This window comes from Protopterus annectens, chromosome 3.part1 (genome assembly GCF_019279795.1).
Source record: "Protopterus annectens isolate FY-2018-M chromosome 3.part1, PAN1.0, whole genome shotgun sequence".
NCBI classification, from domain to species: domain Eukaryota; kingdom Metazoa; phylum Chordata; order Ceratodontiformes; family Protopteridae; genus Protopterus; species Protopterus annectens.
The window spans coordinates 763,482,208-763,554,296 of record NC_056732.1 but is presented as its reverse complement, the minus strand read 5'-3'; positions in this window follow the sequence as shown (position 1 = coordinate 763,554,296).

The window sequence follows — 72,089 nt, the reverse complement described above, 5'->3', positions numbered from 1 at the left end:
AATCTTGTTATAACAAGATTGCCAAGTTTGCAGCTGAAGTCTCATACAGGTCTCACCACTGTCTTGCCCTGAAGCAACTCAACTGGCTTGAGCTGTCTCATCTGCTTCTACTCAACCAGCTCTCAACAGCACACAAGCTCTATTACCTTCCTGAAAACTCCCCTGCTCTCCATTGTCTAATTCAGCCCCACATTCACACAAGACATTTAAGATCCAGTAGCCAGAATCTCATACAGAGCATCAAACAGAAAAATGATGCTGGGAAATCAATGTTTGCCTGCACCGCTGCTAGGACTTGGAACTCCCTACCAAGCCAGATAACCTCCACTGTATCTACCAGTCAATTTAAACAACTCCTGAAAACCCACTACCTAGACAACTGGCTGTGCCCTTGCTACTGCCCAGGTTAATTCCTGCCCCCAATCTGGCACAACAATTTAAATTAGGGTCCATAGCTTAATTTTATGCCCAGTAAAGTTTATATCCCAACATAATTACACTACAAAATATATAACACTTACCATCACCTTAGGCAAACCTCACTGTTCCCGCAAAAAAAAAAAGCTATATACAGCTGTCTATGATATGCTGAATAATTCATGCATATTGTTCATTATTTATTGTTACTTGATATCTATAACTGTGTATTTTTCACATTACTGTATGATTATGAGATGATTATAGTTGTTATTCGGATATTAAATATTTCTTGCATGCAGGTTTTTGGGAGCTTTTGATCATTCTGTATGATTCTGACATGATTATAACAATTTAGGTATAGAATATTTCTTGAATGTAAGGATTTTTTTGGAGCTTTTCTCCTCGGGCCTCCACTGAAAATGTATCTGTGTCCAGTCGGACTTTCCAGTCAACAAATGTAAAATAAATAAAAATAATAAAAATAAAATATGATGAACCCTGGCACCTGACAGATAGCTGAATGTGACCTTCTCCTTATCCAGCCTGGTGAGTGGAACATCTGTGTGTCTCACAAAGGAGTCTCCTATGACTAATATGTTAGGTTTAGTGTTTAGCCTTATGGGCTTAACAGGTGAGACATTGGTGCAAGAGCTAGTGTGTGTACTGTGTTCTGCATCGGAAGCACTATGTGTGGCATGCTTGTGTTTGTGTTTGGGAGGTCTCTGGTGTTTATGTAAGTTTGTGGTGAGGACCTCCACATATGTAGGTATGTGTGATGTGCATTTGGGTAGAGGGGGTGAGGTGTGCATGCTGACATGGTCAGTGTCAGATGTATTGACTGGCATGTGAGAGAGCATTGACTCAAGGTTTTTAATATAGTTGCATCTCTCACATGATGAGTTGGTGTGGACTTGAAGTAGAGGGTTGTCTGTGTAATCAGGCAATTGCTACACTGCCTCAGGATGCCCATGTCAACCAAGTTGGCTGGGGAAACTGTGGGAAACTGCCTATTCATAGTTCTAGGTGAATTTATATGGGCAGAAACAGGAATATGGTAGGAAAGGAGGTGACACTTAGGAATTACTAGTAGGAGAGTTGTGTTAATACCTCAGAGGCTAGGATTACTGTTACACTAGTAAGTAGAGCGGGGCTACCGAAAACTCTTGAGGCCATCATTACGATGGGGTGCTAACACAGGGTCTATATTACATAGCTGAAAAACCTTGACAGCGAACACCACATATTCAGCTAAATTCACTTCCGTGATTCACTGAATACTTAAACGGCAAAGATGTGGTTGGCCAGCCACACAATTTTTCCCTTTTCTCCACTGTAGTGCAATCTTGGAGTTAGAATATTTAGTTGGGGGGTAGGGTGGGGGTTCAGTTTAGCTAGATTTAGTTCTGTTGGGTTGGGGGCAAGTTTTTGCCCTTTAAGTATTCAGCGAATCACAGAAGTAAATTTCACTGAATATGTGTTGACAAAGTGGTGTTCTCTGTCAAGGTTTTTTTGGCGGTGTAATATAGACCTGCTTACACAGCTTCACTAGTACTGCCTCTTTGCCTGAAAATATGCTAAATATGAAGAACTACACTGTTGGGATACAACTGTTTCTAAAGGAAAATTTGTTGAAATTATCTGTCCATCTATGGTGCACATTTGCGTGGCGGGGGTTAAATACCAGAATGATAAAACTTAAAACAACTTTAAAAAAAGCTCAAAAGAAACAATGAGGTGCTTAGTCCAAGCTCTACACCAGCAAACCTTTCCCAGCCAGAGACCAATCAGCACAATCCTCTCATTAGAGTGCAAAAGGGCCTTTTCTAATCCAAGATGGCCTGCAGAATGTACTCAGAACAGCCACTACAAACAAACAACCAGGCCCTAAAACAGCAACCCTGAGTCTGGACTATGCTACAGTTACTAGCTACACCATTTAAGCAGAAAACACTGCAGAAATCTTCACAACAGCAGAGAAACAGCAGTGAGATACTAAATAAAAGTTTTAAACAAAAAAACAAGAGCAAGGAGACTCTAGAGAATGCTTTTAACTGCAAATGAGTCAGTTGTATGATATACTCCTTGGCAGGAAAATCAGAATAAACAAATGGATGCTTAACAAATGGAAAACATTTCCAGTTAATATCTTTCAAACAGTGAAAATGGCTAAAAAGCTTGCAAACCGTGAAAACAGTTAATAAAATGATTTAAATGCCCAGTAAGGTAGACAGTTGCAATACAACAGTGCAGATTTGTTTATAGTAATAAAATACAATAAAAAGTTGGCAGCAGACAATAAAATGTGCAAGAAATGGTAAGAATAAGCGTTAAATAGTCAAAATATGCAAGAAAACAGTTAACTTTCATCTTTGGACTGCAATGCTTTGTCGTTCATCAGAAAGACCTTTATAGTAGCAAAACTGCAGTCAAAAAGCATCTTAAGTCAAATCTGAAGACATTTACTCAAACAGTCTGTCATTTATCTGTCTGTCTATGAATGCATTACACTATTTGACAGCTTTTTAAACTTACCATCTCACTCAGATTAAGAAGAGAAAAAGATTACCTAAAAAAACTAAGAAAGTTTTCCACCTGACTAATTGAGCTGTCTTTATTCCCTCTTTCTTTTAGTCACTTAAGAAACATCCCTTCCTGTACTTTATGGCCTTTTTGAAAATATGCAAACTGATTCAAGTGGAGGAAACACACATGCAGTTAACTATGAGCCAAAAATCAACATTAATGATGTAGAAGGAGGGATACTGCATTTTATGAAGACTCCTATATCTGTGAAATACAGTCACTGAACATAAAGCACAACTACCTTCAAAACCATTATTGCTGAACATCTGGATGATCGTGCAGTCATGGTAAAACTACAACCAAGCTTCTTCCACGTTCATAGGTTTATACTAGACTAACAAGCACTGGAGTCTTCATAAACCTTGCCATGTGACCTAAATGTATCACACAAGTTTTTGTGCCTTCGAGGTTGTTTGAAGGGGTATACATTAGTTAGGGCATGATTTAATGGCTGCCACAGTCCATCAGAGACATAAGTGTTAGACCAGTGGTGAATTTCCAATTTCCCATCCACTAATTCTGGTTGTGCTTCAAAAGAGTTAGGGAGGGCTCCGCTTTACATGGATGGGAAGCCTATTCCCAAGAATGGGGATTCTCTGATACACATACCTGTCCCTGCAACATATCCTATTTAAGTTGCAAGCAAAGTTTGAATTCTAAGATCTAGTAGTCTGATGCTATTCATTTTGAGAATATGGAAAAGATCATCACAGCAGAATCTAAGAATGCATTGTATGCCAGTCATAAATCAACTGTCAGCAGCGTGTGGGAAACAGAGCATAGAGTGAGGGCTTTAAGGTGATCTGCATAGGATACTGCGTGCTTGCCCTTTATTCTTTTTGTAAGGAATCTCCATGGGCATTCCAGTGTTGCCTTTACCTGGTCATGTGCATACAGAAGGGAGCATTATACTCATTGAAGGGTCTAATGATAGTTGAGTACAGTGGTAGGATGACTTCCCAAGATATACATGCCATGCCCTTACTAGTAAGTTGAGTAACATAGAATGACTTTCTTACAATGCTAGACACATGTTGCTCAAAAGCCAGGTTACTATCCATGCAAGCTCCCAAATCTTGAACACTTTGTCTATTTTTAGGGGTGCTTTTTTTCTTGATGATCAAAATGTCACAAGCTTGTTATCAAAAATCTTAAAACAAAGGATAAGGCCAGCAGATAGGAAAACCAGAAAAACAAAGACTAACTGGAAGATTATGTATCTTAACTGAATAAGAATCAGGTAGAAATGTTGTAAAGTATGTATATAGGTCTAAGCCATTTTATTGAAGGACATCTTATTGAGATACTCTACAATGAGTTTCTCTCATTGATTGTCCCAGTTTTCAAGTTGATCTGCTTGTCATATTCCAATTCATTGAGCATATTTTGGATAAAGGGGGACACTCAACATTCAGAGGTAAGACTTCAGTGTTTAGGAAAAAATCTGTTTCTCTTTGTTTAAAGTATCATAATCTAAGACTTATAAGTAGCAGAATGTATCAGGAATGCAATCCATCATAACAGGAGTATTGGGGAGTGAGTTTCCCCTCCAAAACACTTATTTCACACTGTGTTCCCTTCATATAGAGGAGGTGTAATAAGTAGAGATGTGGATGATTTTAGTTATTTGCTTCATTGACAACATTTTACAATCAGTTGGCTAAATTCAGTCGGCATCCATCTAATCAAATAATTTCCCATCATCATAATGTCCAAATCCATGCCCGCACTTTCTTTTCTCTATGTTTATCTCTTTACATTGTAATTAATGATATGGTAGGTTCAGCAAACAACAAACCTGTTCATTAAACAGCTTGGACTTGGGGCAGGATTCACGATGGCTTGCACGGAGTCTAAGAGTAGTGTAAGACTCCATGCAGCCATCTCGATCCAGGAACAGCCTGAATGTGCGTGTAAGAGAGCACCTAAAACGGCTCTTACACGGGCAGGGCGTGAATATGCTAATTACCTCACTTACAGCTGAAAGGCATGCAAATGAGGTAATTTCGCGATCCAGGAAGCAGAAACCTGCCCGTGTAAGAGCCGTGTTATCTGCAAAAATGTACTCAGTTGATAACTGAGTACCGTTCTGCAAATAACACAATGGAGCCTTGTCAGCTCCAAATAAAGGTTGCAAATGTCCCAGGCAGCATGCCAATGGCCAAATATGTGGCCATTGGCAATGTACCCTGATGCAAACATGAAATAAAAATGTTTAAACGTAGCGCAGCATCACGCAAATGGGCTGCGCCATAAAAAACAGAAAAATAAAAATATTAAACCCACAAATGTGGGTTTATGCAAAGCATGAGTTTACAATGGAAGGGAATAGCAGGCTAAAATAACATGGCCACTGAATAGGGGTTGCTAAGGGGGGAAGCGGAGTGTAAGACATGTAACTAAACATTAGTAGGCAATCCTATGTAAATGTGTGGTAGGATAGTGAATCGCACTATTACATAGAAAATGAGCACATTCTGTGCAGTGTAGGAGTAGGATAAGGGGGAGTAACAGAGTAGGAGATAGGTGACATCACAAGGGGGAATGTATGAAAGGAATGCAGCCAATTGGAGCACAGTGGCATGTGAAAGCGGTCAGTCACACATCATGGAAAGAGGAGTGTCAACAAGTAGGCATGGGAAAGCCAAGAAATGGAAGGTGTACACTATGGATAACACCAAAGTTTCTTGCTGGGCGTGCATGCGTGCGTGTGCACGCTGGTAGGTACGAGTAAACTAGACTGCGCAGGTGTAAGCGTGAGTGCACACGTTTAAGGCAGAATAAGCATGTAGGAGCCTGTTTAAACACCTGTAAGCTTGTTTGTGTTGGTGTGCGCGAGTTTTAACCCGAATAAGCAGATTCTAGTCCATCTAAGCATGTGTGCATGCGTGTTAGCCACTGTGAGCATGATTTTGCTGGTATGCACGTTGCTCCCCCCTGATGAAACAGAAGGGAAAAAGGAAGCATGGAAAATAGTAGGAAGCTAGCAGGGATTACTGGCAGAGCTAGCAGGTGAAAACAATCATAAGCAGGCAATTACACAGGCAGAACAGTAGCCCAGCCCAGCACTTAAAACTCTGCAAACAGCAGTGCAGAATGTTTCTCTCAAGAGACACTGCAACAGAGGAGTAAGCTATTAGAAGTGAAAACTGAAAAAGCTTCACTCAGACCAAAAATGCTAGGGGCTGCCATAGCTGTTATAAGGAGACCTATGCAACTTGCTGAGGGTGGTGACTATGCAAATGCTGCCAGACAACCCACAGTGAGGAGACGGAGAAGAGTGTACAGGCCCAGGGTCACCTACCAGGGGTTACATGAGCTGGAGATAGTGGAGTGCTATAGAGTGGACAGAGACCTCCTGCAGCAAATTGTTGAGCTGTGCAGGCCACGCCTCACACACAGAACCAACAGAGGGGAACCCATCCCAATGGAAACCAAGGTATGTGTTGGCCTAAGAATACTAGCAACAGGTACCTTCCAGAGACCAACTGGTGATATGATGGGGATATCACAGGCATCAGCATCCAGGGTACTGCACCAATTCCTGGATGCCATGTCAGCACATGTCGGTGAGCATGTATAGTTCCCCAATTCCCATGAGGTATTGGCCAGCAATATGCGTCTCTTCCAACAAATAGTGGAATACCCTGAGGTAGTGGGTGCAATAGACTGCACGCATATATGCATCAAAGCACCAGCCGGTGAGTGGGGTAGGGCCTACATTAACCGCAAGGGCTTCCCCTCCATCAGCTGCCAGGTCGTGTGTGATGCCCAGGGCATAATAATGAATGTGTGTGCTGGCTGCCCTGGAAACTACCATGATTCCCATATCTGGCATTTGACGCAGCTGTACCAGACATTTTCCAATGGGGACATCCCACATGGTCACTTAGTGAGGGATGCTGGCTATGCACTGGAGCCGTGGCTGATGACACCCATCAGAAATGGACACACACCTGAACAAGAATGCCATAATGAGGCACACGCACAAACACAAAATGTAATTGAGCGTATGTTTGGGCTGCTCAAGTCATGGTTCCAGTGCCTGGACACATCTGGTGGAGCCTTGCAGCACTCACCAACTACATGTAGCCAAATTGTCATGGTATGTGCTATGCTACATAATATGATTCTGTGAAAACAGCTGCAGCAGGACCAGCATAGGGCTGGGCCAAACAGCCCCCCACCATTGCCAAGCCAATCACAGGCAGAGCGTGACTCAGAGGAGGAACAACCTGAGCATGCCCCAGTAGGCAGAAGTAGACGTGCCCAGTATGCCTTGGCCTTGACAAAGTGGCAATGTATAGCACATATACTGGCTCAGTAGGAACCCAGGAAATGATACCTCTCTCTGACTCACACATATAGTAAAAGGGATGCCTAAGTTGACACAACCTGCTATCAAACATGTACAGGGAGTGTAGTATGTGTACCCAACATAGACAGCCCTGCAGCACCACCTGAGGCATGATTGCCATGTGTTAAGCAATGTAACACCATGTAGTATATGCAAATGTGATGACCCTGACTAACATCCTACCCTCACCAAACATGATGCCACAATATGAAGACGAGATGATCAATTACAATAATTGGCTTAAGTATTGCTGTTAGTCAAAGGGGATCCAATGCGTGCCAGCCTGGGATGACATGCTGAGCAAGACACGATGCTCCACCTGCTAGGGATGGTGTGCACCTATCATTCCTGGCCTTTAGGATACTGGCAAATGCTGTTGTCACCCCCACTGTGCCTTGAATAGGTAAGGCTCAAAACACAAACCCACCTCCATAAATATCACAAGGGATAAGAACCTAGATGTAATGCTACCCAATGCCAGATGTCTAAACTGCAAGATGCATGCAGTCTAAACTCCCCTCAGCATGGAAAATGTTGATATCTGTCCTGTAACAGAAAACTGGGTTAAGGCTCACAAGAGCACCCTAACACTACCGGGTTACACCTCATACCGTGCTTTACAGCCCCAAAACATGGAACAAACTACAAAAGGAGGGTGAGTAGCAATAATTGTCAAGCATAACCACACCCCCATATTGGTACCACAACAAGAAGCAGCATGGACTATCCATGGTCAAGTAACAGTGGCTAGGACTGCCTGCCAGTGTGTAGCCTGCTACAGACTACCCTCCTAATGCCAGGAACTGCACCTGGCCTACGTTGGAACACATGGAAATATCAAGCTCTCCAAACAACATTATATTGGGTGACTGAAAATACTGAAACATAGACTGGGAGCATTATTCCAGCTCCAACACCCTAGGCCAAAGGTTCCTAGAATTCATAAACCAAAATGCTCAGAAACAACATACCACTCCCTCAAGAGGGGTAAGCATACTGGATGTGATAATCAGCAACATGGGTTCTCTATGGCCAGATGAGAAGTGTATCCCTCACTGGTAAGATCAGACCATAGAGTAATCACACTGGATATTCACATCTTGACCACAGTCCCTGGCCAGAAAGCCACAGTGAAAAACATGTGTAAAGGAAATGTTGCACTCCTCCAAACTGATGTGGAATCCATTAAAGGCCCTGTGCCTGTGGAAAATATGGGCCACACCTCAGTACCCTTTATAAATGCATTCTATGAGCACAGTCAGGAATGCGTGGATTATGCAATCCCAAATAAAACCAAGGCTCAATGCCATACACGTAGGCATTTTGTTTTCTAGGGTGGTAGGTTTAGAATTTGAGCCTTGCCTAAAAAAGGCACTATGGGGGTGGCAAGAGCCTTAGCCAATATCCGGAATCCCAGGGGTGACAGGTGCAAGCCGTCCCTTGCGAAGCAGCGTGGATTGTCAAGCATGTCATCCCAGGCAGACAGACACTGGATCCCCTTTGAATGACACCAGACATTAAGCCAATTGTTAAAGCTGATCATCTTGTCTCTATATTGTAGCATCATTCTTGGTGAAGGAAGGATACTGCTCAGGGTTAGGGTCATACCTGCCTGGGCTACATAATCAGAGAGCTCCTCTATGTCTCTTTTCATGTAGTCCAGGGAGGCACATCTCAGGTCGTTCACACCAGCATGGACAATGACTGTGCCATATTTGTACTTGCCGTGGAGTGACCCAAGTGCTTGTGTTATGTGGCGGATTCTAGCGCCCGATAGGCAGCTTACTGTGACCCTCTCCTTGTTCAGCCTGGTGAGTGGGACGTCAGTGTGTCTGACTATGGAGTCACCTATGACAAGTATGTTTGGTGTTGTATTTGGCCTTAAGGGCTGTGACTGCTTTGCACACTGCTTTTGCGGTTTATGTGTTGCTTGTGGGGTGTCTTGAGGTAGCAGTTGGTTGGGTGTCTGCTTTGGAGGCCTCTGCTGTTTAGGTAAATTTTTACTCAGAGCCTCCGAGTATGTCTTTGTGTGTTTATGTGTTTGATTCAGTGGTGTGGTAGCATTATGTGAGGCTGGTTTTGTGGTGTGTGTAGTTGCCTTCTCCTCCTGTCTGGTCTTGCCAGTCCTGAGTTGAGAGAGCTCAGCCTCCAGTTTGGCTAAATAGCTGCATCTCTCACAAGTATTTGTGTTATGTGGGAGGAGGAGAGGGTTGTCTGTGTACATGAGGCAGTTATAACATTGCCTCAAGATTCCCAGATTCACCAGCTGGACCGGAGAGGAGATTGACAACTGACCTTTGGACATGCTAGAATAATATTGGGAATTCCTTAATAATTGAAAACAAGAGCCAGTGGGGAGTGAGGGTGTAGTGCTTTTAATTTTTAGTGCTGACTTATATAATTGCTTTAGTGAGCAAGTGCCAGGTAACTTGAGTGCAATGTGTTACAAGTAACTAAATGCAAAAACGACAAACAGTAACTTTCTTTCAAGTGAAACAAGGAAATAAGTACAGTAAGCAATGCAGATATCACTAGTGATCCACAGAAGCGCTGAGAAGCCGCGTATTAGGTGGAATTAGCTTCCAGGGAAATAACAAGCAAACAAACAACAAGCATATAAACAGAGCTAGATTCAGCAGGCCTGGATCTAGTCTATGCTAGAGCAAACAAGGTGTACCGATTTCAGTAAGATACAGTTCAAATATTCAGGCACTATAAACCTTTAACCAGAAATTCCCAGCTCAGAAGGGCAGAGTCCAGCCTCTTCTCCCACAAGAGTGCAGACCACAAACCTTCTTAATGTAAAATAACTGGCCTGAAGCCCAAGTGCCTAAAGCAGAACTAATACACTTGGACACTGGGCTCTCAATCAGCAGTTCCCAACTTAGAAGGATGAAAGCTACCTGTCCTGCCACCACAGTGCTTGCCACAAACCTTCCTAATGTAAAACAACTGGTCTGAAGCCCAAGTGCTTAATCCAAAAGACTTAGAATGATAGCTACACTTTAATCAAGTTACAACCAAGCAGTAATAAATACAATTGAATACTTTAGAGAATGTCTGGATTAGTGCTCAAGTTACACAAACAATGCTAGATCCAGCAGGCCCGAATCCAGTCTATGCCACAGCAAACAAGGCACCAACTTCAGTAAGAAGCAGTTCAGATATGCATGCACTATAAGCCTTTAACCAGAAATTCCCAGCTCAGAAGGGCAGAGTCCAGCCTCTCCTCCCACAAGAGTGCAGACCATGAACCCTCTTAATGTAAAATAACTGGCCTGAAAGCCCAAGTGCTTAAACCAGAATTAATACACTTTTAGAATAACAGACACTGAGCCCTCAATCAGCAGTTCCCAACCTAGAAGGATGTAAGCTACCTGTTCTGCCACAACAGTGCAGACCACAAACCCTCTCAGTGCAAAACAACTGGCCCAAAGCCCAAGTGTTTAAACCAAAAGGCTTAGAATGAGTTACACCAAGCAGTAATAAATACAACTGAGTATTTTTAAGATGATGCAAAAGTAAAATGAAGTAGGTAGAAACACAAGTACAGTAAAAGCAGATGAATTTTTTTTTTTTTTTTTTTTTTTTATCTGAACAAGTGCTGAGATCAAAGAAACAGATTTGAGAGCTGAAACTAGAAAACTGGCTAGTTATAAGAAAAAAAAAAACAAGCTACAAGGCTTCCCTCAAACACAGAAGGGCTTGGGGGCTCAGAAGCCTACAAAGAGTCTATACCACTTAACAGGAAAGGCAGGAAATGAGCTTATTTTTTTTTTGTCTGTTTCCCAGATGCTCTCTTTGTACACAGTAGGAGTGCCTGAAATCAGAATATGATCTCACTGCACTCAGTTGAGTGAGCAAATGAGATGAGCCCAGAGGCAGGCTGAGGGGCGGGCAGTTTCAAGGCCACTAAAGAGCAGAAAAACTGCCAGTTCAGTTAATATTCCTTCAACACAGTTTAAATCAAATTAAATACTGTATTTTTTTTAAAAAGTGCAGATAAAGGTACTTAAATTCTCTTATACGTCCAGTTGAATATAACCAAGTTGTTAGCTGGCCAAAGCTGAGGTTTTTAAGCAGAAAATATTTCACAATGCACCACTTAACTAGGCAAGGACAGGAAATCAAAGAATGTGGCTACCCCCACACCTGTAATTACTAGAAAATAACAAAATTCAGCAAACACTAGCTTCTGTTCAAGTTACTAAAGAGCAGAAGAGCAGAAAAACTGCCAGTTCAGTTAATATTCCTTCAACACAGTTTAAATCAAATTAAATACTGTATTTTTTTTTTTAAAAAGTGCAGATAAAGGTACTTAAATTCTCTTATACGTCCAGTTGAATATAACCAAGTTGTTAGCCGGCCAAAGCTGAGGTTTTTAAGCAGAAAATATTTCACAATGCACCACTTAACTAGGCAAGGACAGGAAATCAAAGAATGTGGCTACCCCCACACCTGTAATTACTAGAAAATAACAAAATTCAGCAAACACTAGCTTCTGTTCAAGTTACTAAAGAGCAGAAGAGCAGAAAAACTGCCAGTTCAGTTAATATTCCTTCAACACAGTTTAAATCAAATTAAATACTGTATTTTTTTTTAAAGTGCAGATAAAGGTACTTAAATTCTCTTATACGTCCAGTTGAATATAACCAAGTTGTTAGCCGGCCAAAGCTGAGGTTTTTAAGCAGAAAATATTTCACAATGCACCACTTAACAAGGCAAGGACAGGAAATCAAAGAATGTGGCTACCCCCACACCTGTAATTACTAGCAAATAACAAAATTCAGCAAACACTAGCTTCTGTTCAAGTTACTAAAGAACAGAAGAGCAGAAAAACTGCCAGTTCAGTTAATATTCTATCAACACAGTTTAAATCAAATTAAATACGGTATTTTTTTTTTTAAAAGTGCAGATAAAGGTACTTAAATTCTCTTATACGTCCAGTTGAATATAACCAAGTTGTTAGCCGGCCAAAGCTGAGGTTTTTAAGCAGAAAATATTTCACAATGCACCACTTAACTAGGCAAGGACAGGAAATCAAAGAATGTGGCTACCCCCACACCTGTAATTACTAGAAAATAACAAAATTCAGCAAACACTAGCTTCTGTTCAAGTTACTAAAGAGCAGAAGAGCAGAAAAACTGCCAGTTCAGTTAATATTCCTTCAACACAGTTTAAATCAAAATAAATACTGTATTTTTTTTTTTAAAAAGTGCAGATAAAGGTACTTAAATTCTCTTATACGTCCAGTTGAATATAACCAAGTTGTTAGCCGGCCAAAGCTGAGGTTTTTAAGCAGAAAATATTTCACAATGCACCACTTAACTAGGCAAGGACAGGAAATCAAAGAATGTGGCTACCCCCACACCTGTAATTACTAGAAAATAACAAAATTCAGCAAACACTAGCTTCTGTTCAAGTTACTAAAGAGCAGAAGAGCAGAAAAACTGCCAGTTCAGTTAATATTCCTTCAACACAGTTTAAATCAAATTAAATACTGTATTTTTTTTTTTTTTTAAGGGTAATGCTGAGGGTAATGCTGAGGGTAATGCTGCTCAATGCCAGAAGTCTAAATCTCAAAATGCATGCACTCGAGGCCCATCTCAGTATGGAGAACATCGATGTCTGTGCTGTAACTGAAACCTGGTTCAAGGCTCCTGAGAGCACCCCGGCACTGTTAGGTTTTATCTCATATCATGCATTCCGGCCCCAAAACCCGGACCAAACCACAAAAGGAGGGGGTGTATCCATATTCATAAAGGATACCCACACCTCCAGGTTGGTGGCAACGCACGAAGCTTCGGAAACCATCCAGGTGCAACTAACCATAGGCAAAACTGCTCTACAAATTGTAGCATGCTACAGGCCACCCTCTCAAACTCAGGAACCCCACACAGCCTTCCTGAAGACACTGGAGGGTATAAATGTATCTTCAAACACCATCATATTGGCTGACTTCAACTACCCGAATATAGACTGGGAACATTACTCAAGCCCTAACTTTCTAGCCCAACAGTTCCTGGAGTTCATAAATTCAAATGCCATGGAACAGCTAGTCACTGTTCCCACGAGAGGAGAAAATATACTAGATCTCATTATCACAAACATGGGTTCAAAATGCTCCACACCGGAAGTATATTCCTCATTGGTGAGATCTGATCATAAACTAATCTCACTGGAAATCCACATCCCGCCCCCACCCCAAACAAAAAAGACCACAGTGAAGAACTTCTCTAAAGCAAACTTCACACTACTCAAGACTGGTGTGGTATCCTTCAAGGCCCCTGAGACAGTGGAAACCACAACCCAAGCTGCGGAAGCCCTTACAAATGCCTTCTATGAACACCTCCAGGACTGCATGGATCAGGCAATCCCAAATAAAACCAAGACTCTTTCCACAAAGGGCAAACATCCAGTCTGGTGGACCCCAGCCATTAACAAACTTTACAATAAGAGGAGAAAGCTATTACATGATAGAACAAAATCCATAAAAGGGAAGTCACCTCTGATCATTATTAGTAAAAAATTACGAGCACTCATAAAATCAACTAAGGCCAATTTTGAGAGAAAAATTGCCATGGATTCAAAGGACAATCATAAGGCCTTTTTCAGCTATGTTAGGAACCTGGGTGGAAACTCCCAGATATGCTCAGAATTAGTCCAAAATGATACAAAAATCACTGAACCCACAGACATTGCCAACATACTGGCAGACAGGTTCAGTGCAAACTTCACCCTCTCCCCTAAAGGAGAGATAACTATCCCAGCGGAGTGTAGCCTCCCAGACATCTCAAATGCGCAGGTGAAAGCTGCTCTCTCTAAAGCTAAAAACACAGCATCAATGGGACTGGATGGTGTCCCCGGCTGTGTGCTACACGAGCTAAATGAGGAATTAAACCCGCACATAAGGCAGCTGTTTAATCTCAGCCTTACCACAGGATACGTGCCCAAGGAGTGGTGTATGGCAACTGTGGTCCCACTCCACAAAGGCGGTGCCTCTACGGACCCTGGTAATTACCACCCCATAAGCTTAACAAGTCTAGTCTGCAAAGCTATGGAGAGGATCATAATGGAGCTCATAAACAAAGATATAGAGGACTTGCAGACATTGGACCCGACCCAGTTTGGCTTCAAGGGAAGATCATGCCTTTTGAACTTGGTCGACTTCTTCGAAACAGTCACCAAGGCCATTGATGAGGGAAAGGCAGTCCATACAGCCTACCTTGACCTTGCAAAGGCTTTTGACACAATACCCCACTCTGGTATTGTAGAAAAACTTACCAGCTTAAATGTAAACCCATATGTCACAAGATGGGTTGCAAACTGGCTTAAGGACAGAACCCACAGGGTTAGAGTTGCTGGCGCTATGTCAGACTCCAAGCCGGTCACAAGTGGTGTCCCACAGGGCTCGGTCCCTGGCCCCCTATTGTTCGGCATCTACTTCTCAGAAGTACAGGCCAACATGGGAGGACTTTGGCTTACAAAGTTTGCAGATGACTGCAAACTGGGCGCCATAGTGGAAAGTGCATCGGACACGGATATCCTTCAGAAGGGACTCATGGAAACAGATAGCTGGTGCCAGAGCCATGGCCTGAAGTTAACGCCAAAAATGTATAGTCATACCCTTCGGGAAAAACAAGGTAACCCAAAGCTACCATATAGGTGGCAATCCACTAAGCACAGAAGAGGTTATCAGGGACCTGGGGACCCAGGTTGGCAGTGGCCTTTCTTTTGACACTCACGTTGCTAAAGTGGTTAGAAAGACCTTCTACATTGCCCACCTGATCATGAAGGGATTCACATCCAGATCTAGTGAGGTCATTGTTCCCCTGTACTCTTCACTTATCAGGCCAATGATCGAGTACAATGCCCCATTCGGGATGTATCTCGCCCGACATCTGCAGCAATTGGATAGACCCCAAAAGTTTCTCACCAAAAGGATAAAGGGACTCCAAAATCTGTCATATGCTGCCAGATTGAAGAAACTCCAGCTCTATTCAGTCGCATACCGTCTGCTCAGAGGTGACATGTGCCTGACATACAAGGCCATGTCCAACCCGGAATTAATGGACATGCTCCACCTCAAAAAATCCAAATCCACCAAAACCACTAGAGCAAGCGACTTAAACCTTAGCACGGATATAAATTGGACATGCTGGAGGGATAGATTTATCACTCAGAGACTCCCTATGCTGTGGAATAGAGTCCCGGTCCATGTGAGGCAGAGCACCTCGCTGGCTCTGTTCAAGAGAAATCTTGACCTGTGGATGGGAGATCGTAGGTTTACCCCGGGAATCATCTCTGTGTCACTGCTGGACAGAGGCACAACAAACTATTGGGTACAGTATTTTTTCATATAAGGGGTGGCGTAAGCCACAAAATTTCGGGCTAGGCTTATAAATGCCTTGGGGCAGATAGCCTAGTATAAACCTATGAACCTATGAACCTATGGTGGAGCCCAGCCATTACCAAACCATGCAAGAGAATGAGGAAGCCACTACATGATAGAGCAAACCCAAAAAGGGAAGTAATCTCTGATCAGTATTATAGCAATAAAATATGGCCACTCATAAAATCCAATAAGGCCAGCTACAACAAGTTGAATCTGTGAATCTTGGGCAATGTTACACCTGCCGCATGTACACAGACAACCCCCTCCTCCCCCCAAGAAATACAAATATATGTGAGAGATGCAACCACGTCTCCAAACTGGAGGCTGAGCTCTCTAAATTCAATACTGTTTAAACTAGTCAGGAGGAGAAGGTAACCACACACACCACAATCCCAGTCTCACATAGACCTATCACAACTGCAAACCAAAGACATAAACACACAAAAACATTCCCGGAGGCTCTAATTATAAACCACCAAATCAACAGAAGCCTCCAAAGCAGACACCCAAGCAACCACTACCCCCAAACATAGCACTTGCAACACATAGTACACAAAGTCGGTGCGCCAAACAGTCACAGCCCATAAGGACAAACAACATGCCTGTTACACTTGTAATAGGTGACTCCATAGTCAGACACACTGATGTCCCACTCACCAGACTGAACAAGGAAAAGGGTACTGTAAGCTGCCTGTAGGCTGCTGCAATCTGCCACATAACACAAGCATGCAGGTCACTCCAAAGCAAGTACAAATATGACTCAGTCATTGTCCATGCTGGTGTGAATGACCTGAGACGTACCTCCCTGGACTACATGTAAAGAGACATAGAGGAGCTCTCCAATTATGTAGCCCAGGCTGGTATGACTGTGACCCTGAGCAGCATCCTACCCCCACCAAGAATGATGCCACAGTACAAACACAGAATGATCAGCTTTAACAATTGGCTCAATTACTGGTGTCATTCCAAGGGGATCCAATGTGTGTCTGCTAGGATGTCATGCTTGACAAGCCACGCTGCTTTGCCAGGGATGGCTTGCACCTGTCACCCCTGGGTGTCTGGATATTGGCTAAGGCTCTTTCCACCTCCATAGTGCCTTTTGTAGGCAAGGCTGAAAAGACAAACCCACGTCCCTAGAAAACATAAGTGGAAAAAACATAAGGGTAATGCTGCTCAATGCCAGAAGTCTAAACCTCAAGATGCATGCTCTCGAGGCCCTCCCCAGTATGGAGAACATTGATCTCTGTGCAGTGATGGAAACCTGCATTAAGGCTCCTGAGAGCACTCCAGTACTACCAGGTTATACCTCATATCATGCTTTTCAGACCCAAAACCTGGACCAAATCACAAAAGGAGGGGGAGTATCCATATTCAGCAAAGATACCCACATGTCCAGGTTACTGACAATGCACGAAGCATCAGAGACCATCCATGTGCAACTAACTGTAGGCAAAACCGCTGTACAGTTTGTAGCATGCTACAGACCACCCTCTCAGACCCAGGAACACCACTCAGCCTTCCTGAAGACACTGGAGAGTATGAATGTCTCCCCAAATACCAAACAAGGTACTCACAAATCACCACATAGGTGGTAATCCATTACATATGGAAGAAGTAATCAGGGACCTAGGGACACAAGTGGACAGTAACCCCACATGTGACACTCACATTGCCAACGTGGCTAGGAAGTCCACCTATATTGGCCACCTTATCATGAAAGGATTCACATCTACATCAAGAGAGGTCATTGTGCCCCTGTACTCTTCTCTTATCAGGCCCATAATTGAGTACAATGCCCCATTTGGGATGTACCATACCCGACACCTGCAGCAGTTAGAAAGATCTCAAAAGTACCTCACCAAGAGGATAAAGGGTCTCAAACATTTGTCATATGCTGCCTGGCTGACAACACCCCAGCTGTATGCAGTCACATACTGCATACTCAGAGGCAATGTATGCCCGATGTACAAGGTCATGTCCAATACAGAATTGATGGACATGCTCCACCTCAGAAAATCCAAATCCATCAGAGCCGCGAGAGCAACAGATGTCAACCTCAACACATAAATAAATAGGATGTGCTGGAGAGACAGATTCATAACCCAGAGGCTCCCTACACTCTGGAACAGAATCCCACTCCATGTTAGGCAGAGCCCCTCACTGACTCTCTTCAACATGAATCTTGCCAAGTGTATGGGAGATCATAGATTTACACTGGGGGTCTTCACTGTGTCACGTCTAGACAGAGGCACAGTAAAGTAAACCCTAAATGGGCATAATATTCACATAGCAAGGGGTGGCGAAAGCCACACACACTCTGGCTAGGCTTATAACTGCCCTAGGGCAGATAGCCTAGTATAAACCTATGAACCTATGAAGATACAAATTGTACAGGACACTAAGGATAATCACAAGGCTTTCTTAACTGATGGTAGGAACCTTGTTGGGAATTCACAGATATGCTCTGAATTACCAAATATTACAAACAATACACCAAACCCACACACATTGCCAACATCCAACCTGACAAGTTCAGTGCAAACCCCCCCCCCCCAAAAATGCCAAATATCTATCCCAGCAGAGTGCTGGCCCCCTGACATTGCAGATGCTGAGGTAACAGCCAGCATCTTCAAAGCAAAATACACAGCATCAATGGCACGAGATGGTGTCCTGGGCTGTGTCCAACATGAACTCCAAGAAGAATGGAACGCCAAATAACACTACTGCTCAATTTCAGCCTTACCACAGGATATGTACCCAAAGAGCAGAGTACAGCAACAGTGGTCCCTCTCCACAAAGGTGGTGCCTGAATGGATAAAGCAAACTATCACCCCAGAATCCTGACAAGCTTGGTCTGCAAAGCTATGGAAGGGATCATCATGGACCTCAGAAATAAAGATATTGGGGACCTACAGACACTGGACCCTACCCAGCGTGGCTTTCTAAAGGGCAGATCCTGCCCCTTAAACATGTTTGACTCATTTGAAACAGTCATCAAGGCCATTGATGAGGGGAATGTGGTCAACACAGCCTATCTGGACCTTGCAAAAGCCTTCCATACAATACCCCATGTGTTCATTATAGATAAGCTCACCAGCTGAAATATAAACCCCTATGTCAGTAGATGGGTTGCAAACCAGCCCAAGGACAGAACTGACATGGTCAGAAATGCTGCAGCCATGTCAGACTACAAACCAGCTACAACTGGCATCCCACAAGGCTCGGTCCTGGGACCTCCCTTGTTTGGTATATATTTCCCATAGGTACAGGCCAACATGGAAGGACTGTGTCTGAACAAGGTTGCACAATTTGATAGATATCTTGCATTTGACAACCATGTGGCTGTAGTGGTTACAGAAACATAACATATACCCACCTAATCATGAAGGTAGTCAGATCTAGATCAGGGGAGGTCATCGTGCCTCTTCAGTCATCCTTTATCAGCCTCACAATTGAGTACAATGGCCCCTGTGGGATGTACCTCAGCAGACATCTCCAGCAACTGGAAAGACCCCAAAAGTACCTCACCAGGAGGATCAAAGAGCTCGAACAGATGCCATGTGTTGCCTGATTAAACAAACTGCAGCTCCACACAGTGCCATACTGCCTGGCCAGTGGCAGTCTGTGCCTGATGTATAAAGCCATGTCCAAGCTGGAATCAATGAACATGCTGCACCTTGTACAATCTGAATGCCAGTGAGCTATGCACATGAGAGACCTGAACCCCAGCACTGACATACATAGGACATGCTGAAGTGATTGATCCATAACCCAGAAGCTCCCTCCACTCTTGAGTAAACTCCCAGTACAGGTTAGCCAGAGAGTCCCTCATTGACTCTCCTCAACAGGAATCTTGATGAGTTGATGGGAGTTGGTAGGTTTACCCTGGGTATCACTGTTATGTCATGGGTAGACAGAGGCACAGTATACTAACCTTGAAATATGTCATGTCAAAATCCAGTTACAATGTGTGTTGAAGGACAAACACACTCTCTGACTAGCAGTAGAAATGGCCTAGGGCACATTGCTAGTGTTTGTCAATGTCCACCCAAGTTGCAGAATACACTACCAATGTTGGACAAGCCTGGTTAAAGTAGTCCATATCCGAACAAAATTCAACCTGGTCATATGTGCACAATTGGCCCTTAACCAGTCTGGTGTGCTCACTATGAATATTTAAAGCAGTGATAGGACTGAAACCCAGGATACTGTCCACCACAGTGAAAGTACTGAACCAGTACACTATACGATATTACAGTGTTTGGTCAGTATGAAAGGATGTTGACAACTGTATGCAAACTATCCCATGGAAACCCTGCAGGCACAGTAAAATCTCTGTTGGGTTCAGACACAAAGCAGTTTGGCAGTAAGTACACAACATGACTCCCAACACATAACTATAAATGTGAAATATTGTTGAAGTTCACACACAACCACAAATGTGGTGGACTGCAGATTTCAACATATGGAAAGCACACACTGGGCATGCTCGCACACTTTGATAAATGAGACATATGTCAGGCAACAAGCCATGGAAAGCCTGAACTGGGCATGCTCACACACTTAGGCCATGTCTCAGTTTAGCAGTTGGTCACACATATCTGGTATTTGTATGTGTTAATCCAGGAACCAACCACAATACAGCAGTCTGCCCAGTGCACACAGTTAAATGACTACAGAGACATAAGTTAAATAGTGGATCCCTCTCATATTCAAACATTTTCCACAGATACAGAAGTTGTTCATAGAAACAGGGAAAGCTATGGAAATAAAGACCTGCAAACAGTTTATCAGCAACAAATATTGTGCATCTGAAAATTAAATATATGGGTGTAGAGGTCAATACTAGGCTGTTTGCCCTAGGGAATACAAGCTTAGCCAGAGTGTGCTTGGCATCTGCCTCCCCAGTACAGTAGGCTACTGTGCCTCTGTAAAGTAGGTCACAGAAGGCACCGTTTAAGGCTAGTGTGCTGTGCCTCCATCAAGCAGGGACACAGTGGAGATCCCAGGGGTTGGATTTGCAATGCCACATCCATGTGGCTGGTGCTTGCTGGAAGATGGTTGGCAAGGACTTATAACAGTAATTGGGCATCAATTACAGACTGAGGGGAGCCTTATCTGCAGCGTCTGGACAATGTCACTGTCAACACCTTGAAGCAATGAGTTTGAGGGATTGAAGTGTCGTGCCATTACTGTTCAGAGGCATCCTCCCTCTGTGGGATATTGCTCTGTAATGTATTAGCTCCCTCCTTCTGTTGTACAGCTTATATATGTCTAGTGTTCACCAGACAGGTCTCCTGTTGTGGAGGAGTCATGGGTTTATTTGGGATAGCATGATCAATGCAAACCTTCCAGATGCTCATAGAATGCTGTTGTCAAGGATTATGCAGAGTGGCCTGTATAATCCCCCAGCATGGGTCCTTTGAAGTCTTCCACCCCAGTCTTCACAAGTGCAAAGTCTGCTTTTGATAAATACTTTGATTGCAGTGACTTCCTTGCCTGGGGGTGGGGATGGGATATGGATGTTCAGGGAAAGTTGGGTATGGTCAGATATTAACAATGGTGGTCTACCTCTACTGTGGAACATACAGTCCCCATGTTGCAGATGGTCAGGTCCAATATCTATTCCCCTTTGCGGCTGTAGTGAGTGGTCCTGCCATAGCACATGGATTCACAAATTGTAGTGGCTGTAGGGTGATGTTGTTGCGGCCTGAGTAGTTCCCCCACACAATATACCTGTACCTGACGTTAACCACTGTAATGGTGTATGTGAACACCTTCATATCCTACACTGTTCCCAGGTAAGCAAAGTGTGTGTCCTTGATATGGGGGGGGGGGTCTGAACTGGTTGTGTTGTGTGTTACAGGTCCTGTGGTCACGAAGCATGGTATAAAACATAATCTGACAGTGCTGATGTGCATATCTGACCTGAAGTAGGCGGCTGTTACTGCATATACATGCTACCCCCCTAACTGACAGATAGTAATAGATGTACATACTTCTATATAAATAATGATGTCAGCACCCTATAAATACTGCAGGAGAAGGGAAGATACCCAGTAATTCAAATAGCGTGCTCTGCTGATGTGTCTCTCTCAAGTGTCATAATATAGTTAGGTAGGGGTTTGAATCCTGAAAATGCTCAGTGTGTGTTTGGGTGTGGGGGGTTAGTGTGTGTGCAATTCTGTGTGAAAGAAATGTCCCTTTTGGCAACTAGAAGAACACACTGCATGATGCACATTCCTCTTTCTAAACACTGATGATGTCAGCACCCTATAAGTACAGCAGGAAAAGGTTAACCTCCCAGTAATGCGAATAGCGTGCTCTGCTAATGCGTCTCTCTCAAGTGTCATAACATAGTTAGGTAGGGGTTTGAATCTTACAAATGCCATTTGTGTTTTTGTCACACAGTTTGTCCATGTGTGTGGGGTGTTGCTCTTAATATTGTATGACATAGATCATATCAGTAATGTCAATGCACACATGAGGTATGTGTGTGCCACATAGAGATATGCACCTGTGACCTTAAATAGTTCCCATGTGTGAAGCCTGCCTCATGTGAATACATGTAATTTGCATTACACAACTTTATGACTGTGGTTTTCTGTGCAGGGGCTGCATTTGGTATGTGAATATACAGTGAGAGTAGTCTATGGTGTCATCTTACCAGCGAGGGAAACACTTCTGGTCTGGAGCATATAGTCCACATGTTGGTGATGAACAGGTGCAGCATGTTTTCCCCTCTTGTGGGAGTGGTAACAAGTTGTTCCATAGCAATTGAATGTATGGATTCTAGGAACCTTACACCTAGGGTGTTGGAGCTAAAGTAATGCTCCCAGTATATGTGTGGGTAAATGAATCTGCCCAATATATTGTTGTTTGGAGACACCTGCAGATATTCATGTATTCTTAAGTAGGCCAAGTGGGTTACCTGGGTTTGGGAGTATGGTGTGTGCCCGGCTATGAACTGAAAGGCAGTCTTACCCAAAGCTAGTTGCACATGGATAGTCTCTGATGCTTCGTGCTGTGCCACCAACCTGGAGGTGTGTGTATCTTTGATGAATATTGATACTCCCCTTCCTGTTCTGTTTCAGTGCAAGTTTTGGGGCCGACAAGCATGGTATGAGGTATAACCTGCCAGTGCTGGGGTGCTTTTGGGGGCCTTGAACCAGGATCCTGTTACTGCACAGATATTGATGTTCTCCATGCTAAGGACAGTTTCCGGTGCATGCATCTTGAGGTTTACACTGCTGGCGTTGAGTAGCATTACTATTAGTTTCCTATCCCTTGTGATACCTATGGAAGTGGTCTTGTCTTTTGAGCCTTGCCTAAAAAAGGCACTATGGGGTAGCAAGAGCCTTTGCCAATATTCAAAAGCCCATGGGTGACAGGTGCAAGCCGTCCCTAGCAAAGCAGTGTGGCTTGTCGAGCATGTCATCCCAGGCTGACATGCATTGGATGACCTTTGAATGATACTGAAACATAAGCCAATTGTTAAAATTGATCATCTTGTCTACATATTGTGGCATCACTCTTGGTGAAGGTAAGATGCTACTCAAGGTCAGGGTCATACCAGTCTGGGCCACATGCTCAGAGAGCTCCTGTATGTCTCTTATCATGTAGTCCAGAGAGGTACGTCTCAGGTCATTCACACTGGCATGGACACTGACTGAGTCATATTTGTACATGCCTTGGAGTGACCTGTGTGCTTGTGTTATGTGGCAGATCATAGCACCCGACAGGCATCTCACCGTGACCTTCTCCTTGTTCAGCCTGGTGAGCGGGACGTCAGTGTACCTGATGATAGAGGCACCTATCACAAGTGTAGCAGGTGTGCTGTTTAGCCTTACGTGCTGTGACTGTTTGGCACACTGGCTTTGTGAGCTATGTGTTTCATGCATTCTGTTCTGGGGTAGCGGTTGCTTGTGTGTCTGCTTTGGAGGTGTCTGCTGCTTAGGCAGACTTTTATTTAGAGACTCCGAGTATGTTTTCGTGTGTTTATTTGTTTGGATTGCTGTCATGGTAGGTCTATGTGAGAATGGAATTGTAGTGACTGTGGTTTCCTTCTCCTCCTGACAGGTTTTGCCAATACTGAGTTGAGAGAGCTTAAGCCTGCAGTTTGGCTATATGGTTGCATCTCTCACATGTGTTGGAATTTGTTGGGAGGGGGAGAGGGTTGTCTGTGTACATGAGGCAGTTGTAACATTGCCTCTAGGTTCCCAGATTCACCAGATGGACCGGAGAGGAGATTGACAACTGACCTTTGGACATGCTAGAATAGTATTGGGAATTCCTTTATAATTAACAACAAAAAGGACCAATGGGGAACAAGGTACTCAAGGTGAGTTTGGGAGGGTGTAGTGCTTTTAATTAGTGCTGGCATATATAAATGCTTTAGTGAGCAAGTGCCAGGTAACTCAAATGCAATGTCTTACAGGTAACTTAATTGCATAAATGACAAACACTAACTTTCTGTCAAGTGAAACAAGGACATACGTACAGTAAGCAATGCAGATGTCACTAGGGATCCACAGAGGCGCTGTAAAGCTGCGTTTCAGGTGGAATTAGTGTTTCAGGGAAATAAGCAAACAAGCATACAAACAAAGCTACATTCAGCAGGCATGGATCTAGTCTATGCTACAGCAAACAAAGTGTACCAATTTCACTAAGAAACAGTTCAAATATGCAGGCACTATAAGCCTTTAGCCAGAAATTCCCAGCTCAGACGGGCAGAGTCCAGCCTCTCCTCCCACAAGAGTGCAGACCATGAACCTTCGTAATGTCAAATAACTGGCCTGAAGCCCAAGTGCTTAAACCAGTACTAATACACATTTATAATAACAGACACTGAGCCCTCAATCAGCAGTTCCCAACTTAATAGGCTGTATGCTACCTGTCCTGCCACCACAGTATCCCTGACATTTAATGAGACTCACCTCCTGTCATAGTTAGTTGTGTGTTTTGGGGCTGTCAAGCATGGTATGAGGTGTAACCTGGCAGTGCTAGGGTGCTCTTGGGAGTCTTGAACCTGTTGTCTATTACTGCACAGATATCAACATTCTCCATGCAGAGTAGAGGTTGTACTGCATGCATCTTGCGGTTTACATGTCCACCATTGAGTATCATTACTTCCATTTTCTTATCCCCTGTGCTACCTATGTAGGTGGCCTTCTGTTTACAGCCTTTCCACCACAATGCAAAGATGTGCAGACATTACACTATGGTAATTAATAGGGGTGTACCAAACAATACAATGACAATCATACTGTTAATGCATCAGGCATGTTGGGATATACCCACAATGATATCATTACACTGTACAGTTGACAACATGATAATATTACTACACATCTATGTAGTCACCCTGTGCATCAGCACCATGTTAACCGGTCCTGTATCGATGTTACAGATTGCAGGAGGTGGCACAGTTTCATCATATGCACAGGGTGTGTACTTGGTATGTCTGAGTCTGCCACTGATACAACCAATCGACATGTATGTGTGTGTGTGTTAGTGAGGGACAACCATAGAAGATGGGGCAATGTTGATGCAGTGTGTGCGTGTATGTGTTAGCCCTAGGTGTTAGCATTATGCATGTGTGTATGCATGCACACAGTTCCACCTCATGGCTGCCATATACGGGTGTTTGTGGACAGCCACAGACTGTACCTGCCAGGTCATACAGATCACTGTCTCTGGCCACTGACATGGTACCTGTGTCTGGCAGGGGTGCTACGGACAGTATCAGGTACTAAGCCAGACTGGGTAATGTCATCAGAAGCAGGTGGTTGATGCCTAGAGACATGTCCCTGCTGGGACTGTCCAGAGCCACGTGCACGTGGTCTCCTAGGGTGGTCTGATGACAGCACAGACCCAGCATTGCTGGGGCTGGTATTGGCACTATGGGAGTGGCCGTGGGTTTGTTGTCATCTGTGACGACTGCCAGCTACTGCTGTTGCTGGCATTCATTCACGTCGATGCCTCAACCATCCTGCGTTGCTCTGGCTCATGGACATGTAGTTGTGGAGCAGGTCTAATGTGTCCCCCCAACGTCTGTCAATGACCTCGGTGAAATTACGGATGGCAGCCGCAACGTCACACATTGTGTCATTCATAGCAGTGTGATGTGCTCTCAGCTCCCTCAGACCCTGTCTGGCGTACCGTTCCATATGTGACTGTGCTTGCATTACAGCCCGGAACATAGCTGAGGTTGAAAGACCTCTGTGGGCATGTCTGACAGGGGCAGTATGACCACTGATGCTCCCACGAGAACCCCTGGACATCTGCCTGTGTGTTACCATGTCAGGACTCTGGCCATGGCTGCAGTGAGGGGATGCATGTGCCACTGATACCACATTACTCTGGTCAATGCCCACTGTATGCTGTCCATCACCTAGGGATATTGGTGACAATGGATGTATTGGCAGGATGACTGTGCACATTGATGGGGTTGACAGCTGTGTACTGTCGATTGGCTGATCAACAATGGACCCTGGCACACCTCCCTGTGCCATTACACAGGTATCATCATTATCACTATCCTCAGCAGCAGATTCAGGTTCCCTGCTGCACACCACCAGAACAGCACCAGAACCTGTGAGAGGAAGACAGGAAACACAGTTTACAATGTGTACACAATGTTACCACACATGCACACATTCACACATGGGCACTTGCACACATGGGCACATGCACACATGCACACATGCAGACATGCGCACATGCACACATGAGCACATGCACACATGGGCACATGCACATATGCACGCGCGCATGCACACATGCACACATGCGCACATGGGCACATGCACACATGCACACATGGGCACATGCACACATGTACACATGCACACATGCACACATGCACACTCCTCAGTACATGAGATACAAACACACAGACACAAACACACCTGCAATCACACACATAGCAATACCATTTTAGGGTATTATTACTATTATTATCATTAGTATTAAAGGATTGTTATTACACACTCACCAGCATGGATTGGCTGCCTTGCTATTACACCAGGGGGACCTGCACAAATAAGACATTTATTGTCAGTGGGCACAACTGTGCCATTGATACTGTGAGTATGATACAGTTCAGTAGTACAACAGTTGGCTTTCACAGGTCTACTGCCGATATTGAGAATATCACTCTTGCACAATAATTACCAGGATAACAGCTACAAACACAGTACACACCTCGCACATGCATAAACTACCAGTGTAGGGAACAGTCAACTAAAGATATGGCATGTTACCTGCACGCTCCAAGTCCTCCTGCTGGGTGGCTCCAGCCTCCATCATTACACATGTGTGCAGATGTTGTTGTTGTTGGGCTGGAGCCACAACACTTAGGAGGAGCCCCTCGAGTCTGGTGAGGGGGGGGTGTAGAGCCGCCCCACCACCTGTGGCAAGCTGTTGCCTGTGGATATCAGACGCACGCTGACGGACATTTCTAATTAAATCACTGCAGTGATGGCGTACCTGCTCATATGTCCGGTTATGCATACCTATGTCATTTACCCAATAGACAAGGTCTTGCCACAGTGCAGCTCTCTCCTGCTGGTTCTGGCTGGTGCGGGAAAAGAGTGTGGCAAAATCCCGCACCAGGCTCTGGTGTATCTCCTCTTCCTCTGCAGCAGAGTACATGGGGTTGTGCTGGTGCACCATTGCCCTGGAAGGAAAAGAAAAATATGTGAGCAAGTGATATGGCACACATAATACTCTAATGTAGTGATATCACTGAACTGCCATGTATAGCATCTGTCTGTCTATTGGGGGATACACATGTAAATGACCACATATCAGTGCTCAGCCGACAACTCTGTGACAGTGCCTTGCACACTCCATACAACAAACAAGTATACTCCAGCAGTCGGCACACTGTTTGAGGTCCAATGCACAGCCTCACACTGAGAGTTTTTATCAAGGAAATGTATGGGGAACATTGTCAACCCATGCAATGCATGCAATGCACAGTACAAATGTCACTGGTAATGCACCGTAGTCTTTGTTGCCATAACCATACCTACACCACAGTCACATACAGGGAACCACAGCACAAAATATGGCAATGTAGTATGTTTGTATCCCAATACCTGACATATCTTTCTCTGGCCTCACACCAAGGACACACACTACCATGACAGACACAAAGTCATGCTGAGCAATCACACCATTACAGACCTTGCAGACAGTCAGTGGCACACTCATTCCACCTCACATAGTTGGTATTGCAATGAGTACATGTGTGTGTGCACTGTGTCATAGGCAGGTAGTATGCTCTTGGGCCTGGGCCTACAGCAGCATACTGTTATGCTACCTTGCCCCTTGGGACACATGTAATGTGATTGTACTTGCTCCTGTCAAACAGTTACAAACGGTGACTCATATGGCATACTACCTATCTGCATAACATTCAACAGGGATATGTCTGACATCTACTAATGGGGAGCCTTGCTTCTTAATGCTGGGTGGTTTACTCCAGGGTATGGCTTATTTGTGGGTAGGAACCTGTACCTCCACCATGTGCTCTTTACTGTGGTGCTAAGGATGACAGACATAGGTCATTTATGCTGTGGATATTGTGAGGTGTTACCATGGTTGTTGGACAACTGTTATGGGTGTGACTTAACTATGTATATCCAGCAGTGGTAACCTCTGTGTAGGTAGCTTGAGAGGCACTCTATCTGTAGTTTTGTCAGTCACTCTGCATAGGTAATGTGTTTGAGGGCATTATCACTGTTTGTTAGGTATGACTGTGTCCTTCTCCCTTTCTGTAGTTGTCATGGGAGGTACATACCATGTAGGACATTGTGAGGTGTAGAGGGGTACAGTGACCTACATTTCACTAGCTGACACACCATTTCTGCTGACATGTACCATGTACAGGTATTACAAGACTGGTGTGCCACTGTGAATATCAAAGGGGAGGCTATTGTGTACTTGTTTCCCATGTTCCCTCCTGACACATCCAGTAGTAGGCAGGCAACCACATATGTGGTGGTTAGTGGTGTGTTTTGGAACGGGGTATGGTACTCCTGTATCCACACTGGTGTTCAGTCCATGCCTTTGTCACAAGGCACCTGTTGCAATACATCTGCACACATGTGCCTCTCTCAGTATACATATATATATATATATATATATATATATATATATATATAGAGAGAGAGAGAGAGAGAGATATATTCATATACATACATATCTGTAGACGTTCATATCTGTCTGTATATGTGTATGTATCTATATATATCTATGTATGTGTCTATTACATAATATATGTATATAGTATACAGTATATATTTATATATATATATATATATATATATATATATATATATAGAGAGAGAGAGAGAGAGAGGGGGAGAGAGAGATATTCATATACATACATATCTGTAGACATTCATATCTGTCTGTATATGTGTATGTATCTATATATATCTATGTATGTGTCTATAACATAATATATGTATATGCATATTCTATCCATCTATCTATATATGTTCATAGGTTCATAGGTTCATAGGTAGCTACTAGGCTATCGGCCCTAGGGCCCATACAAGCCTAGCCAATAAATGTACCCTGGCTTTCGCCACCCAAGAAAAGTATTTTCCTATGCCCCTGTCGAGCATAGCCACAGAAGTGATCCCCGGGGTGAATTTCTCATTTCCCATCCAATCATCAAGATCTTTCTTGAAGAGTGCTAATGAGGAGCTCTGTTTGACATAGATAGGTAGTCTGTTCCAGAGTATGGGAAGTCTCTGGGACAGGAATCTATCCCTCCAGCATGTTCTGTTTATTGTGGTGACAAGGTTAAGGTCCCTAGATCATGTAGCTCAGAGGGATTGGGATTTCTTTAAGTAGAGCATGTCCAACAGCTCTGGTTTGACATAGCTTTGTATGTTAGGCAGAGATCAACCCTGAGTAGGCGATATGCCTTGGAGTCAAGCTGTAGTTTTTTGAGACGGTCTGCATAAGGCATCTGTTTGAGGCCAGTAATCCTCTTTGTGAGGTATTTCTGTGGTCTTTCCAGTTGTTGTAGTTGTCTTGTGAGGTACATACCAAAAGGGGAGTTGTACTCTATAATGGGTCTAATAAGTGATGAGTAGAGGGGAACAATGACCTCTTTTTTCTGGATGGGAATCCTTTTGTGATGAGATGAGCCATGTAGAAGAATTTCCCGACCACTATGGCAATGTGATTATCAAAGGAGAGACTACTGTCCACCTGTGTCCCAAGGTCTCTTATCACATTTTCGGCATTAAGTAGACTACCAGCTATGTGGTAGTTCATGGGTACAGAGTTTTTACCAAAGGGGATGACAATACACTTTTTGGCATTGAGCTTCAGGCCATGGCTTTGACACCAGGTATCTGTCTCAGTGAGGCCCTTTTGTAGTTTGCCCACATCATTAGGAGTTGCGATTATGGCTCCTATTTATTTATTTATTTTTATTTTACATTTGTTGACCGGGCTAGTCTAGCTGGATATATTTCCATTTTCAGTAGAGGCCCGGGGAGAAAAGCTCCACACAGAAATACACATAAAAAGCAAAAAAACATACAATCAAAAAGCAATATCAACAATAACAAACAGCAATATCAACGTCAAAATAAAAACTTAATTAAGAAAATATATCAAAATTATAATTTGTATAAGTATCAAAAATCCATGTTGAAGGATGAGATGACAGTGTGAATATAGGGTGATCCTAGTTTGCAGTCATCTGCAAAATTTGTTAGCCAAAGACCTTCTGTGTTGGCCTGCACTTCAGAGAAGTAGATACCAAACAGGAGAGGACCCAGGACTGAACCCTGTGGTACTTCACTTGTCACTGGTCTGATGTCAGATTTGGAATACGCTACTTTCATAGTGTGGGTTCTGTCCGTGAGCCAGTTGGCAACCCATCTTATGGCATAGGGATTTATACCTAGTTTAGTGAGCCTATCTATAATTCCAGAGTGGGGGATGGTGTTGAAACCCTTGGTGAGATCTACATAAGCTGTGTGAACCATTTTTCCATCATCTATGGCTTTGGTGACTGCTTCAAATAAGTCAATCAGGTTTAGGAGACATGATCTGCCTTTTACAAATCCAAACTGAGTAGGGTCCAGAGTTTGGAGATTACCAATGTCTTTGTTTATGAGTTCCATGATGATACGTTCCATGGCCTTGCAGACCAGGCTCATCAGGCTAATGGGGCGGTAGTTACTGGGGTCCATCGTGGCTCCCCCTTTGTGGAGTGGGATAAGTGTCACGGGTCACCATTCAGTGGGTACAAAGCCTGAGGTGAGGCTATGATTGAACATGGTACTTAGGTAGGGTGCCAGTTCATTCAGTAGTTCATGTGGAACGCAGCCTGGGATATTATCAGGTGCCATGGATGCTGTGTTCTTGGCTTTGGAGAGTGTGTTTTTTACCTGTGCAGCCGTGATTATAGGAACTTTGCATTCTTCCAGTATAGAGATGGGCCCTCTAGGGGGTGAGAGGGGGTAAAGTTAGCACTGAACCTATCTGCCAGGATGTTGGCAATATCAGTTGGTTCTGTATATTTAGTGCCATTATGCTGTAACTCAGTGCAGATATAAGTGTCCCCATTTAGATTCTTGACATAGCTATAGAATACTTTGTGGTTGTCTTTAGAGTCAGTGGCAATTTTGTTTTTGTAACTAGCTTTGGAGGATTTTATGAGGGATCTCAGCTTCTTACTAAGGTTGACCAGGGAGTTCTTCCAGTCATGGGATTTTACTTATTTTTGCAACAGTTTCTTTCTTCTGTTGTAGAGTTTGTTTATGGCAGAGGACCAGCAGACTGGCTTCCTTTGTCTGGAGGATAACATCTCGGTTCTGTTAGGGATAGCATGATCCATGCACTCATACAAGTGCTTTTACAGTGCATTTGTGTAGGATTCGGCAGTCATACCTCTATTGTCCGTCTGCATGCGTGTCATGAAGTTTGCCACTTCTGTCTTAAGAAGTGTGAAGTTGGCTTTTGAGAAGTTTGTTACGATGGTTTCCCTAATTGGGGCTGGGGGTGGGATGTGGATGTCTAGGCTGATTACCTTGTGGTCGGATCTGACCAATGAGGAATTGACCGCTGGTGTGGAACACCGGTTTCCCATGTTGGTGATGACCAAGTCTAGGATAGTGCTGCCCCTCGTGGGTGTGTGAATAAGTTGATCCAAGGTGTTGGTATTTATGAATTCTAGAAAATGTTGAGCAAAAGAGTTGGTACATGAGTAGTTTTCCCAGTTAATGATGGGGTAGTTGAAATCACCCATTATTAGGGTGTTGGGTTGTACCCTAATACTTTCCAATGTATCAAAAAATGAGGGGTGTGAATCCTGGGGCATGGTGGGGGGTCTGTAGCAAGCTACAATTTGGATTGCGGTCTTGCCCAGAGTTAGTTGCACTTGGATAATCTCAGATGCATTATGCTGTGCAACTTGCCTGGAGGTGTGGATATCCTTAATGAATATGGACACGCCTCCGCCTTTAGGGCTTCTTTCTGGGTTAGGTGGCCAAAAGGTGTGGTATGATTTAAAGCCTGGTAATGCAGGGGTGCTCTCTGGAGCTTTGAACCAGGTCTCTGTCACTGCACAGATGTCACAGATGTCACCGTTTACGGTGGTGAATTTGTCATTTGGACCTTGCCTGAAAAAGGCACTATAGGGGTGGCAAGAGTCTTAGCCAGTATCCGGAATCCTAAGGGCGATAGGTGCAGGTCATCTCTGGCAAAGCATCGTGGACTGTCGATCATGTCGTCCCAGGCAGACAAATACTGGATCCCCTTAGAATGACACCAGAAGCTTAGCCAATTGTTGAAGTCAATCATTTTATCCTTGTACTGTGGTATCATTCTGGGTCTATTTCTACATCCCTCTCTATCTATGTATACATATATGCATATTATATATAGATACATATATAACTATACATACATACACATATAATATATATATATATATATATACCTTTTTATTTACACATACAAATACACACTAACATACTGCTAAACATCCATTACTGTACAAACTACATTGTACGTTGCACTATAACCTACATTGATATGTGCACATAGCATCCTTCACATACATATGTATGTCCAGCCTTCACTAACAGTTGCAGTATGCCCCCTGCCCTATGCACATCTTCATATATATATACATATATATATATATATATATATATATATATATATATATATATATATATATATATACACAGACTGCTAACACATATGGAGGGTTCACAGTATGTAGACTATTACATTATTAGTTTATATTACCTTTGTTAGACACTGCTGTTTGTGATGGCTTGCTGCTGGTTAGCTTGCTGTTCTGTATTGTTTTATTTTCGGCTGTCTGTGTCTCTTTTTCATTTTTTTTTTTTTTTTTTTTTTTTTCTCTCTCTCTGTCTCTCCCTCCGGATGTTGCAATGAAAGTATTGTATGTGTGGACTGGGAGTACAGGCTGCTTTTGTAGGTATATGCACATGTGCATGTGATGGCCTCTGCACCAATTGTTAGCCAGCATTTGCTAATTGCATGCAGCCTGCTGTGTGGTAATTGCAGTTCTCACTGTGCTTTCAGGACAGTGCTATAAAATGTTAGGTTAGGTAGGTGTAGCCCTTTCAGATTTTCAAGGTGGAGACCATGCTGCTATGCTGTGGACACTGTTGTGTGAATGTAAAGGTTGGTATGTCTCTCATATTTCAGGCTGTGTTGTAGGCACTGGCATGCATGTTGTACTGACACCTGACTATTGCTTCCTCCAGTTTATTCTTCTCAGTGTGTATGTTAACTGACACCTAATAATACAAATACTGTTTAAATGGGAGTATGTGCTTTCCTGTGGGACTTGTGGAGTAACTGGTTTACAGCAGTGGCTCTTGCAATTTGTTGCTATGGCTTCACTATTTGGCCTTTACATGCATTCCTTGAATGCCTGCTAAGTGTCTTTACTGGAATGTGTTGCTATGGCTTTCCTATTTTCCATTCACATTCACTCCTAGTAATGCTTGCTATATTTCTTTTAGCAGCAATTCCTTATATGTTTGTTGTGGTTTGGTGGTACTGCATGCAGTCTGGTCTGGCAAGGTGTGGGGCTTGACATCTACAAGGGTATTTTATTTTGCTGCTGAGCAGTAGTGGTGCCTTGTACTTTGTACTAACAGTTATGGATAGCAGGCACATGCAGTGCTTGTAAACTGCTATACTGTCCTTCTGTTATTAGTTGGATACCTCCTTTGATATTTGTGGGTTGTACACCTACATGTGGGTGTGCTTGTGGAAGCTATTCTACAGCTATTCACAGAGTGTGTGACAGCAGACAGAATGATATGCCTGTGAGTTTGTGACACTTGCAGGCCTCAGATACTCTCAGGTGTATCTTTTATCAGCCTCAGGGAATGGTTCATATCAGTAGGCTACACCCGTGATATATTTCAGATATTCTGCAGTTGTGACTGTGGGGTATTTTGAGCATATATATTAATACACCATTTCTGACATGCAAGTAGTGCATACTTTCAGTAGTTGACAGTTACCATTACATGGGATAAAACACCTTTCTGCCTACTGTTAGTACATTTCACAGGGAGTCAGTGGGGCACAGTTAACATATGTTTTCAAATCAGGGACATCCCTGTAAATCAGTCACAGTTGCAAGGTCTGGCCTCTTACCTGTTCAAATATGGCAGTGTTTATCCTGCTCTGATAGTGTGTGTAGTTTGCAAGATGCTACTGTCACATTATTACCTACTAGCTACCGACTAGCATAGCTATTTCTCTTCTCACACTAATGTTATACAAATCCACAAGAATTGCCAGTAAAGATACAAGAAAAACTTTGTGTAATAGTCTCCCTATATTCCCTTTACATTCAGTCCTACTATTTCATGGTATATTGCTTTCAGCGCAAAGCTCTTGTATATCAGTCATGACTTAGTGGTAAGTCATACAGACTAGTGTTTCCAAGGTCCTGGGTTCGAGACTGACAAAGGAATTTTATTTTGCTGCTGAGCAGACTACAGGCCTTGTCATTCAGAGTGACTAAGGCACTTTTAAGCAGTTGTAAGCAGGTTAGTGCTGGTTTGCACTGAGCTCAAGCATGCGCACTGTTGCTTAGCTTCGCGCACACATGCTTAGCTAAGCGCACACAAGCGCACACCCGCTTACTACTGCTTAAAAGTGCTTACTCTCGCGCACACCTGCGCTAATTTCTTTGAAAGAAAAGAAAATGGGGAGATAGGAAAGTGGTGAAAAAGGGGGCACAAAGAGAGTAGAACAGTAGGAAAACAAGCTCAGGATTTGCAAGAAGGATGTAGGAAAGGCCCATATCTGCCCATTTCTTTATCAGCAGCAGTTGTGCATATGTCTGTAATTTGGTGTGAAATTTGAAACCTTCCACCCCTGAGAGAGGGGTGAGGACAACAAAATATGTTGTACAGCCAATTGTAATTACCACTTCACATGTCCAGCAGACATGTCTGCAAAATGGGCAGCTATGTATGGGGTGTAATTTTTTTGCAGGAACAGAGTGCCCTTTTTTTATTTTTTTTTTCAGGTGAGAGTGGAATGTGAGGTACAGGAAGTAGGTATATTTGGGGAGGTAGGTAGGGGAGGTTAACAGACAAGACAAACAAGATGCATACAGGGGCGGAGTAAGACACATGTGGGGGGGGACACAATTGATGGGGACGGATGTTGGGATATCGCAAGCCCATGAGCCCACAGATGGCAACAGTGGAACTGAGATCCCCACCCATGGGCAGTTGCCACTGTGCCTTCACAGCCCAGGACGGGGCTGTGCTGGGGGCTGTGTAGGATGGACAGCAGGGACACCCGTGAGTTGTGCCACCCGAACCTCAAGCTGGCATAGGGGTTCAAGCACAGAATGCCTGATCTCGCTACGCACCACAGACCGGACACTTTGGAGGGTGAGTGGACAGTCTCCTCCTGCCACGCTTGTAGAGGGGGGATGAGCCCCATCCCCTGCAGTGCTTCCACCCGAAGGTGGCACAGGGCCACCGGAGGAGGTTCCGGCCTGGGCACTAGTGCCAGGTGCACTCGTCAGCTGAGGTGGGAGAGGTGGGTCCGCTGGAACCCGCCTTCCCTGTTGTCCTATGTTTAGAAATATTTTGTGACATTTTGGGTTAGTAACAAACAATACCATTCAAAATTAGTTGAAACAGCATGCATCAGTATTCCCATTAACCAAACACCCATGAATTCCAAACATTGAACAGCAAGCATAACACATGCATATTTTGAACAACAGTACATAATCCAACAGCATGCAGGGTCGATTGATGGCAACAGGCCATCAGGTTTGGATATGTGAACAGGGCACATGCAGCAACGTACGTGCAAATATGTTTGAACCAACAGGACAGATGTCCATTGGAATTAATTGTGAATACACATACCCAGTTTGTTGTGGAATGGCATTATTTGTGAATATAGGGTAGGGTGAAGAAATATTTCATTAACAACTTCAACTACCTATACATATGCTGTACATCTCTAATAGCTGCAGATATATATACCCTACAGGTCTCAGTACAGTTTCCTATATGTAACTTTAGGAATGTTGGTGATGGGACTGTTACTGCTACATTAATATACATTGCATTTTTATTCATACACATTCATATCTGGCTATGTTCAGGTACAGCATCCTGCTACATTTCATTTATATGGCTCTAGACAACTGTGGATGTTCATTATTTCATACAACCATACTGTCTCCATATTGCAAGGGTACAGCAATATATCCAAATTGTGGGACAGACACATTCCAGCTTCAGTACTTTATTTCAAACATTTCACTTTTTGGTTGTGGCTGTCTCATTCATTTCATTATGTACTGACTGCAGTATACTTTATTCAGAAGTTATAACAGCTTTCTTGGTCGATTCATACCTGTTTCTCACACTCTCACTTGTTTTATTTTTACAATTCAAGATGGTACTTTATTCTAGGTGTTATTAACATGTCATACTTGATTACAACAATCCTTTTCAACAGACTCACTTGTTCCATACGGCAGATTTTCTAAGGGGATGTATTTGACACATGTCTATTGTCTTTAGCTTGTTTACCACTGATTTTCAGGCTGCAGCAGGTCATCTGATATTACACTTCAGGTGGGTAATCACTATTTCAGACTTGTTTAATTTTTATTTCTGGATTACAGGCTGCATCACTTATCTAATCATACAGTACTAGCAGAATCTTTCTTCTAATGTTATTTGAACTTTATTAATATGTAACAACAGTGAACTCTTTTACAAGCTGTCTCAATTATATTGCATAACAATTACAGAAATATAATTACTAACCTGCCTGGTGGCGGAACTGCTCCAGCCTATCACCATAGGCTTGCCGATTCGCAGAGCACACACCTGCAGCTGTAATATAAATGAAGTAATATTGGAACATACATCTCCATAATATCAGCTAGGATAATTCCTTACATACATAATTACATGGATACTTACTCAGTAGTGGGGCGTTGGGCATTTGTCGGGCCTCCTGGATCCAACAGTTCAGTTGGTCCTGCTTCCATCTTTTCAGGTTTGCATGGTGGTGATGGACCTGTTCACCAGTCCTTGGTATGCCTGTGGCACTGGTGAGATCATGTGCCAACCGATTCCACGCATCTGCCTTATATGCACCCCACAGAACCTGGCCCTGCATGAGTTGAGCCTCATGATCGTGGACTAGGAGCCAAACCATGTATTTGGACTCCGCAACACCCCACCTCTGTGCTCGGAAGCGACTTACCCTCTCCTACACCTGCCATCCTGACTGCAAATCGGTTCCACAATCAGTTATGCTGTGTATTCCCACCTATGGGGCTTATATATGCCGTTTGTCCCACACTTATCTGTGATTGGCCATTTTGGAATTGTATCAGCTTCACAAAACCTGCTTGTCATGCTTCTATTTCCATTCATTCCTATATATATGCTAATACTGCATTTTTCAGTACAGCTGTCATGGCGTAGTGGTTCAGTACTTTGACTATGATACACAGTATCCTGGGTTCGAGCCTGGGCATTGCTTTTTTTTTATTTTACTACTGTCTAGACAGGCTAGGAGGTGTGTCTGTTTAAAGGTGGCTTTCATACAGGTTGCTCAATGTTGCCCGCCGGTAAGCCAGTTGGCTCGCTGCGCAGCTCCGCGCAAATGGGTTACGCTGGTTAACACGTTATTTGGCTATGAGCACGCATATTACGCTGTGAGAAATGTTGCGCAACTATGGGCACACAGTTTCAGTGTGTTAAAGAACTGCTCAACTCCGGGCACTCATATTACACCTGTTAAACCACTGGTCACCTACGGGCAAACATACTCAACTTGCTAGAGCGCTGCTCAGCTATGGGCACTCATAAACTATTTTATTTTTTTATTGTGTCAGATTTCTTCATAAAAACATGGCCCATTTCATTGCATTTTACTTAAATTATAATTGTATATATATATATATATATATATATATATATATATATATATATATCTACATATATGTCAGGGGATTGTTTCGTGCTTATTTCACTAAAAATAAAAAATGATGTTGTTGGGGCTCGAACCGTGACTACCTCCTCTTTGGCCAACGTCTCTACTGCTACGCTATTGCTACTTGGCTTATTTTGCATATTTAGATCTTATATGCTTTTTCAATGACTGCTAACTGTGGCTGAGCGAAGGGCACACCCACGCAAACGAGCGCAATTACGGGCAAACATTTTTGAAATTAAAAAAAAAATTAAACTGTTCATTTTTACGTTTTACATTTCAGTTGGGTTAATAGTCTGTGGGGGCATGTGTGCTGTTGTGTTTCTTGACATTTCCGCGGACTCGCTCGTGGGAGTTTCCTTTTGGGACTGTGATTCTTCTGGGGGCATGTCCCTTTGCAGGACTCGCCATGCGGACACACCCCCTACATTGCTACATGGACCGTGTTAGCCTAGGGTGTGATTCAGCATGCCCTCATGAATATGCATGGCATGCTGACATCACGCTGTTTAACTGCAGCCTCCGTGTCAGACTTGCTAACTCTTACACGGAGGCTTCGTGAATCCTGCCCTTGGTTATTCCTTGAATACTTTATTCACTTTAGGATATTCAATTCCTTCAGTAAAGGAGAAATTGTCCGAGTGTATTAAAATGCTTTACTTCTATATGCAATATATACTCAGGAAAAAAAAATAATGTTTGCTTTCTTGCAAAACAAAATTTGAAATACGTCAAAATTGATATGCTTTTACATCAGTTGCATTAAGTGCAAAAAAAGCTTAATTTTGCAAAATAAATGCATTATCTACCTGCTATTAAGGTCTAAAAACTGAAAGTATATAAGTAGAAATAAGGCTGAAGGATGTTTTCATTGCATAAAAGTATATGTCTGAAATGGTGTGTGCATATGAGAATGTGTTTTACCTTTAATAAAACATTTTTAAAAGCAAATCAGTGTATTTTGTCAAATGGCTTGAATATCATAAGACTGTAAATCCTATGCAGACAAGATGATATACATTACAGAAGCTTCAATCAGAAATATTCTTGGAAAATATTTTGCAATTTACTTTCATCATACTATACAGTAGTTTAGAGCTGTATAAACTAATGCAAAATGGTGAATAATGTTATCTTGGTAGGCAGTATATCTATTCAAGTTCGTTCTGTGAAATGTCCCTCTCTCTCTCTTGGTATTCATCCATAACAGGCATGTCAGAATATACTTTTTTCTATATTTGCTAGTTATAATATATACTACCTTGTCTACCTACTGACGTAATAAAAAATTGTAAGATTGCAATAATACAATTACTAACAACTTGTTTTGTCCTGTTTCATTATTAAAAGACTGAGTCTTCTCCTTTTTATGTTATAATGTATGGAATTTCATGTTCTACTTCAACACTTTTGATGTGTTTATATAAAATTAATAGCTATTGAATTTCTGCAATGATAATACTTTTCCTAAGTTGAATGTTTGAAGGTGTGTGTGTGTGTGTGTGTGTGTGTGTGTGTGTGTATGTGTGTGTGTGTGTGTGTGTGTGTGTGTGTGTGTGTACTCGTGTACACGCATGCATGTTTTTGTGAATGTGTGTGTGAAATTCCTCACCATTCAGAATCTTAAAAATCTTGCCAACTGTCATATTTTATCTTAATATTGTCTTCTACTAATGTATTTTTAAGACCAAAAAATGCCACATATGATATTACCCAGCTTTCATGGAGGAATACAAGTGGAATGTAAATTATGCATATTAAATAATGCACTCAATCTACGTTAAGCATAATTTTATGAATTTACCTGTCCCAAGAGGTTAGACAGAGTATGTTCGACTGTGCTGCCATTTACCTTTGTTTGGAGTTGACGAAGGAAGCTGGTGATATTGGCAGAACCTGATTGCGTGATGTAGCCATAGGACATTTGTTGTTTTGCAGGGAGGTTGTGCAACCTCATGATCTTTAGTCAACTGTTGGTGGCACCAGAGAACTTTAACAATCTGGTGTTGTTTGAGTGCAGGGAAGGACAGACATCTTGACATCATTCCATGTCATTGTGATGGTGTAATCACTGCTAGAGACAACACTGCAAACTGCACCACCATACTTTGATATTTATTTATTTATTTATTACATTCGTTAACTGGGCAGTGTCTGACTGGCCCAGGAGCCCATTTTCAATAGAGGCCCGGGGAGAAAAGCTCCACATGTAGTAACAAAGCTTACAATAATAATAATTATTATAATACAGTAGTCAGTACAAAACACAAACAGCAGTGTACACAAGTATACAAAGTATGAAGTACAAGCCATTGAAAACTTATGCAGAATATTAATTACAAAGACAGTGTGCATAAAATAAATTTGGAGACAGTATGCATGCATATCAACAGTGATGTAAAAGGCAGTAAGGTAATTACTATTCCATACGTATGTACAGTATAGCTGGAATCAAAGAATCCTTGTCCATCAATTAAAACAGTGTGAAAACTGTTATAGGTCAGCAGAGTATGTAGAGAGATGGAGGGAGTATAGTAGGAGGCAAAGCAGAGAAATAAGGTACAGGGAGGTAGCAAGAAATTTGCCTTGGGAGTAACAGGAGCAGCACCAGTGTTTGGCTAGGTAGTTCTTTAAGAGTTGTTTGAAATTGTGGTGGTGAGGATTTTGTGTGATGGACTGTGGAAGAGTGTTCCATAATTTGGATATTTTATGGGAGTAAAGGGAGTCATTGTGGTAGTTGTAGGAGCTGGAAACCTTTAGCATTAGCTTGTTGGAAGATCTGAAGGACTGAGAAGTGGTACTACGTTGGACAAGGTTAGACAGAGTGGGGCAGTTACTGGGTTTGTAAATTATTTTGTGGGCCATGGTCAATTGGTTGAGTAATAGAAGATTAGGGAGCTCTAGCCAGGTGAGCTAGGATAAGGCAGTGCAGTGGTGAGTGCTGTATGGCTGATTTGTGTCATACGTAGCAATTTTGTTGTAGCACGATACTATGTTATTCAGCTCAGTCTTACGTAGGTTTGTGAATATTTGAGAGCCATATAGGAGGGTAGAAAGCAGGTGTGACCATGCAGTGGCTAGTGTGGTACTCTGAGTAAGTTATGGTTTGGCTGTATGGAGGGTGCCAAGCTTGGCGTGTTCTTTTTTGATTGTCAGAGAAATATGCTTGTCAAATTTTAGATTCTCATCTATTGTGACACCTAGAAGTTTAGTCTGGTTAGTGGGCTCTATTTTGGTTCCATTTGAGGACAGGAATGTGAGAGGGGACTGACCAGGTTTAGGTATATATATATGCATATATGTATATGAAAAAATGAGAACTGCCTTCATTGAGTATACAAAGTGCCTTAATTCCCCATATCTGTAATAGCATGCCACACTGTAAAGTATAATGCTAGCACTGACTCACCTACCTGTTCATACGTATCACTTATAAAAGCAAAACAAGCTTTTACAAAAGTGGACATATGATGTAGAATACATAGGTGTCTACTATGTGTTGCATGAAGTATCCTGTAGACTTACAGAACAAGTTTTATGAAAAGTGGTTTAGACATAAGCGATGAACTGAGTTCACTAATATCACAGTAGATGTTAGTAAACTTTCTTCTTTTTTTTCTTATATTAGGTAAAGTTTTCTCTTGGTTTCAGTGGGCTAAACTAATTACGTATGATTCTATTGAATAGGGACTTTGAACAGTTTTAATAAAAGAGTTTTATGAAGAAAAAGCCTTGTAAATATTTTTGACTGTTGCTACTATGGTATTTTTAGTGATAATTATTTCACTTATCTTAATTTAGCAGCATGGTCAGGTTTATTCTAGGAATTGTTAGTTTTGTAATTCATTTTAAAAAAAATTCTTTAAATGGTTAGAATGGGTCTTTTTCTTAGAGTCTAACTGTGATTAATGATTTTTAACTTTTCAATTATTTTATTTAAAACATTCGAGGAAAAACACATTTAATTTCCAGAGGACTGATTTCCTTGGATAGTGTAGCTTATGGTGTGTGTGTGTGTGTGTGTGTGTGTGTGTGTGTGTGTGTGTGTGTGTGTGTGTGTGTGTGTGTGTATGTGTGTGTTTGTGTGTGTGTGTGTGAGTGTACTTTATGGATGCACTGTGTACATTTATATTTTTTATACTGAGATAAAAGGGTAATGCAGTCTGTGCTTCAGTATATTTTTTTATTTTATTTACATGGAGTTTTTTTAGCTGAAATAGGCTGATTCTTGTAGGAGTCAGCATCTCTTTCTGTGCATGTTCTTCTGTGATGTTCTGCTTTTACATTACAATGAATGTGAAATATGTTTTGTGTTTCTCTTTACAGTTATTTAATTAAATTAAGGATTATATCTTAGGGGGTTATTTTAAAGGGGCAATAGTTAATTAGAGATACTAGTTTTTCTCTTTTGTGTATGTGCACTGTATTTCATTTTACTTTACCTTTTAGCAAGTAGAGTATGTAAGGTGGCTTTAAATTAAATTTTAGCAATTTCATGACCCACCAAGGATGCAGATTATTTGCTAATAATGCAGCTAGAATGCAGGAATACAGGCATATAAAAATATATGCATATGCACACACACAGATACACACACACACACACACACACACACACACACACACACACACACACACACACACACACACACATATCCATATAGAGACAGATATAGATATAGACGGATAGATAGCTAAGGTCTGAAACTCCTTACCTGTATCCATGTTTTTATCAGGTCAATACCATCCTTTCCATCCTTGAATATCGTTCTGAAAGACTTCCTAGGCAAAAGTTGGCTCTGTTCTTGCTTAATGCCAGGATTAATTATATCCCTAAATGTGAACAAGCACCTGGTCATACCTTAGACCTCCTTACTCTCTCTTCTTCACTTTTCCTTACTTCTATCAATTTCTCTCCCTTGGCATTCTAAGTATATCATAAGCCTGTTTTTATCTCACTTCAGATTACAATTTATGTTTGTATTATATTAACTTACCATTAATTTCTCTATAAACTAGCTACAATTTCTCTAAATATTAAATCACTGTCATCAAACTTGTATCTGTTCTTAACCAGTGTTTCCATATTATGTCTAATTTGGTATCATTATTTCTGAAGGTTGTAAAATTATTGTTCTTAAAATGTTTGATAATACAATGGAGTTTTCTCCCTGGGCATCAGCTGATAATAGGCTCTTACCCACTTGGACTTTCGTGATAATAAAATGTCAAACCTTAAGAAATAAATACATACACATATAATAAATATATATATATATATATATATATATATGTGTGTGTGTGTGTGTGTGTGTGTGTGTGTGTGGGTGTACATATATATATATATATATATATATATATATATATATATATATATATATATATATATATATATATATTAACTCTGTGATTGCACCACAGTGAAAGGAAGGTAAAAAACAATCACATACTGTGAATCAGTGCTAGAGAGAAAACATGGATATCTCTAGATCTGGAGGTGCAATATAATGCTGAGCATCTCAGTTCACACATACTGGGCTACACTTACTTCCCTAGTAACTCCTATAATAAGAAATCACACCTTTGCATCCATTCTACACCCTTCTACACTTTTCTTTGAAAAGACTTCTCACTGAAATGAGTTTTCAGTGACTCTTTGATGGGATAAGTACTTATTTGGAGGCAGTTCAGCATAGGCCGTCATGGGTAGTGGGGATTTCACCCTGGAAATACTTTCTTCACTTTCATTTATAAACGTGAAACTGCATGAGATCGGCATCATTTGTGCACAGACGTTTTGAAGCCATTGGGAGTTTTGGAAGTACAGCTTCATTCTCAAATTCATTGAAGTACTGATCCTTTTTTTTCATTTCTGCTTTATAACTGAGTCAGCTGTTACTGTGGCACGCAAACATTTCCTTCACTCATGGAATTTATATGGATTTCCAGTTTTTGATTTTTCATTAGGAAGGTATGATTCTTCAGTTTTGTTCTGTTTCACTGGATAAGGCTAGTTTACAATAAAGTTTTGGTGACTCATTGCTATTCTTACTACTACAAAATTCAGTGAACATGATGACTTTTGAGCAAGAGGTTTGGAGGCGTGCGTAGATGTAAATCTAGTTAATACATTTCTCCAGCAGCGTGCTAATGTGATTATGCTTAATGCAAGAGAGAAACAGTATATCACAGAGACCAATCATAGCTATGTTACTTCTGTAGTCTGTGTAATCATCTTAGTAGGGCTTATACCAAATGATCTATTACGATTCTCCTACTGGTGGACTGAGCTTGAACTCTCAAGATTTGACTTACCGAGCTTCAGATCATCTAAGATCAGACCACCTCCACAGGAAATCACTGTTGATGAGTTGTGCAAGACTTGATTCCCTTCTTGAGGGAATTTCTCCCTTCTTCAACTAAGTACTTCCTTGGAGTTGGTATATATAAGTTTGGGGGTGTCAGAGCTTTCTCCCCACATCAGGGAGGTGTTGGAGGGCTTAACACTTTGCAAAAACACTTAAAGTGATTTTTGATAAGATATTTTCAGTGAATGCAGTTCAGAGATTCTGATTCTTGGTGCATTTATTTTCATCTGCTCATAGTGGAATCAGTGTTTTAAGATGTGTGTCACCCGTGGACAAGTGGAAAAAGGCTATGATACTTACGCAAAAAGACTGGTCTTACAGGACATTTACATGTTGATTCTTTACATCTGTTGTTATAGTCTACGGTTGTTTTTCTGATTTTCTACTGTTTTGTGATTGCCATGGGATGGGGTGCTTCTGCAGAAATTTTTTGCAGAATATTTGATGTCTTTCATTTCAGGAAAAGACAACATTTAAAATATTTCAGGGAATGTTGTAGACAGATTACATGATCATCTGGAATTGAAGAATGCACTGAAGTTGCTATTTAGTGCATGCACAGGTTGAAAATGAAAATCATATTGTAAAACTGAGCCCTATAAATGCTGTTCTAGTTGATAGTTATTGAGATTCCGTATCTGAAATTTGTCCCGCTATATGTTTTAAAGAAGAAGGATTGCCTGATATAAACAATGCAAGGATTACTTTTACTAATATACTTCAAATTTGTGGGGGTGGGGGTGGTATTTGAGATGCTGTTTACACACTAGTTCTATTAAAAAAAGGTTTGGTGTTTTTCTTCAGTTTATTAATAGTAAGATGTATTTTTTTGACTCTGGCTTTTATGATAATAAAATGTTATTGATGCATATATGCTGTATAGATTGGTGATTAAAATTACATTTTGTGACATTTAGGATTCAGTCATCTTGTTTGCAGTCTGAAGTTATACAACTATATATGGCTTGTCTTTGTTTAGATAAGAGATTTTGCTGTGCATCATTGTAAATGCTAGTTGCCCAAAAAAAAAAAAAAAAAAAAAAAAAAATTGAAGTGTGTGAGTAGTGTTTTTCTTTGAGAAAGTACTTTTGAACCTTCATATTTGCATTATTAAAAATTTCATGTTTTCTCAGTTGTGATAAATCTCCTGCTTCTGGTAGACCTCAGATTATTTATAAGAAAAATTAATTTCACATGAAAGAGTAGATTTCTAAACAGAAATTGGTACCTGTGAATAAATTACATTTTTTTTTGGTGTTGCACATTATGTGCTATTTATTATCTCTACAGAGAAATTGGCTGATGATACTGCTGAATATATAAATTATCAGCTGTGGTATAGGGAGTTTATTTGTCTGATTTATATATAACAACAAGCTTTCTCCAATGGATATTCAACTGATTGTGAAGGTGTTAATCCATCAGGATGTGCAAATGCTTTTTTTGATATATAACATTTATTGAACAATTTTATTAATTTTCATGCTGTATTGATATGCAACACATTGTGAATTACCACACACACACACACACACTACTCTTTGCTGTCCAGATATTCACAGAATGTCCAGATTTTTGCCTCATATGTGTGGTCTGTTGCTTATACATGTTGTGATTTTCTGGATTTTTTGAGGCAAGTCAGTGAGAACTGAATTCACTAAATAATGACAGTCATTGAGTTTCAGACTTTACATCCTTCAGAAAATGCATGGCAACACAAGACCTTTTATTCTAACAACTTTCTAAGTTTATAACAGCATTTCTTAAAATTTGTCCCTACTTTTGGGGCATTGCCCCCTATTATTTTTGGCTTTATCAAGATTTTTTGTCTTAAAAGTTTGAAATATTTATTCACACACATGCACACACACACACACACACACACACACACACACACACACACACACACACACACACATATATATATATATACACACACACACACACACACACACACACACACACACACACACACACACACACACACACACACACACACATATATATATATATACACACACACACACACACACACACATACACACACTTTATATATTACACACCTTTAATAGAGAATAAAATTGAAGCATTTCAATTTTCACAACTACGCAACTCATAAATACCTCTTGACCCCCTCCCCCAATTCCATAAATCATTAATGTAATGAGTTTCCTTATGAGATATACATAGAAAAACAGCTTGCATTATTGATATGACTTTAAACTATTTTGTGTTTTTTCACTTTACCACATATGCACAGTTGTTTTTCCTGCTCTGTCAGTTTGGAGAAACATATAGACTGATATATACATCAGTTATAATACATGACATTAACAGTTTGATTTGTTAACAATGACTTCCATTGATCATTCTGGAGTCCATGATTCAATATAGTGACTTTTATAAGAATTCCTCCAGGCACTGCAGATATTTGTTTGGGGATAAGAACAATCTATTTGCCAGTCTGACAATTTTAAACATGAAGGCTGACATTTGAACCCTTTTAAGAAATAATATCTTGATGAACTGCTTCTATCAGAGATCATTTTGAACATTGAGTAATAAACTGGACAAATTGTATTTGTTACCCCAATGGGAGCATTCTTCAAGCTTTAAATACAAAGCCTAACATTGACAAATTAACTATATGGATCCATAATAATGTATCCCTTTCTGCAATATGTTGGGCATTGATTAATCCCAAATTTTAAAAACTAATTTCCTTTCTCTTTGGGAGCTGCAGTCTTTTTTTTTAACTCGCTTTTTTATTGATTTTTCAAAAAAATATCATATATGTTATTAACACATTAACTAACTATTGAATCAAGATCATTAACTATGTACAATATTTATATTTGGCCTGAAGATTAATTATATAAATATCTAATACAATCAGAATAACATCACATAAATAAAAGGGAATAATTTTTTTTCTTTTCTCTAATAGTCATGAAGAGTCTGAGATCAAGTTCAATGTCTCTATAAGAGATAAAATGTTTTTCCATGGATTATTGTTCCATAATTTTGGTTTAATCCTTAGTTCTGTAAGTTTAGTTTCCATCAGTGCAGTTTCTTTCAGTAGTGATAAAAATTATTCGAAAGATGGTCCGGTATTAGGTTTCCATTTTCTAGAAATACATTTTCTAGCATTCGCGAATATATTCCAGAGTCGATAGAGATTGTTGTTATTTAATTCTAGATTCTCACTGACATTTAACAAAAACAAAGATCTAGATATTACAAATGAATCTGAAAATAAGGCTTGTAGGAAGTTACCAATATCTTCCCAAAATTTTTTAAATTTTAATACAGTCATGAAAAATATGTATCCAATCTGCTTTGCATGCTTTCAAACATCTCAGAAGAATATCAGAAGAACTGAATTTTACTAATTTGTTGGGTGTATAAAAAAGCTCTATGCAGAAATTTCCATGTGTAAATTTTCCAGAATTGTATGATAGATGTTAATTTAATAGAATTTAATATTTTAACTTTATTTTCCATAGATACAGTTATTGAATGTCCTCTTGTGATATGAATCCAAAAATTTTGATTAGTTTTGACTTTGTAATTTATTAAAATATTATATAATTTCGATGTTAAGTTTTCCCAATTTTGATTATTATATATTAGTTCAAATAGATGTTTTATAAATTTAGTTCTGTCTCTGAAGGAGGAATTATTAGTCATTCTGCATAGATCTTGTGAATATGATACTACACTTTGAAGTATAAGCCAATCTGATGAAGAAAGCTCATATGTTCTTATTATATACTGACTTTCTATAACCTTTTGGTTGTTGATACATTGCTACCAACAAATAAAGTTTTTCACTTCCCAAGTAATAAAGACCATCCTATGCATTTTATTTTGGAGGTTTTTTGTAATACTGAAAGGGTATAGTAGCTCCATCCATAACTTCATATCTGAGTTAGAATTTACAAATCTACTAAATAAATTATACATGTTATTTATGGATCTTAGTTTTGTTGGTTTTGTTATATTATATTGAAAACTGGTGCATAATATATGTCGTAGTTTATTAATGTGATCATTTAACAATAGGTTCTTTAAAATGGAATTTTCATTTGAGTAAATAACAATGTGTAGAGATTTCCAGTTGGAAGAGTAATTTGGATCTATCCAATTTATAATAATTCTGAAAATGGAGGTTTTAATATAGATTTTAACATCTGGAAAATGTATCCCTCCTTGTTTCCAGGGTCTAACGTGATGAGTGAGTGTTGTTCTGTTTTTGTTAGGATACCAAAGAAAATTTAATAATAATGTATCTATTTCTTTAAAAAAAACATATCTGGTATTACTGGAATAGCTTGTGCTATATATAATTTTTTTGGCAGTAGTATCATCTTTATTAACTGTAACCTATCTTCAAAATGTTAAATATATTTTGTTCCATTTTATTACATTAGTCTTTATTGTGTTTATGATATTTTCATAATTTATAGTTAAGCTTTCTTATAAGTTTATACCTAGTATTATACACAAATAGTTTAAGGTGGGAACTTGTTTACCAATTATTTGATTACCATCTATCTGAAGATCACTTTTTTCTTCAATTTCATGAAATTTTATTTTATTTTATTAAAATGTAGTCCTGAAATTGAATAGAATTTTTTGACTTGCATGTCCAACTCTTAAAGATTTTTTTTAGAAGTGGTCATAGTAAGATGTATAGCGTTTGTAAATAACATTGTTTTTAAATTGTATTTGGCTATATCTGTTTATGCCTTCTATTTTGGGATTATTACATATCAAGGAGACACATAATTCAATAGCTAATGCAAATAATATAGGAGACATGGGGCATCATTGTTTTGCACCTTTAGTTAGTGTTATTGATTCAGAAGTGAAAGGTCCTAGTTTCACATACACTAAATTGTTTTTGTAAATATTCTTTATCAATAAAATAAAGGAATGAGGAAAATTGTAAAGTTCTAATACTTTAAACAAGTAATCCTATTTTAAAGAATCAAAAGCTTTCTCTATATCCAAAGCAATTAATAAGGTCTCTTGTTTCTCTCTATTTAAAAAGTCAGTAAGGGTTAATATTCTTTGTATATTATCATAGGTACATCTATTATATATGAAACCTGTTTGATCTTTATTTATAATTTGTATCATAGATTCTTTGATTCTATTAACTAGGATAGCCATAAAATATTATAATCATTAAGTAAAGATATTGGACTATAAGAGCTACATTGTGTTGGATCTTTATTTTCTTTTATTATGGAAGCTATTAATGAATATCTCCAAGATGGTGGTGCTATATTTTGTGTTTGTACTTCTAGTAAGGTTTTATGAAGAACTGAGGTTATAGATGATGGGAAGATTTTATATATTTCAATTATAACACCATCCATTCCTGGAGCTTTATTATTTTTACTTTCTTTAATGTTCTCTAGAACCTCTTTATGAGTAATGTGTTTTTGAAGTTCTAATTTTAACTTCTCTGGTATTTTTTTATTTTTATTCGAGTTAAAATTCAATTCTAAATTAAGGTTACTTGTTTGATTTCCATACTTTCTATAATGTTCAGTGTAATGATATTTGAAGGCATCTAGTATATCAGTAATACCTGAAACTTTTTTGTTTTTTCTTCCTTCATAAATAATGTTAGTAATGTTATTTGTTCTAGTTTGCATTTTGGATCTTATTGATAAATTGTGCATATGTTTATGAGATGCAGAATATGAATTTAGTTTTAATTTTTCTAATGCTAAATTGGTTTTATGCATTAATATTTCTTTTTTTATTTAAATCATCAACTTTCTTCTTATTACTGGGTATATTTGTTGTGTCATTATTATTTATTTTTGTGAGTTGATTTTATATGTTGAGTAATTATGAGTTCCATTCTTTTAACTTTTGTTGAACCATGTGAGGATTTTGCATACATATAGACTTTTAAGGTATCCCATATCATAACTACATTGAGTTCATCGGATATGTTAGTATCTAAAACAAATTGTAACTCTGCAAGTAGCCAAGGTTTAAATTCTTTCAGTTTTGTGATGTATGATGGTATTCTTGTCATCTGCATTAATTTTTTTAAAGTCTACTTGAATTTTAAGAAGAAGAGCTCTATGATCTGATACTGGGCATGGGATTATAAAAAAAAATATTTATTCTTGTGCTTAAGTCTTGGGAGACATAAATTTTATCAATTCTTATCTGAGTATCAAATCTATGCTCTTGGTGAGAAAGTAATAATGAATCATTCTCTTTAAATTTAAATGTGTCTATTAAATTATGATTTGCATTCTATTTTTCGAGTAATTTTGCTATAGGAATTAAACATAAATTTCTTTAATTAGTAGTCTCAACATTATCAATTATACAATTAAAGTTCCCACCTATTATCAAGTTACCTTTGTATGTTTTGCCAATGAGATCTAGATGTTTTTTAACTGTTCCTATGCCTGGAAACCAATATAAATTTATGAGTGTCCAGATTCTATTATTACATTTTAACATAGGTTCATAGGTTGGTACTAAGATATCGGCCCTGGGGCCTTAACAAGCCTAGCCATAACAATTTCCTGGCTATTTCTTCCCACAGTATTTACTTCCCTGGACCACTGTCTAGCAAGGCGACTGACATGATCCCCGGGGTGAATTTCTTATCTCCCATCCAATCATCAATGTTCCTTTTGAAGAGGGCCAAATAAGTGCTCTGCTTGACATGTATGGGCAGTCTATTCCAGAGTCTGGTGAGTCTCTGGGTCAGGAATCTATCCCTCCAGCATGTTTTGTTCATTGTGATAACAAGGTTTAGATTCCTGGAGCATGTGTCTCTGAGGGATTGGGATTTCTTTAAGTGTAGCATGTCCAATAGCTCTGGGTTTAACATGGCCTTGTATGTTAAGCAGAGATCGCCTCTGAGTAGGCAATGTGTGACAGAGTATAGGTGGAGTTTTTTTAGATGGTAAGCATAGGGCATCTGCTTTAGGCCTGTGATTCTTTTAGGGAGGTATTTCTGCTGCCTTTCCAGTTGTTGCAGATGTCTTGAGAGGTACATACCAAATGGGGCATTATATTCTATAATTGGTCTAATGAGGGATGAGTACAGTGGGACAATGACCTCCTTTTCTCTGGATGAAAAGCCCTTAGTGATGAGGTGTGCCACATAGGATTTCCTGACTGTTGTGGTGATGTGGTTATCGAAGGTGAGACCACTGTCCACCTGTTTCCCTAAGTCTCTTATCACACTTTTGGTGTTTAGTGTACTGCTACCTATGTGGTAAATCACGGGTATTTGTGTTTTCCCAAAGGGGATAACTATCCATTTCTTGGCACTGAGTTTGAGCCCATGGCTCTGGCACCAGGCATCTGTTCCTGTAAGGCCCTTTTGTAGAATATCCACATCATTTGGGGATTCAATAATGGCTCCCAGTTTGCAGTCATCTGCAAACTTTGTTAGGCAGAGTCTCTTAGTGTTGGCCTGTACTTCAGAGAAGTAGATGCCAAACAAGAGCGGTCCCAGAACTGAACCCTGAGGCATTCCACTTGTCATTTGTCTGGAGATGGATTTTGAAATGGCTACTTTTACAGTGTGGGTTCTGTCAGTAAGCCAGTTGGCAACCCATTGAGTGATGTAGGGATTAATGCCTAGCTTAGTAAGTTTATCTATGATTCTAGAGTGGGGAATGGTGTCGAAGGCCTTGGCAAGGTCCAGATAGGCTGTGTGAACCACCTTACCCTTGTCCATGGCTCTGGAGACTGAATCATATTATTCTCCATAATATCATTACTCCTCTAGTTTTTGTTTTATATGATGATTGAGCTAATGTTGTGTACTCATTTGGATTCCATAGATGTTTATAATTCATTTTGAAATGAGTCTCCTGAAGAAAGACTACTTGCTTTTTATTTAATTTTAAGTATCTTAATAGATTTGATGTTTTCTTTGAGTTATTTAGAGCACTGGTATTTAAAGAGAGTAATGTTAAGTCCATATGTTTTGCTGTAACTCAATTTTACTAGTACTGATAATATTATCCAAACACCTTTCATAGGATTGTGACTAAAAAAACTTTTTCCCCATTTTCTGAATCTTGACTAGATTGTATTTCTTTTTTAACACTTTTAGACTGAAGCTCATTTCAGCCCATAATAGAAGAAAAAAAGATAACATAAATGAAATTGTTTTTAACATTGTAGTCCAAAATTTCAAAATTCCAACTATCATACATGGAATAATATACATTCTTAATCTGATAGACAAAAAAATAAAAACTGTCACATTATCCCTCATGTCTTAACAGACAAATTTCTTTGTGCTCCATTTTTAATTTATTGGAGTTCTTTTAGAATTATAAAAATGAATTAACTTTTAATTGAGCAAATTAATCTTTTAAGTTTCAATTATTTCTTTTTGCATTCATATTTTTTTTAATTAGAGTACATGTGCATTTCTCCTCATATATTTGATGTCATTATATAGCACTAAATTAAAATAGATGAATCATTTGACATTTTAACTCTAGTATAACACTGTCAACAATCAGCATTATCCATCTGCTAATGAGTATTAATTTATGTTTCATACTTTGTGTGATTTTAACACTTATTATATGTAAGATCAAACATTATATATAATTTTCCTCTCCCTTCTTTCATTCCAAATATAAGTTTTAAATAAATAGTAAGCTATTATTTATCATTACACCATTTATATATGTTCCCAAATAAATATCATTTATCTATAGAAGATTCTAATGTAACATCAAGTTTCCCTTTTTTCTTTTTCCTTTTCTTTCCCTTCTCTCTCCCTTTTTTTAAAAACAGAAAGCTTAAGTTTCAAATCAAATATTTTAGATCATGTCATCATTTTATATAATTTTACATATCATGTATCGTATTTACATGTTGTCATCCTGTTTTATACCTCTACATATCAGATAGCATATTTATATATATAGTGCTTGTATGGATTTTCTCATTTGATAAGGTTTATAACTTTATCTATTAAAGACATATTTAAACATGTGATCAACTAGAGGCTAGGTATTTGTGCCTAAGTATTATCCCTTGTTATAGTTATGTAATGATAAACATTTCACATAACTAAGTACCTTTATCACAAGTCTTATACGTTTGTCATCATACAGTTTTTAGAGTCAAAATAGATCCTTAATATTTAAGTGTCATGTATGCTCCTTCTTGTTTAAAGTAATAAAATAGCCTGCACGAATATGGAGCTATGCTTTCAAATATACCATATAATTGTATCTTTCAAATATCAGCCTATAATCATCTCCTTGAAAGTGTCAATATATCTATTTTAGACATAAAGTTTCAGCACATTTTCAATAATCACAAATGGGAAAAACATCATATTGATTATCTCTATTCGATAGTAGGTGTTAATGTTACTATAACAGCAGTTTATGTAGTATTTAAAGTAAATTATTTACTGTCTAACTAAACAAAACTTGTTTCATTTGCCAAGGGCTCCACCTTGTGATTTAATTGAAAGTTGTCTAATGCTTCTACTGGTAACCAAGTATGTAGTAATGCAATGTTTACAAAGAGCCCTTTTCCAAGACCATTGAATTCCCTGTATCGAGACTAGCATTAGTTGTGTTTCCTGACATCACTTCCAATATCTGTATTAAATGACTTGAAAAAAGAAACAATATAAATTTTTGTACAAGTGATGTCATTGTCTTTCCAAAAGTTAACTTTCCCCCATTTCATAGAGAAACTAATACATAATACTTTCTCACTCATAATCAACAGCTACCTGAATATTTCTTTGAAGGTATTAAGCTGTCACCATTATCCCGGTTTTGTGGTCTTTCAGTTGCATTCTTGTTTAGGGTAAATTAAGTTCAGAAAATGTAAACTTTCCCAAAGGTTATAAGATTTTTCACTGAATGTTCTAAGTAATAGCTACACCAAAAAAAAAAAAAAAAAACTTTCTTATGTATATCAGTGTTTCAAGACTATTTATCCACAGAGAAAAAAAGAAAAAAATAGATTCAAAAACATTTGTTAAATTTCATATAGTGCTTAGCAATGCATCCAAGTATTCTTGGTACAAAGCATATACAGTTCTCTTCATGAATATAGAACTTTTGTGATGTAAGTGGTGCTAAAAAAACAAGTCAGAAATTTAGTGATTGGAAAGAATTCGTTAGATTACTTATAGATGAAAGTAATTTATGCAGTATAATACATGAAAAATGTTGCATTATATAAACACGCAGGTAACACTTTAGTTTTAGTTCTCATTAGGAAGCACAAAGCTATTTGTGCTTTCATAGTGTTAATTAATACAGATTAGTTTATCTACTGTAAATGCTCCTAATGTGTACATGTCTTAGTATGACTAATGCTTGGAAAAAAAATCAGTCCATAGCTATTAATACATATAGGGTTCTTATCATTACTAAAAAAACTGACTCTTTCTATTGTTTGATACTAGAGTAAACAAATTTCACTGAATACTGATTACATTATTCTAATTGTAGGAATTTGGTTAGCCTATTCAGAAGATTATTGTAAGGCTGACTTCTTGACATCTGTGCATACTAGACAATTATATATGTCTAGAGTGGTACATCTTGCCTTTACTTTAATGTTGTTTAACATTTAGGTCCATAGTTCATTAGATAAAGAATTTCAAGACTAAACATAATAAAATGTCTCAAAAGCTTTGAATTTACTGTTTAAACTCATTAAGCAACCTCCCTCCTATTGATATTACATCTCCATTCTCAAACTGTTAAGCGACTGCTTGTCTCTTTAGAAATATGAGGAAGTGCATGCATACGTTGTCATTTTACTTCCTAGTTTTTAAATCCTTTGCATTTGTATATTGGATCTTCTCTATCTACATATCTAATGTAGATAGATGTTTTTGAGTTAAAACAGTATGTGCTAGCATTCTTATGTCTCCTTCGCTATTCTGTTTCACCGCACTTTACCTTCACTCTCACTCTCCCTCTCGCACTGTATTATCTTTGCTGTGAGACTATAGGGCTAAATGTTGTGTCTGATGTGCTTGTTATTTGCAAAGAGGCTGATTGGACAACTGTGAGAAGGTTTGGTGCAAACGCAAGCACGCAACTTCCCTACAAGCAGATGTTGTCCATTCACAGCCTCTCCAAACGTTAAACATTTAAAAATGCTTCATTTAACAGCAGAAAACTGGAACAATTATTCTCTAAGCAAAAACATCTGTTCTCTAATTATTTACTCAATTTATTCTAAAGTAAGCAGAAAAACACAAAAACAGTCATGACCGTCATCTATATGTGGATCAAATACGACATGTTATAGAGTATATTTGATCACATTCTGGGAACTGTCGCATACTGAATGAAGGGATTATAACCTGACATATTCCTAGTTATTGCAGACACATCAAACCTCACTTTTTCCCTCCTTCCCTTCCTTTTGATACCAGCTATCCCCCCTCCCCCCTCTCTACCAGAAGAGTCAAGCAAAGTAATAAAAGCAATTCTTTATAGTAAATGCTACTCAACATTAGCTATCACTCCCATGTTTATTGTGGATATTTTTATGTTAAATTACTTAATATTTATATAGCAAATATGTAACAGGAGAGGAAGAAAAGAGAGAATAGGAAGAAAAGGAGTGTAAACAATGAAGCAATTAAGTAAAAAATATACATACATACATTTTTGCTTCCTTAGTTTGGATTTCACACTTTAGTAGAATCTTTGAGAGCATTTGTATATGTTACATTTTTTGTTTCAGTTCTTTGTTTCTTTTTCTTTACATCAGTCCACAAACTCTTTTCAGGAGATCTTTTAAATGAAGTAGATGAAGACCAGTCCATTTCTTCAGGAATTGTGATTATATTATTGTTTTTGATGAAGGAAGTTGCCTCGTCTACATTGTTGAAGGTTCTTATTTCATTTGAGAGAAGAATCTTGATTTTTTCAGGATATGCTAGTTGAGCTTTTATTTTGCTTTGTTTAAGAAGTTTCACAAGTGGCCAGTTTTTTTTTTTCATATCCAGGACTCTAGTAGAATAGTTATTATCAAATTTGATTTGGTGATGTTTGCATTTTAAAGGACTTTTCTTCCATGCTGATTTGAGCACAAGCTCTTTGTCAATATATGATAAAAACTTTACTACAATTGATCCTGGAAAAGCATTAGGTGAGGAAGGTAAAGGTGTTCCTATGGCCCTATGAGCCCTCTCTATGCCACATGATAGTCTTTCTTTTAAATCCAAAATTTCAGGTAGCCAGGAATTAAGAAACAAAATAATGCCCTCACCCTCAGTTTTCTCTGGGAGTCCAAATATTCTGATATTTGTTCATCTTTCTCTATTCTCTAGGGCATCTATCTTATTGATTAACCAGTTTGTTTTGCTGCAAGAGAAATTCACTTTGATTTTCTTCTTCCTTCAGTCTTCCTTCTATGTCACAAAGAGATGTTTCAATATCTGATACTTTTTATGTGTGTTGCTGTTGTAATAATTCTTTGAACACATCAGTTTGTTTTGACAGTTCTCCCTTAGATTTTCAAGATTGTCCTTAAATCCATCCATTTTAGTGAAAGCGCCTGTAGTGTGGCAGACATCAGTTGAATTTCTTTTCTCAAGGTTTATTCAGAGAGTTGGTTCTTTTAGTTGCTCATTTCCATGAAGTAGTTGCAATCTCCAAGTTGTTTTGACAGGAAAATATTAGACTGATTTTGTGGAGCTCTAAAAAAGTGCTTCTGTCAGTTGACCATCTAGGCTCCACCTCCCAGTAGCTGCAGTCTTGATGTCCGACTCATAGATTTATTTACCATTTTCCTCATAGTTCTAGGTAATGAACACCTTCAAAGGATGCCGAAATATAGTCTGCTTCTACAGGCAAACATGTCCAACATGCTGAAGTTGTAGACTGCCCATGATTAAATAACCTCAGAGGAGAAAGATGTCACATATGAAGGAGTTTTAACATGCAAATTAAACACTGATATTATTGTGGAAGAAATTAAACATGCATTGAGGAAGGTTTAGATAATGTGCAGGGGTGGATGTGTGATGTGTGATGAGGAATTGGGGAATTTCTTCTAGAGTTCTACAGGAATGTTAGATGTCTATGATAGTGTTGATGAAATTTATTTGGAAAGAAGATGTGGAGGATGATACCACTAATTGGTATAATTTGTTTTAAGATGTTTCTGATTATATTAATCTGACTAAATTATTAAAACTTAAATTGAACAAAGTTGTACACAGACTTTTGGAAGCTGGAGTGTATGGAATTTCAAAGGGAAAACTATTCAAGAATTATTGATGATGATTAAGGAATTTGTGATATACTGTTGGCAGTTTCATGAAGGCTTTCAGTAAAACTGATCAGATTAAAGATGTCTTGCATCAAAAATTTCTATGAAAAAAATAAGATGTTGACTTCCTTTTTGTTGCACTTGTTGGGATGTTTGTTGATTGTCTGTCTTTTTACTGAGCAGCTCAAATCTCAACTTATGGGTATTTTTTTCTCTGTTATTTGGGGTTCTAGATTAAATCCAATGTAGAAGTGGTGTTTCAAAGATTGATAAGTGAGGGTTGGTCTAATTCATTCACTTTTATTTTTGAACTTTTTGTATTTGCATAGGATAATGTTTTTCATTACTGAAAATAATGTTTTACTACTTGTTGTACTATCTCAGACTCATCCTTCCATTTTGGAGGATTTAAATCATTGAAAAAGGAAGAAATGAGTAAGAGTTTAATGGCACATTAACATATATGAAAACCTGGTTTATGCAACACTGATATCGTTTGCTTTTGTTTTGATAGGAAACATGGTATATTAATGTTTTACTTAAATATTATTTGATGCATTCTTGGAGCACCTCTGGCAATTAGCATGGAGGATCAAGGTTTTACATAGAAACATATAATCCATGAACAGGAAGTAGCAAAAAGAGGATACAGCACAAGCCATATAGGAAACCCACAGCTGTTAACAATTTTCTGCATGCCGCTAGTATGCACCCCCCTCACCTTATTGAGTCATTGCCATATGGAGACCTTAAAGGGATTTTCATGAACACCTCTGAAGTTAGTTTAAAGGAAACATGTTTAAATGAGGTGTATTACAGATTAAGAAACAGCGGTTATGATGATAGAATATTACAAAAGGCAAGGAACAAAATTATGGGTGTTGGGGAGGATCATACTAGAGTGGGTAGAAACTGTAACAAAGTAGAAATTATGTACAGGAAAAATGGAGAAGAAGAAAAATTATTCTTTGTTACTAGATATTTTGAGTTTTCTTCCATTTTGGAAAAGATAGTTAGGCAGGCATGGGGAATTGTTAGTGAAGATAATACCATTGGCTCTTTGTTTCCTAAACATATTGTGTTTTCTTATGGTAGGTACAATAATCTTAAAGAATTGCTGAATAGGAAAGGTTTGAAGCCTGCATGTCAGGGCATGATGGGTAGAACAGTAGGTACCTATAGTTATGGAAACTGCTCAGTATGTAATCAGGTAAAGAATTTACATGGTAGTAGAATCAATGGAAAATTGTATAGGGCCAATGAATTTTAAAAGCTGTGGTGTGATCTATATTATAGGGTGAGAGTGTGATCCCATTTCCTGATATGTTGGTCAAACTACCAGGAAGGCCAAAGTCTGAATTTTAGAACATTTGGGTGATATCAGATGGCAGAAGTTAGAAAGTCCTGAAATCATGCATTTTGTGTCTAAGCATCAAGGGTCAGACAGTAGTTTATTTTTCAGTGTTATAGCACGACCAGTTAGCAACAGGGAAAATTAAAAAAAAACAATTAAATAGACTAGAGAGCAGAATGATTATTAATTTCCATACTTCATATCCCAGTAGAATGAATATGGAAAATAATTTGAGTATTTAAAATAAGGAGGGTAAAGTGTAATAGGTATCAGACATTATGTATGAAAACAGTTTTCTATGATATTTTTCTATAATATTTTTGTATGTATTTAAAGTATCATAGAAACCTGATAACTATTAAAGTTATTCTAATTCATTTAAAAGTGTTTACATAACATGTCATAAAGCTGTTTGGATGTTCATGTTATTGTAATAATTGTATGTATTGGGATATGAATTATGCATATGCATATTTATAATTGTAATTTAAATAACAAGGAAATTTAAAGGTCACATCACTATATAACATAAAATATTTTATGATAGATAGCAAAGATATATAATTATGATACATTTAATGAAATATACTGTCATTGATTTAATGTGTTTTTTTTAGAAACGCATTTAAAAGATGCACTTAAAAAGTGTATTAAAAATGTACTGACATTATGTATTGACATTTATTGTTTAAATATTTGGTGCTATCATATGTAAAAGGAAAGTGCAATAGCCTAAAGGTCTGCAAGTGTTTATTTAAAGTACTGTTTACTTTAAGTACTGATTCAGCAGTACTATAATTGTTAATTGATCAATTAATTAATTAATTGGAAGAGGGGGTATATATATATATATATATATATATATATATATATATATATATATATAGGGACATAATTCTGTTGTAAAAATGTTCCAGCAGAAGGCAAGAAGCCGAGGTATCAGAATGTGTTAATAAAATAATTTATTGTGTCCTGCAGTGGTGTTCCTGTTCATGGATTATATGTTTCTATTTGGAGATACTGTGTTGGTTTGATGTGTATACGGGGATCAAGGTTTTAATCTGCTAATGAGATGCATCTTGTAAACATGAATACAAGGTTTGATTCCTTCCTTCTTTCCAGCTCTGTTTGTCTGCTGTGTGAGACTGAGCAAGTCAATTAAAAACTGTTTCAAGCCACATCTGAAAACTGACACTTTTATCCGGTGGGCTTACTCCCTTAACTAATGTAAAAAAAAAAAAATTGACAGATTGATATCAAACAAGAAAAGCTCAAGCCTTCACAAACAGGTGCTGTGTTTATTAGTTGATATCAAGCTGTCAATTTTTTTTTTACATTTGAAAGAGGTTATTCAGAAAAGAGAAAGTGCCCATTGTATTCCCCTGTTGAGAACTGATGACATTTTGTATGCTAATAGCATTTCTGATTTTTCTGAAGATGAACAGTCACATGTCACTAAGAGTCCTGCAGGTAGCTATCAGATTGAAAGTGATAATACTGATATTAATAACAAGAATAACTGTAAATCTTGTTTTATCACCACTTTTTCTACTGTTGCATATCACATTAAAGCCATCTTAGAAAAGAATCAGCCACTTTTAATAGGTGATATTGATATAAAAGGAATAACTGGTGAAAAAACAGTCTGTGTATTTTGAAAGGGCAATAACATTTAATCTTTACTAGAAAATCAGGGTAAAATAAATAAGGGAGGTTATATGTATAAGTGTGGATCATGTAAATTATGTCCCTACATGTTGGAAGTGAATGAAGTAAGTATTAAGGGGATGAGAATAAATATTAGTGCTAGGTTTTGTTGTTTTACTGAAAAAGTCATATACTGTGCTGTGTGTGATATTGTGTCCCTGTTTCTACATAGGCAGAACTGAGCATAACTGTAATCCAAAATGCAGAATATAGACTCCCAATCACTCGAAACCGATGTTAATCACAAGCTGCACTTTATTACACAAAACAAAAAACACAAGGGTTGAGCGCTTTCATCTGCCGTAATACAGATTTCATCAGAACCAATGACACTACATCTGAACATACATTTTATACCTGTTTTGGCGCCATAAAATAATTAATTATTCTGATCTCATTCTAAGTTTATTCTAAACTTAAAGCAGCCATGTTCACTTTAACCTATACCAAAAGGTACTGTGACATTATTAGTATGCTTGTGATACTCTAAAAACATATTCTAAAAACATGTTCTAAAAACATATTAAACCATAGCTAAAATTGCTCTAAAATAATTTAATATAATATAATATCACTCTATTTATATAAATATTTGTAATAGTAAAAATCTAAATAAAATTTAAATAAAATTCTAAATGAAATTCTTTACAATATATATTAAATAAATTCCCATTAGCTCTGCTTTGTCTATGTCATTTTCTAAATGACATAACCGGGTATGAAATGTACTAAAATAAAATAAAACTTCACTTACATAATCCTGCACCTATGTTGGCCTAATTATATGCATCCTCTTGTCGAAAAATTAAAACCTTGACCCTAAGTACATACTGCATATGTGCTGTGATGTGTGGATAGAGTAGTGTTACAGATGCTCTTAGTTTAATGCTAACAATGGTTTCAAACTAATGAAATCATTAATGCCTGGCGGTGTGGTGGCGTCTGTGCATATTTGCCATCTACTTTCTTTCCATGCCAGGAATGTCTTCCAGTTTCCTCCTTTTTCCTTAATATCTACTTGGTCTATGATGGAAAACCTAAACTTATGATCAATACCTTTGTCATGAATGTGTCTGTATAATGCATTTTTCTTGTCTTGTTTTTTTATCCTGTACATGTGTTCATATATCCGTGTCTTTATCTTCCTCTCCGTTTTGCCTAAATAAACATTGTGAAGGGTCAATGTATTAGAGCAGCAAGGATGTCATCAACCCTCGAAGATATGAATAGTGAAATAGACAATATCACACTACTATTCACAGAGAGGGGCTACCCCAAGAAATTATTAGACAACATCACAACATATGTAAAAGCACAATGGGGACTCAAATACACACCTTTGTTAGGGAGACCTACTGGGCTACAAGGAGATCAAAGTCGTGCTTTCAACAAACAAGTATGTGTCATTCGATTCAATCCTTTTGTCAATTTGATCATGGACATTTTGAAGAAGCATTGGAATATTATTATCTCTTCGGGAACTTTAGGCAGTATAGTCGGAACTGAGATATGTACTGTGTATAAAACTGGTAACAATATCAAAAGAATTTTGGAATGTGGAATGAAATATGAAAGAAACAAGAGTACAAAAGGGACTAGTAAATGTGGAAGATGCAAACAATGTATATACATCAATACTACACATACTATTAGACTTAACAACATCATGAATACTAAGGTAATGTGCAGCATAGGGAATTGCGATTCTCAACGACTAGTGTATATAGCAACCTGTACTGCGTGTCCGGCCTTTTATATAGGCAAAACGGAGAGGAAGATAAAGACACGGATATATGAACACATGTACAGGATAAAAAAACAAGACAAGAAAAATGCATTATACAGACACATTCATGACAAAGGTATTGATCATAAGTTTAGGTTTTCCATCATAGACCAAGTAGATATTAAGGAAAAAGGAGGAAACTGGAAGACATTCCTGGCATGGAAAGAAAGTAGATGGCAAATATGCACAGACGCCACCACACCGCCAGGCATTAATGATTTCATTAGTTTGAAACCATTGTTAGCATTAAACTAAGAGCATCTGTAACACTACTCTATCCACACATCACAGCACATATGCAGTATGTACTTAGGGTCAAGGTTTTAATTTTTCGACAAGAGGATGCATATAATTAGGCCAACATAGGTGCAGGATTATGTAAGTGAAGTTTTATTTTATTTTAGTACATTTCATACCCGGTTATGTCATTTAGAAAATTACATAGACAAAGCAGAGCTAATGGGAATTTATTTAATATATATTGTAAAGAATTTCATTTAGAATTTTATTTAGATTTTTACTATTACAAATATTTATATAAATAGAGTGATATTATATTATATTAAATTATTTTAGAGCAATTTTAGCTATGGTTTAATATGTTTTTAGAACATGTTTTTAGAATATGTTTTTAGAGTATCACAAGCATACTAATAATGTCACAGTACCTTTTGGTATAGGTTAAAGTGAATATGGCTGCTTTAAGTTTAGAATAAACTTAGAATGAGATCAGAATAATTAATTATTTTATGGCGCCAAAACAGGTATAAAATGTATGTTCAGATGTAGTGTCATTGGTTCTGATGAAATCTGTATTACGGCAGATGAAAGCGCTCAACCCTTGTGTTTTTTGTTTTGTGTAATAAAGTGCAGCTTGTGATTAACATCGGTTTCGAGTGATTGGGAGTCTATATTCTGCATTTTGGATTACAGTTGTGTTATTTCTACAAAACTGAGCATAAGCTCAAACACAGAATTGGTGAAAATTTAAGAAATATTAGAGATCACTGTGAAATTAATGCATTAGCCAAACATATTATACAATATCCCAATCACAGATTAAAATTTATAGTTTTAGATGTAGCCAATCCATCATACGGGGGGGGGGGGGCATGGCCATATCTCCTACAGATAAATTAATTGAGCTGGCAGATCTGTTTAGATTCAATACACTATCCTGGACTAAATGATAATATGTCCATAGCCACTATTTTAAAACTGAAAGCTTTAAATAGATAAAACCTACCTATAGTAGTCAATTTTAGTATGTATTAGTGTAACATTTTATAATATGTATGTCTTGAATATTTAAAAGTATGAAGACATATTTATGTTTTTATAATTGTTCATTAGTTTTTAATGTCAGGGTTAATGCATTACTGTTTATGCACATTCACTTGTTTCTCCTTCTGTCTTCCTTCTCTGTTTTTTAAATAATAGTATTTTCAAATAGTATATATATTTTTTAAATAATAGCTTTTTTATATGTAAGTAAGATACTTTCCTTTTTAATACGAATCAGGAAGTGATGTCATGATTTAAAAGTATTTAACTGGGCAGTCATTTTTTTACAATTGTCTGATGAAGTCCCTAGTTAATGGATTTTGGAATGAAAGCACTTACTTGCAGAAAGAATAATAAACGCAGCACCTGTTTGTGAAGGCTTGAGCTTTTCTTGTATATTTCCTGGTTTCATTTTGTTTCGTGAACTTTCAGATTGATATCAAACTAGTCTATGGGGATGCAATATTTTGTAGATGTAAAAGCTTTTTCATACAGAAAATAGGGAAAAATGGGGTTGATGATGATGATGATGATGATGATAATGATGATGAAGATGATGATGATGATGGTGATGAAGATGATGATGGTGGGTGATCTCTGGATGCACTGACCTTAAGTTTTTTTTTTCTTTTCAATTGTCACTTTTTCATTACTGTTACAAAAATCCACGTCCTCATCATCATCCAAGTGAGGTTTAATTTGCTTATGCTTATCTCTTCTCACATTCAATACATAATTAATCTCTTTCTGTATTAAATCAACATTATCATTTCTTTTAGTGAACATACCTTTGAATCTACTCAAGCCTTTTTCAAAATCCTTATCTAAATCTTCATTGTTGTCCAAATTAATCTAGACAGCTTGATAGCTTGATTCCACATAGTCATATTTCAAAATTTTGTTGTTTCTGCTATCAAAATGCCAATAATGGTTGCTCTGTGCATCCTTATTAATATTAGCAGATTAATAGATTATTAATATAATAGCAGTCTGCTATTGTACAAACCTTTAAACACTGCTATATAAAAAAAATCACATATCTTTGGTAGAAACCTTCACCACAAAACCTCAAATATGATGTATAGTAATTAATGTTATCCAAAGAGAACAGCATTTTCTCCTTTGCCCCTTAGGCTGGCTGCACTTTAAGCCAACCCAATTTCACTTCATGTACTCAAAATAAACTATCACATTTGGTTATAGATTGGCCTTACCGATCCCATAGTCAATAATTATATATTACCCCTTTTGAAAATAACTGGAATCATACCAAAGATAATTTGAGAAAATAGAGCTGGAAACGCTGTCCACAAAAACACCTTAAATTTCCGTTTAAAACAAATTTAATATATTCGAGGTTAAAAAGAAAAAGAAAATAAAAGTCCCTTATTGTTCACAAATGATAAGCGCTTTAGAGAGAGTCTTCATCAGATCTGAGGGGACTCACGCATGTGATAAAGCATTTAGAACCTTCCTCTGTCCATTAGTAGTACAGCGGGCAGTCCTGGGGCATATTTTCTGTTTCCCATCCATAGATCTAGGCTGCATTTGAAAATGCGCAGGGATGAACTTTGTTTTATGTGGATGGGGAGTCTGATCTACAGCATTGGTATTCCCTGCAAACTGTACTTGTCCCTCCAGACAATTCTGTTGATTTTGCAGCAGAGGTTTAGATCCCTGGACTGAGTATTGCTGATTCCATTTGTCTTGCTGATGTGCAGTGATTCCATCAGCACCTGTAGTCTGCTTAAAATATCTTCCATAAAGCAAAGCCTGAATATTATCAAGAGTAATATTAAAGCATACATTCACTACTTTCACATCTCTGTCAGGCATCACTTCCTTTATATAATAGGTCTCTCTATGAATGGTATCCTGATTTTGAATAAGTATGTGAAGACATTTAACATCCAAAGTTATTAGCAGCCTGTGTTTCATAAACATTATGTTATTAATTTGATGCATAAATTTAAAAGTGTCACTGATACAAGAAAAATGTGCTTTAACAAGTGTTTTTTATTTGTACTGTGCAAATAAACTCAACGGCTCTGTCTTAGGTCTGTCTTAGATCCTACTACTAATATTATAGGCTTGAAAGGTGGCTTTTCTTGAGTCTTGTGATATTTTAATATACTAAAAAATACTGGCATTACTAGTTTTGACACAGAACAACATTGAAATAAATTCTGATCAATCAGCTTGAGTATAGCATAACATATAAAGACACATCAGCATCCTTGTAATTCTATCAAATCTTTGCATGTATAACCTGTGTGTATCAATCTGTTTCAGGAAGCATTATAATTAAGCCTTTCTTCATATATTGCAGTGTACATTATGAGTAAAGGCACACCCTTTTTGGCCTCCATATGTCTTAGTATTCTATCAACTCAAATAAAACTCTTGTTTCCACTTTACTGAAATTAAAGATCCTGGCATTAGGTGGCATTTTTAACAGTTCACCAAATCTCTTTAAAAAAATGGAAGCATGTAAAGTAGGATATAGAACATGGTTAACTATCACAGACAGTTTCAACAGTAACTTTTGATTTCTGTATTTTTTATTCAGTTTTTATCAACAACCATGATATAACAAAACAAATACATTATTAAAACATATCAGATATAACTATTTAAGATCATCCATATCAAGATTAAGGTTTAGTTAAGAATTAATGCACATATCAAAATATTTTTCAAATAAATCACTCATTTTTTTCTATGCAGTATAGTGATGCATGATGTTAGGTGTTCTCAACTTAGTGGTTACTGATTCTTTCTTGCATACACTTTTTGCTAAATTTATAAGTTCAAAGAATAGTATGGTATTTTTACATTTCTAATTTAATGTAATAACTTTTGCTGCAATTGCTAAAATTGACCATATATGTAATGTCATGGAAATAATTATCATGGAGATGCTCAGTAGAGATACAGTAAATCTCCAGATATTGGACTCAGCCCAGTTTGGTTTTGTCAAGGGCAGATTATGTCTACTCAACCTGGTAGACTTCTTTGAGCAGGTCAGCAAAGCAATGGATGAGGGCAAAGTAATTTATACTGCCTACCTTAACCTGCCCAAGGCATTTGACACAATACCCCCTCGGGCATTGTTGACAAACTCAAGAGGTTAGGTTCAAACCTGTATGTCACCCAATGGATAGCCAACTGGCTCTCTGAGGACCCAGGAAGTTAAAATTGGGGAATCCACGTCTACAAAGAGGCCAGTCACAAGTGGAGTCCCTCAGGGATCAGTCCTTAGACTTCTCCATTTTGGCATTTACGTCTCAGAAGTCAAGTGCAATGTCAATGGTCTCACACTGACTAAATTTCCAGATGATTGCAGATTAGGAGCTGTCATTGAATCTCACACTGACACAAATGTTCTCCAGGAGGGGCTGACACAGACAAACAACTGGTGTCAGAGCCATGGACTAAAACTAAATGCCAAGAAATGCATAATAGTATCCTTTGGGAAGTCATCTATCTCTGGTGACTATAATATTGACAACACACTGTCTGAACTGCTGTATAGCAGACATATACTAGGCTAACTAGATTTAGCCAAAGAAACATGGCATGAAGAAAACATTCCTTTTAAAATAATCATAGAACTGTATTTTCAGACCATCAGGACAGATTAAGAACTGTAGTTCATGTAATAAAATAACATATGGAAATATCTCAGAAGGCACAACACAGGGCATAACATAGAAATTATTTTAGAAAGTTCAAACATACTTGTGTTAGTGCCCCTTTTATAAGCAAATTTCTAGCAAAGTGGCAAGGGTATTTTTAAAATGTAGAAAGTGGAAGTGAAATTATCTATAGAATGTGACTATTGGGGGGAAAAAAAACACCATAAATGTTCTGAAACTTGAAGAACTGAAGAAAAAAAACTGAAGTTCCTAAAGTTAGTATACTTGATGAAGAAGATAAGCCATCCACAGCACATCCATAAGATAAAATAGCGAATACATTATCCATATCTCAAAAAAAAAAATCAAAAACAGGAAATAAAGGGGCATATTCACTGAGCTGTCTGATAAAACAACACAATATAGAAACTATCTTAGATGAAAAAGTCCTTTTAAAACCATACCAGGTAACAGAATCTTAACAGCAAGTAGTCATGGAAAAAGTTCTGAGACTGTTTCAACTGAAGTGTGCATTGGTGCAGTTGTGTCCCAGGAAGTAGTAGGTGGGTAGATAAGTGAGAAGCATCCTGTCAGTTATATTAGGAACAAGATGAGCAATACTCAAAACCACACACTCATCAATACAAAATAATTCAGAGGGCCCTCACAGCATCCAAATACTATTTGTAGGGAGGGAATTTACCCTTTCCAGACCATGCCACCATACAATGGCTGCACAGATAGAAAGACAATAAATAATATTAAGCTTTTGTGTTGGTCATCAACATTCTAGTCATTAAATCCAGTTAATTTTAAAATCACACATAATGTGGGCCATAGTTGCTTTAATGCTGATGGGCTGCCATGGGCATGGCAGCTGTAACTGATAGAATCCCACAGGAAAGGTTTTCCTTGACAATAATGGTGGCTGCTTAGGCTGCTGAAGATAGTTCACTTCTTTATGGTCACATGACACTGGTGATAGGTGCAGAGGTTATACCAGGTAGGAAATCAGATTCAGGGTCACTGGACTAAAGGTGGAATAACTACCTCTAAGGATATGAAGGGATGCTAGCTTCCCAACATAGCCAGTTTTTTGTTATCTAAATCATGGGTTTAAGAAGCAGTGTAATAGCAAGTCTCCAGGCAACTAACATCTGAAGTGAGGAACCTGGCTTGAGGCTGTCCCTGCAGGGTGACTTGGAAGATGGAAATTGCACTGCTTGTATTAAAGATTAGATGTTACCCTGTTATGGGGATAAAGAAAATACTGACATTTGAAATAATTGCTCCCTGATCGTACTAGAAATACTGAAACTATTTGTGTAAAACAAAAGTTTCAACTTGTGGAATAAAGCTTGCAAAAATGGATTTGCTTTATCTCATAGCAATTAATGAAGTAGGTCTGCAATTTCTGTTCCCCATTTTACAAGACCACATAATTTCTCATTAAAACCTTAAAAATGTTTATACTGCAAACTGAAAGTCTAATTATATTGATAATGGCATACTTATTTTTCATACAAGATGTGCTAGTCATAAAATGTTTGCAACTGTGGTCCTTTAAAATCTTTTTATTTTTTATTGATGTTAGGCAAACATATCTCAGAAAGTTCAGGTCAATCTGTGGCCAAATAGCAGATCACACCTTGGTAGGATAAAGTTTGCATACTAGTGTGTGTGTGTGTGTGTGTGTGTGTGTGTGTGTGTGTGTGTGTGTGTGTGTGTGTGTGTGTGTGTGTGTGTGTTTTCTTTTCATATTATTTGCAAGGTACACGTTAGCTTTAAATCACTGAACACAAATAAAAAATTATTCTGAATTGTCATCAGATGGACTACTGTCTTTATATTAACATTTTGCTCTCATTGTGGTTTGTATGTATATAACCCTAAAGACCTTCTTGCCCACCATGATGAGATGATATGGATCATCAGCCTAGTCTTCAGAAATGCACATGGTTGATGGCAGTGATGAGGTTTTTTTTTTCTTTTTGATAGCAATCTGCAGTTTACTTAACTCATTTGAAATTTTCTTTCAAAACAGTTTTGTTGAGCTTCATTTTTCCCAAGAAAACTTGATTGTATATTTATTTTCAACTCCAACTTTTTTTTTTACAACTGTAAACCCCTAAAGAGGCTGGTCAACCCCTTTCCATGTTGGTGTGCACACCAACTAAGCCCATTAGATAGCATTGTTCTAACACACAGTACCCATGAGCCTCAGAGGAACCTGCGGCTAATGCAACCACCTCCAAATGAATTCTAGCAAAGCAACCAAAAACTAGGCCAATTAGATAGCATTGTGTTAATGGATGATGCCCGCAAGCCTCAGAGGAACCTGCAGCTACTGCAACCACCTCCAAATGAAGTCTAGTAAACCAAAACTAAGCCCATTAGATAGCATTTTGCTAACACACAGTACCCAAGAGCTACAGAAGAACCTATGGCTACTGCAACCACCTCCAAGTGAAGTTTAGCAAAGCAACCAAAAACTAAGCCCATTAGATGGCATTGTGTTAATGCATGATGCCCATGAGCCTTAGAGGAACCTGCAGCTACTGCAACCACCTCCAAGTGAAGTCTAGTAAAGCAAAACTTAGCCCATTAGATAGCATTGTGCTAACACACGGTACCCACGAGCCACAGAAGAACCTATGGCTACTGCAACCACCTCCAATTGAAGTCTAGCAAAGCAACCAAAAACTAAGCCCATTAGACAGCATTCTGCTAATGCACAGTACCCATGAGCCCCAGAGGAACCTGCGGCTACAGAAATCACCTCCAAGTGAAGTCTAGCAAAGCAACCAAAAGTAAGCAGCACTCTACTTTGAAACGTTGGTATCTACCTACAGTGTTTATTACAGTAGTCTGTTTTTCTCCCATTGTTAGTAGTGTGTGCACCTACGGGACCTGATGTTCTCTTCTACTAATTGCTATACTAGGTATTCCCTGCAGCCCCCCAAGACCTTACATAACTAGCTGTTTGATTTTTTGTCCTGCTTTAACTGTATTGACAAATCTCAGAACATCAACATAAACTGACACCATCACCAATGTAATTGGCTAACTTTTAAGGGCAACTAAAAGAGTAATTTTAAAACATTAAAGATTGGTATTCAGACTAGCTAAGGTTACACCAAAGGTATATTACCTGCCCGAGTGTGTGACTGTATTTTTTAGAACAGTCTGCTTGCTCAGCTCATCATGCTCCATTCGCTATCACTCCTCTCATGCTCACTTCACTCCCCTAACCGACCACCATTCCCAACCACCCCCCTTTCCATCTCATTCAATCTAACCTAAACTCTGCCCATCATCACTCATCCACCAATCACACACAAATAAATCACTCCCACCTACACCCACAAGACATCATCAATTCACACTTACTAACTATAAACTAATTGTCAACTACATCCTAAGCTACCACTCCCCTATTCCTCTAACACTTTAATACTTACCTAAGCCACCACACTACCTTCACTCTAACATCTACACTATGTCACTGACCTCTAGTAGTATACTCTTCACACTGTCTCTTCCCATGCACTTCCTACTACAACAAACATCAAAGCAAAATACCTATTCCAACTACAATCTCACGGCCTCTATATCTCATTAAATGCTATTCCCTTCCAGCTTTTCAAATGGTTCCTCTAGCCTGTACACCTCAGACTTAATACTATGCACAAAACTAAAAATCTTTCCCATGCTACTTCATCCCTACTCCAGCAACAACACAACCTTAACTCTAAATTATTCATCAAAACCAAAAATAAGACAGGAACATAATTCCTTCCCACCCACACATTCTACACTATAGCAATGTGGGGACATACCCCCTAAACCAGGTCTAAGCCCAATTCCTATAGTCCCCCCAACTCCTATAATTCAATAAACTCCCATAAATCATTAAACTTTAAAACCATTAACCTCCAAAGTATCAGAAACAAAATACCTGAATTTCATTTCTGGATAGCTCATAACAAACCCAGCATCATTGCAGCCACTGAGACATGGCTAAAGCCCTATATTAAAGATACAGAATTCCTACCTACAGGCTTTGCTTGTCTTCAATCTGACCAACCTCATAAAAAAGGTGGAGGAGTCTGTCTGTTATATCCTAACACCTTTTCAATTGTACCTTACTCTAAGACTATCCCAAAATTCTCCTCAGCTGAAATATTAGTATCCTTCCTGAGAATAAACAATTGCAAAAACATATGTATTATTGTCTTATACATTCCCCCCAGTAATAATATTCCCATATTAGAGGACATACTTGCATGGGCATCAAACAGTATAAAAAATAAAACTGTCATCTAAGGAGATGTCAATATTAATTGGCTAGACATCTCCCACCAAAATCCCACTTCTAAT